Raw genomic sequence first — 72,089 nt, forward strand, 5'->3', positions numbered from 1 at the left:
TGTTATTTAATGTTGCGGCGCGCAACCCGATCCAAATCATATAGCACTATTGCGGCGTGCAACCCGATCCAATCATATATCACTGTTGTGGCGTGCAACCCTGTGGACATGTAATTTTTGACCCTCTCCGAGATTTTGCACATTTTAGCGTAAATATTTAATTTAGGTTTAGTATCGCTATTCCAAATAGTTTTGACTCTTTTACTTTATTTTAATAACAAAATTAAAAATTACAAAAAATATTTTTTTCTTCTTTAGGTTAAAGTCAATTAGTATATCTATATTTATAGTATTATAACGTTTGAAAATACAAAAATTAGTTACACTTTTAGTATTTAGTTATATTAGTTTATTTTAATTTAGAGTGATTTTTATATTTTATAGATACATTGTACTATTTGGTCTTCCTGGCTGAGATTCAAACCTAAAAAACATGGTCTAACCCAATTCCCTAATTCCAAGGCCCAATTTCAGATAGCCCAAAATATTAAGCCCATACCCATTTCCCATTTGACCTAACCTAATTCCTACACCTATAAAATAATGCCTAATTCCTAATAAAAAAGGAGAGTCGAGACTAAAACAAAAATTGGCAGCAGCATTTGGAAAAAGTGAAGAACGAAGGCAATCTTTCATTCGATTCCTAAATTCCAAAGTGAAGAACGGACAAGAGAAACCACGACAGGGAAAAACAAACAAAAAATGATAAAATAGAAATAGAATAAAGAGAGTGGAACGGAAGGGATAATCTATTAAATTGGAAGTTTAATCTTTCTCCATATCTAGATTTTAACTTCTTCCACCACTTTAGAACACCCATTTTTAAATTCTTGCTTTTCTCATCACATATAGACACAAACACCCACCTCCTCAATCCAAAATTGAAAACCAATTAGACTTTCATTCGGTTCGAGTTTTTTTGGTTGCTCAGATTTGAGTGACAATTTCGGAGTTCAAAGTCTCGAGATAGGAATTGAGCCGACGAAGTTCTATTTGAGGTCTCTGGCTTTCCGTGATTCGAGCCCAATATTCGATTTTGGAATTCCAGAATTTTTTCAACAAATTAAGGTCCATCTCTCAAACTTGCTCTTAACTTCCTACATTATTGTTAATTTTAATAAATGTTAAATCAAGTTTATTCTTACTTTGTGACTAGCTAGATATTTATGTCATGTTCAAGATAGCTCTAGCCTGAATGTCATGATATTTGAGTTTGTTAAAAATTAATTTTCAAAATTTTCCATGTATTGTTGTAATGTGAATATAACTAGCTTTGGATCTGCTAACTATTGTCGTTTTTATATTTGTTTTTAAGCTTTATATTAAAATTAAATATTGATATAGTTGTAATGGAAGTCATTTTCTCCATGAAAAAAAGGTAACTCCAGATCTAGTAGTAGATGAACTTCTCTAATTTCAGGAAACACATTTCTTTTAGGCTACTGCTTAACAACTGATTTTGAAGTCTTTGCTATCTTCTTGCTTAGATATGGATTCTATTATCAAACAATAGCATTGCTTTCTCTCTGTGTGTTATTTATGTGTGTGTGGAGGGTGCAGAACTAAAACAATTTGTTAATCTGATGTTGTTAGTGCTTTGGGCATTAATCTGGTGTCGTGAATTATATTTGTGCATATCTTTGGGGCTTGTCTCTTAGTTACACGCTAGCTCTATATCGGTGGTATGAGAAAATTAAATAATTAATTGCGCTAGTTGCTTTATGCACGATTAACAATAATCATCGTGGCTATGGGTACGGTTCCCGTGGCATGGTCGCGATATGTAAATCTAAATTCGGGTGTGCATTTCATGTGACCCTACCATAATTTTATATAATACTAATAAAATTAAACACCTTGTAGATCGTGGATACGATACCCGTGACGCGATTCACGATGTGTACCAAATCGACAAGTGTACGACAATCGTGCCTTGTTGGAGAAAATAATTTCATAAATAATTAAAAGTGGTAGAAGGAATAAAATGCACAATAGGTTTTAAATATGTGATTAATCAGATAATTAGGCCAATAATAATAGTTGAGCAATCGTGCTAAAATCACTGAACCCGGAAATGACTAACACCTTCTCTCAGATTAACAGAATTCCTTACCCGGATTTCTGTGTTCATAGATTGTAAAACAGAGTGAAACTTCCTCGATTCGGGATTTTAAGCCGGTGACTTGGGACACCATAAATTATCCCAAGTCACGACTCTAAAATTGAATAAAATAATCATGTTTCGATAATGTCACTTTAATTGGAAAAACTCCCTTATACCCCTTTCGGGGTAGAAAAAGGAGGTGTGACAGCTCTAGCGACTCTGCTGGGGATTGAACCCAGAATCTCTAGTTCAGGATTCAAGAATTCGATCTTAGAATGATTGTTATATTTGGCTTTTATTTATTATCTGATTTTTATTACATGTTTGGGCCTAATGTGCTAAATGCCGCTTTTTACCGCTTTGATATTATTTGAATTGTATATAAACTGTTGTGAAACCCTTCTCTTCTAATCTTCTGGAAGGTGCACGCTGGCATGACTTTTTTTTGTTAGTGTCATACCCTAATTTAGAAGGAGCATCGGATCAGTTACAAAGCCGGATGGCCTTTTGGTTCCCGGTACGTTGCCCCCCTCGGCTCGAGTTGCCCGCTCGGGTGAGCCAGTTCTAGAATAATACACCCAAATTTTTAAATCTAGAATAACATAGCCTCATGTCGGATCCCTAGTAGGAGTGATTGTTTGCATCACATGCATTTGACCTTGGGGACGCAACACAGGGGTTGAGTCCGTCTAGGACAGGTGTACCCAAAAATAAAAGGGGTTGTTTGGCGGACCAATGAGGGTTGAGGGTAAATGAGAAAGAAAAGAGGGTCAAGTATAAAAATGAAGCAAGTAGCGCCCAGTTATATTTTTCTTTCACATTTTTTTCCATGAAAAAAGACAAAAAAAATGAAAATGAAAAAATCCAAAAAGATGTAGCACTTTCCCATCTTTTTCCGGGAAAAAAAATCAAATAAAAAAAAGGGAAAAAAGAAAATTCAAAAGATTTTACATTTTTCATCATTTTTCAAAAAAAAATTAAAAAATATGTTTTCTCTAAATCAGTTATTTTTTTATATTATTTCTTGCCCGTATCCAATCTTCCCGAACTATGCATACATGATTCTCGTCTTTCGGGGCATGATACGTAGGCAGCCCATATAGGGTCCAGTCTTCCTAATGAGTCTTAGGTTGTTGGCTACGAGGGTCATAGCCAAATCTTGCATGTCTAGCCACTTTTGGCCACATCGGCCATTTTACAAAACTAGGGCTAACTTTGCAAAATGGTTTGTTTAATTGTGTTTGGAGAGCCTTCAATCCATAATTAGGTGTCGTTTTACTTTAAAGGTCTGTCCTTGTTGAATTTGCATATCTAGCCGCTTTTGGCCACATCGGCCATTCTTGCAAAATGGGGTCATTTTTGCAAAAGTAGTTCAGTGACCCATGTCTTAGAGTCCTAGGTCCACAATAAAGTGTCATCTCTGTTTAAGATCCATTCTACTGAATTTGCAATGCTTAGCCTTTTCTGGCCACATAGACCATTTCTATAAAATGGCCATGTCTTAGAGGTCACTTTTGTCGAGTTTGCACTTCTAGCCATCTTTTGGACACATAAGCCATTTTACATAAATAGCCTCAATCATGTCTTGCATGTGTCCAGTAGGGAGTGTTATTGTCTCACATAGTGTTGGTTTCAGTTTTCTCATGCAGGTGTGGATCTACTTACTGGAGTTTGAGCATGACAGACACCCCGGGATTGAGTCTTTTAGGTGGTTTCAGAATCTATCATAGTCTAGCTGAGTTTGTTGAGTCTTTTGTTATCATATTGCTGATTCTGTATTCAAAAAAAGTTGTAATGAATAATCCAAAAAGATTTTAATTTTTTTAGTTTAATTTATCCATTACTTTTCTAGAACTATGCTTGATCAGATTCATGTAGAACATGATACGTAGGCAACCTACATAGGTTCGATCGAATCATTTTTTAAACTTAAAAAAGAAAAGAAAAAAGAGAGATGAAATTATGGGATGTGAGAAATGAGAGGAAAGAAAAAAGTGATAATTAGAAAAAAAGAGGAAGGAAAATGAGCAAGCCAAGAAGTGGTAGAAAAGAAAGAAAAGAGAGCATTGAAATAAACAAAATTGGGATGATGCTAAGTGACCTTGTGACCCTTGAGTTATTCTAGAACCGTTAATTGTCGTTAGGTGCATTGCACGCAATGTGATATATTTAGCCGTTAAATGCCCTAATGCTAACAGGATGACCCCATTTTGTTCCTTTTGTTATCTTCATTGAGTAGAAGGGTGGTTAGTTTGTGGTTCTTAAATAGCTCATCCATACAACACAAGGTCAAAGATCAAGGTAGCCATGGTTAGCAAAGACTTGGACACGAGTGTTATTGATCCGTCTAAGGAGATTGTTGAGTTAGAATTTGAGTTGAAAGAAGAGGTCTTAAGGTTGAAAGGACGGATGACCGAAATATACCAAGACTGGATTAGTGGGCGTCATCTACCATTATTACCCACTAACTACCCTGAATGCTTTGTCACCATTCCGCCACTGTCACAAATCAAGATTCCCACTGCTACTGATATCTTCCCACAACCTTTTCACACTCCACCCGCCAAAACCACCTCAAATCCCACTCTTTTGACCACTTATGTTTTGTAGCTCATCCACCAGCTACATTTCCTCCATCCTCTAGAGAGACTGTGTTCAAAATCTTTGATGCCCAATACTATGCTCCAAAACCAACTATCAAGGTCTCGGATCCATACTCTCACGCTCCTCATTTTGAGCCTCCTGGTGAAACTAAAAAACCTGCTACGATAGTAGAGCAAAATAAGATATCCAGGAAGGTGAAAATCTTAGAGCAGTCTTTAAGAACACATGCAAGGGTTGGCAGGTCAGAAGAGTATTGCCTTCAAGGATCTATGTACGCTCCCTGAAGTTCACTTGCCCGCAGGATTTAAAATACCAAAGTTTAACTTGTATGACGGGCATGGAAATCCAGTACCCCATCTAAGGGGTTATTGCAGCGAAATGAGAGGTGTTGGCGGGAAAGATGAGCTATTGATGGCGCATTTCAGTGAGAGCCTGACTGGGGCAGCCTTGGAATGACATACTCGTCAAGATGTCAATAAGTAGCCTACATGGGATAATATGGCTCAAGATTTTGTTCGGCACTATTAGCACAATGAAGTCATTATCCCAGACCGCTCCTCCCTATCTCAGATGGAAAAGAAACCTAAAGAAAGTTTTAGGGAGTTTTGGTTCAGATGGAACAAACAAGTTGCTCGGGTCAGTCCTCCGATTGATAGAAAAAATGCTGCTGAGCCCCACCAATGACAGGATCCAGTGTGCATTCCAGCTAAATTCTTTTAGCCTCAATACCGACCCCATGAACATCCCCAAGCTCCATATAATCCACCCCAGTATTATCCTTCGAACAATATCCGGCCATCTGTCCAACCACTAGGTCACTCCCTAGGGTGAGCACCAGCATCCCAAAATTCTCGTGTGCCTTCACAGCATTTTCAGCCACTCTATAACCCTAAAAAACATAGGCATGGAGGGAAACAAAGGCAAAGAAATATTTTCACGCCAATCGTAGAATCCTACACAAGCCTGTTCGAGAAGTTAAAACATTCTAGCCTGATTGAGCCGCTCCTCGGCTATACTCCGGACCCATATGCAAAAGGTTTTGATTCTACTGTATGGTGCATGTACCACTCTAATGTCCAAGGGCATAGCATCGAAGATTTTTGTGCTTTGAAAAAGGAAATAGAAAGAATGATTCAAGAAGGGATAATTGTGATCAAGGACAGTGACAAGGGGTATGCAAATCCCCTTAGGAACTTGCTGACTGAAGTTAATGATATTGAAGTTGGTAATGGTCTTGGTAATATTGATGTGGAACTCAGTGTCTAAAATACCGACTTTGGTAATTGGAAAGACGCTCCTTTCTTGGCTAGCTGGGGTTGAGTCTTGGTGGTTCATTTTGTTGTCCGGGTTATTTCAGGGTTGTAATACGGATATTGTCTTGTGACTCAGACCCTTCTATCCTATTATTTTGCCTAGTTCCTTTAGTTGTAGTAACTCATTTAGTGTTATCTGGGTTTGTTCCAGGGTTGTAACTTAGTTTATTTTGCTTGATCTATTGTCCAAACCCTTTCACCGTCTGTCTGATGCAATTTTCTATTTTCTGTTATTTCTAGTCATTTTTTTGTTTAGTTCTCTTTTCCTTTTATAGTTCTTTTCCTGCTGACTCTAGTGACATGACATGCACGCCTAATTATCAGTTTGGTTTTAAAAATTAGTTTAGTCATGAAGCAATTAAATAATTTTGAAGATGATAGGGACATTTGAGGGAAATAAATACAGATTTGGAGATTTTCAGATCATTTGAAGCCCGAACTGTGTGAAACTTGGGCAGATAATTTGGGAAGTTAATAGGATGATAAGAATTTGTTAATGGAGAGTGCATCCCAGACAATTTGAAGCGAGCAGTTTTGAGTTCAAGTGCACCTCAAGTAACAAGATAAAGCCAAGGGAGTTTGCTCTGAACTGACGGAGGGTATCCATTATGAAAAATAAATTACCCAACGAGAGTTTTGTACTTGACAAGGTGCTAAAGAAGTGTGGAAGGCATATCAGGGATATCAATGCCGAAGCTGCAAAAGAAATATTGTGCATGATCTTCTTTTTCATTCTCAATTTGAACGTGTTGTACTTGGCACTTTCAAGGATTTGGAGACCCTTTTTCAGCTACCCAAACACTTTATACCTTTCGGTTCCCCGTTTGAGCCTATGCTAACTTTTTTGACCTCCCCTCTTTTGGAATCAAGTGATAAAAAAATTCATGTTCCCATAGGTTTGTTTTAGAAAGTTCATTCCAAAAGGAAAATTCAAAAAAAAAAAAAAGAATAGAGATAAAGAAAAAAAGAAAAAAGAAAAAAAAAGAGAAAAAAAGAAGGAAAAAAAGAAAAAGAAAAAGGAAAATAGTAATAAAGAGTAGTTCCGTGAACTACATTCGACCTGGTTCTTGTCACCACAAAATACGTAGGCAGCCTTACGGTTCGATCACACCAAATAAAATATTTCATAATCCCACGAAGTTGAGAGTGGGGCAATCTTTCTTAGAAATTCCATTTCAAAAAGAATAACAGAAAAAAAGAGAATCAAATTCTATTATTTTAGAAATTAGGGCAAAGTTTTTAGAATGGATTCCAAAAGTTGTAAAGAAATTAACCCCGTTGTCTTAGTTAATTTGAGCCTTTATGATAACCTTGCTTTCTAACCTTGTCCAAAAGCCATATTACAGTCCAAAAAAGACCTACCAGATAATCTTTGAGAGTGTCAAGTCAGACATCTATTAGAGAGTCTTATCGGTGAAAACCTTCACAGGCACCATAAGGCGACGATAAGTTGAGAGAAAGAACAAAATGAGAGAGGCTTGATGGTGAAAACCCTTCAGGAACTGCAAGTCAAATAAGGATTGTGAATCAGATAGGATAATCAGAGCAAGAAAGCCTAGTTTCACGACTCAGAGGTACAACAATAGTTGAACATTAGACTCGCTTGACAGATTAGACCACTTAATAGAAAGGTGCATGTCATGGTCATTAGAGTTGGTATCCACATCTGATAAGTTTCTACTTTGTAGTTTTTCTTGTTACGTATCATCTCTTTCCATTGTCCATTACTCTGTTCCTTTTATTTTGTTTACTTCCTCTTCTTGAGCCTGTTTGGTCAAAACAAGCAAAAAATGACATCAAAATTTTTCTACCACCTTTCCAATTGCATAAAACAGAATCTGGCTAGCACATCAAAGTGGCATAAGTCGAGAAAAAATAGTATGTGCACTGAGTGGGTGGCAATTGACGTATTTTGGGATTCATATGAAATACAAAGGTTCGGTATATATCAATTCATGATCACAATGCAACAAATAAAGGGTATCGAGTTTGAACGGATCAGAGGTATTTTCTGTGATATGGGTGACAGAGAAAGTGGTTAGTCAATAAACAAGCAAGGTCTTTCGAGTTGAAATCAAAGTTATCATGGGAAGTAAAGGAGCAATCGCCCTCAAAGTCAAGGCCACAAACCAACCACCATGTTTAAACTCACAAGTTTTCTTTGTTTGAAACAGGGACGAAGACTATGTCCAAATCAAAGCTCGGAAGCTTGAATTTTTCAAGTGTCGTGCCCAAATTTTGTAAGCATAAAGGTGGTTTGATAAGGGGAAAGAAAATTTGTTCGATTTGCAGGAACCCTCCATGAGGAAAGCATGGTTTAGGGGCAAGAAATTTTGTTCGTTCTGCAGAGATCCTCCAAGAAGAGATCATGGATCAGGTAAGTTCATTCTCGGCCTTTCAGCACCCTCTTGGATAATGGAATTTAGTTTTAAGTGTTTAAGACCCTCCTGGATAATGAGATTTAACTTCAAGTTTTCATGACCCTCCTGGATAATGGTATGTTGTTTTCAGGTCTCAGGACCCACTGTCACAACCCTAAAACCGACCCGATCATGATGGTGCCTATCGTGAAACTAGGCCACCAGACACAAATCCCGAATTAACCCTTATTTAATAAAAGTCATTTTTAAGCCTTTAATTAATCAAATATCTCATAATATAAGTCTAAATGAATGGTGCGGAATAAATACACAAGCCTGACATCGAGGTGTCACAAGTCACGAGCATCTACTAAGGTCTGAATACAATGAAGAGTCTAAAAATATCCTAAATACAATATAAGGAAGACAAGAGGGAGAAAAGCAGTGCTGCGAACGTCGGGCAGCTACCTTGCTAACTCCGATGACTCTGCCACTGAGCAATCAACACCCGCTACCGGGTTCAGAATTTTTTGAATATGCACACAAGGTGTAGGGAGTAATGTGAGTACACCAACTCAGTAAGTAATAAAAGTAAATGAAACCTGAGCAGTAAAAGAACACATAAAACACAACATAACGCTACAGCAAATGTAGTACATTTCCAAAACAGTATAGAAATCATTTTCTTCGTAAATCAAGCTTAGTTTCAGTAAAACCCTTTTAAAACAACTTTCAACTGTTTCAAACGAGTGATAAAAATAGTGAGTAAAAACGATAGAAATGTAAACAGCTCCTCGGGCAAAACATGTACCATAAACTGCCCCTCGGGCATAATATCAACAGAACCAGCCCCTCGGGCTACCTCACAATCACTCGTAATCAGCCCCTCGGGCAAAACATGGATCAAGAACTGCCCCTTCGGGCAACAATATGAAATAGCAACAGCCCCTCGGGCTACATCATATCACTCACACTGGGTACTCGCGCTCATTGGGGGTGTACAGACTCCAAGAGGGGCCCTTTGCGGCCCAAGCGCAACAATAAGCCATCTCGTGGAATAATCAAACAGGAACTCGCGCTCTCTGGGGGTGTACAGACTCCGGGAGGGGCCCTTACGACACAAGTGCAATAATAACAAGCCACCTCATGACATAACTTAATCAAGCCCTCGACCTCCTAATATCATAAATCAATTACAACCTACTGCGGTGTGCAGCCCGATTCCATAATATCCTCACAGCACAGGCCATCGGCCTCGCTCAGTCAAAAACCTCTCAAGCCACTCGGGCAATAGTAACATATGATGCTCAGCCCAAAATATCATTTAGAAATATCAAAAACGAGCAAATATGGTTGAGTTATGAAAATAGTTGAATATAGCATGACTGAGTACAAATATGAAGTCAAAATAGTGAGGAATAGTAGTACAAATTCTATAAGGGTCCAAAACAGTTAGCACAATGCCCAAATATGGCATTCAGCCCAGAATATGGTAATAATTTCCAAAACACAATGATATCAAACAGTTTTCAATCAAATACGCGACTTAACAGTTGTATGGGATGGACTAAGTCACAATCCCCAACGGTGCACGACCCCACGCTCGTAATCTAGTGTGTGTGTCACCTCAAAGTAGCACGACGATGTGAAATTCGGGGTTTCATACCCTCAGGACAAACATTTACAATCATTACTTACCTCTATCTAGTCCAAACTCTAGCCCACGATGCCTTTGCCTCATGACTCGGCCTCTGAATTTTCCAAATCTAGCCAAAAACAGATTCATACCATCAAAATATGCTTAGGGAACAAAGCCCACTCGAAATAAATCAATTTACACCAAGAATCCCAAAATTGGCCAAACCCGACCCCTGGGCCCACGTCTCGGAATCTGAAAAAATCACATCAATAGAATCCTTATCCTCCCACGAGTCCATACATACCAAGAACATCAAAATCGGGCCTCAAATGGCCCCTCAAATCCCCAATTTACACTCTCTAATTTCAAGCCCTAATTCCCCAAATTTTAGGCTTTAAATCCCACTAATTTCATGATTAAACAAGTAATAATCAACATAGGATCGAGTATTGAGTTCAAAAATCTTACCTCCAAGTGTTCCCCTATGATTCCCTCTTCAATTCTCCTCAAAAGTTCCAAAATCACTCAACAATGGTGAAATTTAGACCCAAAATCGTGGACAATGGCATTTTAAACATTCTACCTAGCTTTTAAAATTACTTAACCGCGATCGCGGGAAATACATCGTGATCACGAAGCACAAACTTCGTTGGCCCACAATTTACCTTACGTGAACGCGTCGCTCCCCACACGAACGTGATGCACAGCAGCCTACACTTACGTGATCGCGGACCAGAGACCGCGTCCGCGAAGAACAAACGCGTGGTCAACCTCTGGTCTACTTACCTTACGCGAACACGACCTATCCCACACGTTCACGATTCATTACCTGAACAACTCACGTGATCGCAACTCTAACAACGTGAACGCGAAGAACAACCTGGATTGCCCCCTACAAATGCTCTACGTGATCGCGAGCCTCCTCACACGATCGCGAAGAAGAAATACCTGCAACAGCACTAAAGCAAAAATCTACAACTTTTCCAAACATGAACTTGATCCGTTTAACCACCCGAAACTCGCCCGAGGCCCTCGGGACCTCAACCAAACATGCCAACACATCCCATAACATCATTCAAGCTTAGTCGAGCCTTCGAATCACTCAATATAGCACTAAAACACCAAATCACCTCGAATTCAAGTCTAAGAATTCCAAAAACTCCCAAATTCCACTTTCAATCAAAAGGTCTATCAAACCTCGTCCGAATGACCTAAAATTTTGCACACACAGCACAAATGACACAATAGACCTTTTTCAACTTTCGGAATTCTATTCCGACCCCTATATCAAAATCTCACCTATCAACTAAAAGACGCCAAAATTCCAATTTCGCCAATTCAAGCCTAAATCTACTCCAGACCTCCAAAACACATTTTGATCGCGCTCCTAAGTCCCAAATCACCTCACGAAGCTATCTGAATCATAAAAACCAAATTCCGAGATCGTTTTCTTACAAGTCAACTTCTGATTGACTTTTCCAACTGAAGGCCAACTTAGGAGACTAAGTGTCTCATTTCTCTCTACAATCATTCCGAACCCGAGCCAATCAACTCAACACAACATAAAAGAGCTGAACCACAAAAAATGAAGCAGAAATGAGAAAACGGGGCTAAAACTCTCGGAATGACCAATCGGGTCATTACATTCTCCCCCAATTAAACATACGTTCGTCCTCGAACTTGCCCAGAGTTGTTCCAAAGGCTATCAAATCGCTGTATAACCTTACCATGCTCATACTCGGGGGTGATCCCACGTCACCCTATCCCATATAAGTCCGATCACACAACATATCTGAAATTTCACAATCCAACCTTGCCCATTAACTTTAGAACCAAATTTCCACTTCCGAAATTATCTATAAGATCAGAATCTCACATCTATACTCTGGATAAGTCCGAACAAGCTGTAACGAACCATATCTGCAACCCTAGATGCAATCATAAGATATACATCATAACTCAGACACTCGTAGCGATAACTTCCAATCATGACAGCTGCATACAACAACCAAATACCGATAATAAACCTCTTATCAATTAAAGTCACATTCTAACACTTTCATATACTGCCAATGATGAAAGAAACACGCAGAATCTTAATCATTCCTCAGATCAACCATTCATGAAGCTCCCTCTCCTTTGGCAAGAACCATAGTAAATTTCTAAGCCGAACATCGATATTATCCTTCCAACATGCTGAAATCGAATCCGTTTGTATTCATTCTAGATCCAAACGATCTCATCTAGTCCAACACAACTACTCTGGTGACATGACACATCAATGCCATCTAAAGCCACAATTCGTGCAAATCCGTAGACTAATAAGCAATAATCTGAACGTACTCAAATCATGAAAAATGACTCAAATGAGAGAGCTATACCGCAAGCTCACCAGTACCACCACAACACAATGCTGAGAACCCATTTCATGTAGAACCAGAACACACAAATCTAACCCGAAGGATCATACCTCCACATAGATTCGCTCCAATGCGCGACCTCATCCAAACACTGGTCCACATGAAACACCTCAAGTTACTATGCTCAAAATCGACAACCACGCACAATTTGATGTCTAGAACCAAAGAAAATCATCATAACCGCGTCGAAGCAATTGACATAACATTACACAAACCCGAAAGGACACAACCGATTCCTCCGAGCAATACCCAATACTCTTCCCACTCGAATTCCACTGAGAGACCCCAATAAAACCGCACCACATGTGCCTATAACCAACAAATCCTAACGCCTCGCAACATGGAAAGGTAACTCATAGATCTCCCCATATCACTAATAAGCTCAATAACAATCGAATGAACATATCCCTCAACAATACAACTTGGAGTCAACCAAGCCGACTCGATGTAGAACACACATACATATTGGCCTACCAATTAACCCCTTATCAAAGAGTTCCTAAAGCTGCTCCTTCAAATCCTTTAACTCCGCCGGTACCATACAGTATGGTGCCCGACACTAAATTAATACCCAAATCAACAACCCTACCTGGCGACATGCCCGGTAGTAGGAAACACATCCGGAAAATCCATCACCACCGAAACTGGATCAATTGTAGGAGTCTTTGCACTGGCATCCATCACGAAGGCCAAATAAGAAAGACAACCTTTCCCAGCCATTCGCTCCACTTAATCCGTGGCATTCCCAGCATAGCCAACGTCGTTGTCCTAGCGCAACAACTCAAAATAACACTACACAGAGACAACCAGTCTATGCCCAATATCACATCCAAAATCTAACATACCAAGAAACAAAGATCCACTCGGGTCTCCAAACCTCCAATAGTCACCACACCGGCCCGATACGCACGACCCACAACCACAACATAGCCTGTCTATGAGAACTCCAGGTCACCAAGTCCATAAAGCACAGGAATCGCCATATCCGATCCCAATTTTGCCGTCCGAATATACAACACACCTCTAATACCCAATCATTCCACGAGAGGTACTCCTATAATTCTTCTGTGCCACCAAGAAACTCGAATATCAGCAGTCGATCCAATAAGAGAGTGCCGCAATACTAATGAAGTATCCTCAACTCAAACACATCGCCCTTTCTAAAATGTATACCCTCATCAAGCCACACCAATCAGTGATCTCATTTATCTAGTCGTCTGAAACTGTCCATGCTACCTAAGAATTTGTGACCTTCCTTTCAAAACTGCACCGTGACCTTACACATGTGAATCTCAATCCTACACAACATACTGCATATACCATACCATTATAGGATAACATGAGAACTCCATATCCATTCCGAGCCACAAGCAACTACGTACTCAACTAGCCAAGAACTTTCCATTGATCCCATCTAGAAGAAAATCACTATATATCTCATGCTCCTCACGCTCGTAGAAAATATACATCTCTAATCGTGGTAGAAATCATAAAGAACTCTTCGAATTTCATTTGCACAAAACTAAACTGTCAGGACTGAATCCTTCTAACTCAACCAAGCTACGCATGCCACCAAAACCCAAGAGCATTGCCACAAAACACTTGTAGAAACTCATTACCTCTTAAACACCCAAAGAACTAGTCATATCCTTACCATGCTAATCCGGCCTGCTACCAAGCTATCCTATTTATCCAAGTTCCTTCTAAATTACCTTCAAATTTATACTTCTCCTTGCCATTATACCGCAATTCCTCGACCCAGACTCACCACACAAGACCCAAGCATAAAACCACACCGTCTAAGGCTCATAAGCCGCCAAATGATCTCTTATGTATTCCCAAAAGCACCACATTCAAAATACCTGCCCTGAAGAGACTTCTTGCGAATCCAAAGCCATTACCTTCACCTTCCTGATACTGATATATAGAATCCCATAATTGATATAGAAATACCACAAGTCTTGACACCCTCCAATGCAAACCTCAGTTTCTAGCCAAATATATAACCTGAAAATCTCCAATTATTACATGTAAAATCTAGAACCCATTAGAACTATTTTCGAGAGTTATCCACTCTACTCAAACCGCAATTAGACCTATCAAACAGGCTGAATGACCTGTGCTCCATTAAGACTCTAACACCATAGAATGTAACTTCACCTTAATGCAACCAAGCAACTTCATGCTCTATACACCGTACATCCTTTAACAATAACAACTCTAGTCATTCCATGATTCTCAAACACTCATAAAGAATAACATAACTTTTATTGAAATTTCCTCTACTCGAGCCATCCTCGGTCTCCATGAGCCATAGCTGATTCACCAGCACGCTGAACTGGAACCAACATATCATATAACCGTGCAACCAACTAATCAATAGCAAACTCCCCCACTTGGCTCAAAGTCGTAGATCAAAACACACAATAACTCATAATGCATATACTCTATTACTGCCACAATACCACAGTGAGATTAAACTCAATCCTTCATAAGCTCGTCCAACACAGACCATCTCGTACTTCAAATCTTCTGCAAATCTCACATTCACCCTCGCAACAGTCAAGGCCACTCTCTTAAGCGACCCAAATTCAAATTGCATACATATATTTCACTAGTAAAAGAGATCTTCCAACAAACAACGTAAGGATTACACAAACTTTAGAACACTCCGTAGGAGATAACCCACCTACTTCGCGTCAAACTAACATCTCTTTATACCCTTCCACATCCATAAACATTACGCAATCACTTAATCTTCCTGAGTCTAAACTCATATCACAACGTGAAATCTACTTCACTTCCCAACTAGGCAATCATGAAAATATCCTTCAACACACGCACAATTCGAGCTATACATCAAATCAAGATGAAAATCAAGCACCAAATAGTTCATTCTACCCTAAAGCAGACCCTTCTCGTCATATTCAAATCATATTAACATATCTCGTAGTCATATCATACTCATCACATAGCCATCCGGTCATTACTTCCACTAATAGAGACACTACCGAACATATAAATCCAGAAGCGCGTGCCCACACAATCAACGCCTCAGCGCTCAAGCTATAAGCAAAACCCGGCCTCAAGTCCTCTAGACTGTCCCACCATCAACACACAAAGATCATATCTCGCCCCTCGATCAGAGATTCACAAGCAGTCAATGCACAGCCGATACCGAGCGCTCATGCGCGCATACAAACGCGTGGAAGAAATTCAAAGAGTTACATTTCAAGCTGAATCAAGGATGCACGATAAGAATTCTAGAATGTGAAGTTTTTCCTAAAGGTTCTACAGCCTCCCGAGGATAAGTAAAAATGTCTCTGTACCGATCTGTGAGACTCTACTAAACCTGCTCATGACTCGTGAGACCTATGTAATCTAGGCTCTGATGCCAACTTGTCACGGCCCTAAAACCGACCCGGTCATGATGGCGCCTATCATGAAACTAGGCCAGTTAACACAATTCCCGAATTAACCATTATTTAATAAAAGTCATTTTTGCCTTTAATTAATCAAATATCTCATAATGTAAGTCTAAATGAATAGTGCAGAATAAATACACAAGTCCAACATCGGGGTGTCACAAGCCACGAGCATCTACTAAGGTCTGAATATAACGAAGAGTCTAAAAATATCCTAAATACAATATAAAAAAGACAAGAGGGAGAAAAGCAGTGCTGCGAACGTCGGACAGCTACCTTGATAACTCCGATGACTCTGCCACTAAGTAATCAACACCCACTGTCGGGTTCAGAATTTCCTGAGTCAGTACACAAGGTGTCGGGAGTAATGTGAGTATGCCAACTTAGTAAGTAATAAAATTAAATGAAAGCTGAGTAGTAAGAAATCACGTAAAACACAGCATAACGCTACAACAAATGTAGTACATTTCCAAAATAGTGTAGAAATCATTTTCTTTATAAATCAAGCTCAGTTTCAGTAAAACCCTTTTAAAACAACTTTCAATAGTTTCAAATGAGTGATAAAAATAGTGAGTAAAAATGATAGAAATGTAAACAGCCCCTCAGGCAAAATATGTACCATAAACTGCCCCTCGGGTATAATATCAACAGAACCAGCCCTTCGAGCTACCTCACAATCACTCGTAATAAGCCCCTCGGTCAAAACATGGATCAAGAACCGCCCCTTGGGCAATAATATGAAAAAAAAAATAGCCCTTCGGGCTACATCATATCGCTCACACTAGGTACCCGCACTCATTGGGGGTGTACAGACTCCGGAAAGGGCCCTTTACGGCCCAAGCGCACTAATAAGCCATCTCGTGGCATAATCAAATAGGCACTCGCGCTCACTGGGGGTGTACAAACTCTGAAAAGGGCCCCTTACGGCCCAAGCGCAATAATAACAAGCCACCTCGCGGCATAACTCAATCAGACCCTCGGCCTCACAATATTATAAATCAATAACAACCTGCTGCGGCGTGCAACCCGATCCCATAATATCCTTACAATACAAGCCCTCGGCCTCACTCAGTCAGAAACCTCTCAAGCCACTCGGGCAACAATAAAACATGATGCTCAGCCCAAAATATCATTTAAAAATATCAAAAACGAGTAAATATGGTTGAGTTATGAAAATAGTAGAATAGAGCATGACTGAGTACAAATATGAAGTTAAAACAGTGAGGAATAGTAGTACAAATTCCCTAAGGGTCCAAAACAGTTAGCACGAAGCCCAAATAAGGCATTCAGCCCAGAATATGGTAATAATTTCCAAAACACAATGATATCAAACAGTTTTCAATCATATACGCGACTTAACAATCATACAGAATGGACTACGTCACAATCCTCAATGGTACACGACCTCACGCTCGTCATCTAGCGTGTGTGTCACCTCAAAGAAGCACGACGATGTGAAATTCAGGGTTTCATACCCTCAGGACAAACAATTACAATCATTACTTACCTCTATCCGGTCCAAACTCTAGCCCGCGATGGCTTTGCCTTATGACTCGGCCTCCGAATGCTCCAAATCTAGCCAAAAACAGATTCATACCATCAAAATATGCTAAGGGAACACAACCCACTCGAAAATAATCAATTTACACCAAGAATCCCGAAATTGGCCAAACCCGACCCCCAGGCCTACATGTCGGAATCCGATAAAAATCATATCAATAGAATCCTTATCCTCCCACGAGTCCATACATACCAAGAACATCAAAATCGGGCCTTAAATGGCCCCTTAAATCCCTAATTTACACTCTCCATTTCAATCCCTAATTCCCCAAATTTTAGGCTTTAAATCCCACTATAATCATGATTAAACAAGTAAGAATCAACATAGGATCGAGTATTGAGTTCAAAAATCATACCTCTAAGTGTTGCCCTTTGATTCCCTCTTCAATCCTCCTCAAAAGCTCCAAAATCACTCAGCAATGGTGAAATTTAGACCCAAAATCGCGTACAATGCCCTTTTAAACATTCTGTCCAGCTTTTAAAATTACTTAACCGCGATCGCGAGAAATACATCGTGATCGTGAATCACAAACTTCGCTGGCCCACTATTTACCCTATGTGAATGTGTCGCTCCCCACGCGAACGTGATACACAACAGCCTACACTTACGTGATCGTGGACCAGGGACCGCGTCCGCGAAGAACAAATCTGTGGTCAACCTCTAGTCTACTTACCTTACGCGAATGCGACCTATCCTACGCGTTCCGATTCATTACCTGATCAACTCACGCGATCGCAGCTCCAACTACACAAACGCGAAGAACAACCTAGATTGTCCCCTACAAATTCTCTACGTGATCGCAAGCCTCCTCACGCGATCGCGAAGAATTAATACCTGCAATAGAATTGAAGCAAAAATCTACAACTTTTCCAAACATGAACTTTATCCGTTTAACCACCCGAAACTCGCTCGAGGCCCTCGGGACCTCAACCAAACATGCCAACACATCCCATAATATCATTCAAGTTTAGTCGATCCTTCGATCCACTCAAAACAGCACTAAAACACCAAATCACCTCGAATTCAAGCCAAAGAATTCCAAAAACTCCCAAATTCCGCTTTTGATAAAAAAGTTTGTCAAACCTCGTCCGAATGACGTGAAATTTTGCACACACGTCAAAAATGACACAACGGACCTTCTACAACTTCTGAAATTTTATTCCGACCCCTATATCAAAATCTCACCTATCAATCGAAGGACGCCAAAATTCCAATTTCGCCAATTCAATCCTAAATCTACTCCAGACCTCCAAAACACATCCCGATCGCGCTCCTAAGTCCCAAATCACCTCCCGAAGCTGTCTGAATCCTAAAAACTAAATTCTAAGATCGTTTCTCACAAGTCAACTTTCGGTTGACTTTTCCAACTAAAGGCCAACTTAAGAGACTAAGTGTCTCATTTCTCTCTACAATCATTCCGATCCCAAGCCAATCAACTCAACACAACAAAAAGAGCTGAACCCCACAAAATGAAGCAAAAATGGGGGAAACGGGGCTAAAACTCTCGGAACAATCGATCGGGTTGTTACACCCACTTGGACAATGGCATTTAATTTTACGTTTTCAGGACCCTCATGGATAATGAGATTTAATTAAAGGTCTCAGGACCCTCCTGGATAATGAGATTTAGTTTTAAGTTTTTAAGACCTTCATATATAATAAGATTTAACGTAAGTTTTACCTTTAGGAAATAGAATTTAGCTTTGAAGTTTTCACTCTTAAGATGAGAGTTAATTTCAAGTTTTCAGGACCCTCCTGGATAATGGAATTTAATTAAAAATTCTCAGGACCCTCCTGGATAATAGGATTTAGTTAAGTTAATAAGACCTCTATAGATAATAAGATTTAGCGTAAGTTTTACCTTTAGGAAATAGAATTTAGCTTGGAAGTTTTCACTCTTAAGATGAGATTTAATTTTAAATTTTTAGGCCCTCCTGGATAATGGGATTTAGCTTTTAAATTCTTAGAGTTCTTTTGAATAACATGATTTGATTAACACTCGCAGATGTTCCCAGTACCAAACTGAGGCAGAAAAATTTCTTTTGTTTTGTCTATTTTGTTGTAATGGAAGGCAACCACCTGGAAAACAAGGGAATACATTTCAAATTTTGGCATCAAGCACCCACCCGGAAAACAAGGGATTACATTACAAGTTTTGGCATCAGGCTCCCACCTGGAAATAAGGGAATACATTTCAAGTTTTGGCATCAGGCGCCCACCTGGAAAACAAGGGAATACATTTCAAGTTTTGGCATCAGGCGCCTACCTAGAGAACAGGGGAATACATTTCAATTTTTGGCATCAGGAACCCACCTAGAAAACAAGGGAATTCATTTCAAGTTTTGGTATCAGGCGCCCACCTGGAAAACAAGGGAATTCATTTCAAGTTTTGGTATCAGGCGCCCACCTGGAAAACAAGGGAATTCATTTCAAGTTTTGGCATTAGGCGCCTACCTGGAAAACAAAGGAATACATTTCAAGTTTTGGCATCAGGCACCCACCTGGAAAACAAGGGAGTACATTTCAAGTTTTGGCATCAGGCGCCCACCTGGAAAACAAGGGAATACATTTCAAGTTTTGGCATCAGGCGCCCACCTGGAAAACAAGGGAATACATTTCAAGTTTTGGCATCAGGCGCCCACCTGAAAAATAAGGGAATTCATTTCAAGTTTAAGTTGCAGGCGCCTACCTGGAAAACAAGGGAATTCATCTCAAAGTTTAAGTTGCAAGCGCCCACCTAGAAAACAAGTGAATTCATTTCTAGTTTAAGTTGCAGGCGTCCTCCTAAAAAACAAGGGAATTCATCTCAAAGTTTGAGCATCAGGCGCCCGCCTAGAAAACAAAGGAATTTATTTCAAGTTTTCAGTCAGTAGCAGGCACCACCTGGAGAATGGGGGAAGTCATTTCAGAATTCATTTCAAGTTTCAAATCGGAGGTAGCACGAGTTGCTTGAAGAATAAGGTTTTTATCTCGAGGCACAGGGGTTTTATATGACCAAAGAAGAAGTCTCAATCCAAGAAAAAAGAAATAAAAGGAAAAAAGAGGGAAGTGAATCCAAATGCAAAAGCAGATGAAAGATATGAGCTGCTAAGACATGGCTGAAGTCACGATCCCTGCGTGTCCGGACTTGATCCGAAGAAGCCGTGGAAGAATGAACCAACACCTGAAGCTAGCAAGCACCAAGGTTAAATTCAAAAGTCTTCATGAAGAACCATTCAAGACTCAAGATCCAGCTTAAGAAGACATATAGATATGAATCTTGTAACTCATAGCTGACAGGCTTAGTTAGTCTTTTTCATTTTTGATGTAATAATAGGATGTCATGACCCCGGTTCGCCCTCTGTGAACCATCGTGATGGCACCTAGTCTCTATAAGTAAGCCTAAAACGCGGAAGATAAACTGATTTGCGGAAGAATATAATTTAAAACAGGAATAATGTAATAAAACAGCGTTTTAAAAGTGCCACTCGGCATACAAAATATAACTCTCAAATCCATTATATATATCTCTCCCAAAACCCGGAAATCCATAAATCACAAGCTAAGGATATTACATAGTGTTCTAACTCCAGGATAGTCTAAAACAAGTAAATACAGAAGATCTATAGCTACAAGAGAGAATAGATAAAGACTCCTCGGTCTACGGACGCGGCAGATATACCTCGAAGTCTCTGATGGGTCACCTCGCCTCAAGGATGGTAAGTCCAAGTCAAGGTACCTGGATCTGAAAATGAAAAACATGTGCAGAAAGAGCATGAGTACACTACAACAATACTCAGTAAGTGCCAAGCCTCACCTCGGTCGGGTAGTGACGAGGAAGGTCAGCGCCCTACTGAGGTTAAATAAAATATAAAATTCAAGAGTGTAGAACAGAACAGTATAAATAAGTACATCAATAAAAGTAACACAAGATATAAAGGGCAACAACAACTATTACATAGACAAGGTAAACACATAAAGAAGTAAGGTTCAGCACCAAAATAATAATCGAGGATATCCCAGGATACCGTCCTGTAGTCCCAAATATACATATCTAATGGATCTCCTAGGATCCCGTCCCGTAGTCTAACTCATAGTGCGCGAGGATCTACCGGAATCCCGTTCCGTAGTCCCAAATATAAATACCCAGTACTGGGAGAATCTACCGGGTGCATTCCCGTAGTTCCATATAACTGTGCAGGGGGATCTACCGGAATCCCACATCCGTAGTGCCAAAATAAACAGGCAAGGGGGTAGCTACCAGAATCCCACATCCGTAGTCCCAATGTAAATACACAGCAGCAATAGGAAAATATTCAGAAATGGCAAATTTCATATTAAGGCAAACAAGTAATTCTATCCTAACATGCTGCACCGAATTCAGCCAAGGCAATTTGACCAAGTAAAGAAATTAAGTCACTTAGACATGCTTTCCTAAGCTAACAACAGGCTTAATAGTGCAAGTAATAAAAACAGGAAAGGAAACATACTAGTAATTACTTAATGAAAATCGGATTTCCAACAAGTAGCACAAGTACGCACTCGTCACCTCACGTACAAGGCATTTCAATTACCAAATATATCAAATCCTAAGGGGAAGGTCCCCCACACAAGGTTAGGCAAGCCACTTACGTCGAACCAGCTCAAAATCAACTCGAAATCACGTTCTTGCCACGCGTATTCCACTCCAAATGGCACAAATCTATTCAATTCAATTGCATAATATAAATAACACTTCAAGTAACTAATTCTACAATTAAATTCTAAGCTAATACGCGAAATTAGGTAAAATGGCCAAAACGCCCCTCGGGCCCGCGTCTTGGAATCGGGTAAAATTTATATTTTCAGAATCCTCATACTCTCACGAGTTCGTGCATAAAAAATTATCCAAATATAAGGTCAAATTCTCAATCAAAAGTCGAATTCTAGGTCTAAGAATTTTCTTCCAACTTTTCCCAATTTCCATCTCCAATCCGAAATTAAATAATAAAGCTACTATAGATTGATGGAATATAACTAGAAAGGGTTAAAGATTGTTACCCACTGATCTCCTCTTCAATTTCCTCTCAAAATCGCCCTCTCCCTGAGCTCCAAATCGAATTTCTAACTTTTGAAATTAAACTCTCGAAATTTCATATTTCTGCCTAGCTATTACCACATTTACGGTTAAGGGAGTGCACCTACGGAAGAATGCATCGCAGGTGCAAAAAGTCAGTTAACGGGCTGGGTCCGCATCTGCGGTCGCTGGGCCGCATCTGCGGCACCGCATTTGCGAAAACCCAGCCGCACCTGCGAAATCCTGGAGCTTGGACTAAACTCGCTTCTGCGGCCACTTAGCCACTTCTGCGGTGCCGCACTCGTAGGTACGGTTATGACAGAAAACCAGCAGTTGAAGCTACAACTCTAAACTCCAAAATCCTTCTGTCAACCATCCGAAATCATCCCAAGGCCCCCGGGATCTCAACCAAAAGCACCAACAAGTCTAATACCAATGTCCAAAGTTATACCAATCCTTAAAACACCTAAAACAATATCAAAACGACAAATCAACCATGGATTCAAGCTTAAGAACTCTAAAACTCTAGAAATATGCTTTCAATCAAAAAGTTTATCAAACCTCGTCCAAATGACCTAAAATTTTGCACAAACGTCACATTCAACACTACAGAGCTACTCCAACTTCCGGAATTCCATTCTGACTCTCAGATCAAAATCTCACTATCGAACCGGAAACTTCAAAATTTGACCTTTCGGCATTTCAAGCCTAAATTAGCTACAGACCTCCAAAACACAATCTGAACACGCCCCTAAGCCCGAAATCACCCAACGGAGCTCACAGAACCATTGGACTTCCATTCTGAGGCCGTCTTCATACTGTTCTAATTACGGTCAACTTTCCAACACTTAAGCTCTCATTTAGGGACTAAGTGTCCCAAAACACTCCGAAATTCAAAACCGAACATCCCGGTAAATTCAAAATAGCAGAAATAAACATGGAGAAAGCAGATAACAGGGGATTGGGGCGTAAATTTTTAAGATGACAGGCCGGGTCGTAACACAGGACCGCGGACTGGAACCTCGACGGAACGACACCTCAATCGGCTCTCCACCTTGGTATACTCCATCACAGTTCCTACTTCTGAGCTAGCCAAGGATATGTAGGTAGCTCAGATACCAGGGCTCGGTCACATTCTCCTTTCTCTTAGTTTTGGTCTCTCTAAATAAGGGTCGGGTCAAAAAAACGTGTCTCGTCGTTCTTTGTCTGAAAACTCTTCGTGTTTCTAGAAAAAGAGGGGCAGCTGCAGACATGTAATTTTTGACCCTCCCTAAAATTTTGCACATTTTAACGTAAATATTTAATTTAGGTTTAGTATCGCTATTCCAAATAGTTTTGACTCTTTTACTTTATTTTATAACAAAAATAAAAATTACAAAAAATATTTGTTTCATCTTTAGGTTAAAGTCAATTAGTATATTTATATTTAAAGTATTATAACATTTAAAATACAAAAATTAGTTTCACTTTTATTATTTAGTTTTATTAGTTTATTTTAATTTAGAGTGATTTTTCATTTTATAGATACATTGTACTATTTGGTCTTCGTGGACTATATTCAAACCCAAAAGACATGGTCCAACCCAATTCCCTAAATCCAAGGCCCAATTTCTGATAGCCCAAAATATTGAGCCCATACACATTCCCCAATTGACCTAACCTAATTCCTAACCCCCTATAAAATAATGCCTAATTCCGAAAAAAAAAGGAGAGGCGAGACTAATACAAAAAACAGCAACAACATTTGGAAAAAGAGAAGAACGAAGGCAGTCTTTCATTCGATTCCTAAATTCCAAAGTGAAGAACGGACAAGAGAAACTATGGCAGGGAAAAACAAAAAAATGATGAAATAGAAAGAGAATAAAGAGAGTGGAACGGAAGGGATAATCTATTAAATTGGAAGTTTAATCTTTCTCCATAGCTAAATTTTAACTTCTTCCACCACTTTAGAACTCCCATTTTCAGATTCTTGCTTTTCCTCATCACATATAGACACAAACACCCACCTCCTCAACCCAAAATTGAAAACCAATTAGCTTTTCATTCGGTTCAAGTTTTTTTGGTTGCTTAGATTTGAGTGACAATTTCGGAGTTCAAAGTCTCGAGATAGGAATTGAGCTGACGAAGTGCTATTTGAGGTCTCTGGCTTTCCGTGGTTTGAGCCCGACATTTGATTTTGGAATTTCGGAATTTTGTTCAACAAATTAAGGTCCATCTCTCAAACTTGTGCTTAACTTCATACATTATTGTTAATTTTAATAAGTGTAAAATCAAGTTTATGCATATTTTGTGACTAGCTAAATATTTTGTCATGTTCAAGATAGCTCTAGCCTGAATGCCATGATATTTGAGTTTGTTAAAAATTAATTTTCAAATTGTTTCGTGTATTGTTGTAATGTGAATATAACTAGCTTTGGATCTGCTATCTATTGACATTTTTATATTTATTTATTTTTAAGTTTTATATTAAAATTAAACGTTGATATAGCTGTAATGGAAGTCATTTTCCCCATGAAAGAAAGGTAACTCCAGGTCTTGTAGTAGACGAACTTCTCTAATTTCAGGAAACACGTCTTTTTAGGCTACTGCTTAACAAACTGAGTTTGAAGTCTTTGTTATCTTCTTGCTTGGATATGGATTCTATTATCAAACAATAGCATTGCTTTCTCTTTGTGTGTTATTTGTGTGTGTGTGGAGGGTGCAGAACTAAAACAATTTGTTAATCTGATGTTGTTAGTGCTTTGGGCATTAATCTGGTGTCATGAATTATATTTGGGCATATCTTCGGGGCTTGTCTCTTAGTTACACGCTAGCTCTATATCAGTGGTATGAGAAAATTAAATAATTAATTGCGCTAGTTGCTTTAGGAGCAATTAACAAAAATCATCGTGGCTATGGGTACGGTTCCCGTGGCATGGTCGTGATACATAAATCTCAATTCTGGTGTGCATTTCATGTGACCCTACCATAATTTTAAATAATAATAATAATAATAAAATTAAACATGTTGAAGATCGTGAGTATGGTTCCCGTGACGCGATTCGCAATGTGTACCAAATCGACAAGTGTATGACAATCGTGCCTTGTTCCAGAAAATAATTAAAAGTGGTAGCAGAAATAAAATGCACAATAGGTTTTAAACATGTGATAAATTAGATAATTAGACCAATAATAATAGTTGAGAGACCATGCTAAAACCACAGAACCCGGGAATGCTTAACACCTTCTCTCTGTGACGACCCGGCCGGTCATCTTAGGAATTAACGCCTCGATCCCTTATTAACTACTTTTCCCAAGTTTATTTCTGCTATTTGATTTGTCAGGATGTTCGATTTTGATTTTTGGAGATTTTTGGGACACTTAGTTCTTAAATGAGAGCTTAAGTGTTGGAGAGTTGACCGTAGTCGGAATAGTATGAAGACGGCCTCAGAATGGAAATCTGATGGTCCTGTTACCTCCATTGAGTGATTTCGGGCTTAGGGGCATGTTTGGATTGTGTTTTGGAGGTCCGTAGCTAATTTAGGCTTGAAATTCCAAAAGTTGAAATTTTGAAGTTTCCGGTTCTATAGTGAGATTTTGATCCGAGGGTCGGAATAGAATTCCGGAAGTTGGAGTAGCTCTGTAGTATTTAATGTGACATGTGTGCAAAACTTCAGGTCATTCGGACGAGGTTTGTTAGACTTTTTGATCCAAAGCGTATTTTTAGAGTTTTTGGAATTCTTAGGCTTTAATCTGGTGAAAAATAGGTGTTTTGATGTTTTTTTGAGCGTTCCGAAGGTTGGAACAAGTATGAATGATGTTTTAGGATTGGTTGGCAGGTTTGGTTGAGGTCCCAGGGGTCTCGGGTGTGTTTTGGATGCTCAACGGGTCATTTTTGAATTTAGAGAAATTGCAGAAAATTGCAGCATCCCAGTTCTAGTTTCCTTCTTCGCGTTCGCGAGTGGGGTCTCACGTTCGTAAAAAGGAGCTGGGGATGGGGGAGATTTAATGATTCATGTTCGTGAAGTTTCTCCCGCGTTCGCGAAGCTGACAGGTCTTATACCTACGCATTCGTGATGGTGTTCCCGCATTCGCGTAAGAGGAGGAGATTGTGATGCGAGATGAACAAGGAAATGTAATCTACGCACTAGGAAAGGAAATAACACATGGTACAAATAATGAGGCAGAGGCAGTAGCGATTTTGGAAGCAATGAGGTACTGTGTAGACAATAGACTCGCAAATGTTATGCTACAAACATACTCCATGCTCATGAAGAATGTTTTAGAAAGAAAATGGGGAGATCCGTGGAATATTAATGAGTACGTTGAGGAGATTAAAACACTAATGGAGGAATGCAATGTTCGAGTTTCTCATATTCTAAGGGAGGGCAATAATCTAGAAGATTATATAGCGAATTGTGCACTGGATAGTGGTGACTTTGAAGCTCAAGGATTTGCACAACTTGATTCAAATAGTAGGAGGATTGTGAACTCGGATAAATCGCAATGTTCTTATTTGAGGGTGAAGGCTGCCAAGAACTAAGAGGGAAACAGATGGGTAACAAAGGAGAGAAAGGGGACCAAGAGGAATGCTGTGATCATTTACAGGAGATCACAATGTTATGTACTTTAGCTAACGTCGTGTTCTTTGTTGCAGGGATCATTGGTGTAACCATGGCTCACCAGCTGATTAAACTTACTTGGGTGGTATTAGCACGGTCTACTCACTCCCAGGTAGTGAAGTCAGTGGTGAGCTCAAGCATGAAAGCATCGATAGGATACAATGGTTTAGGGAAGTGGATCTGGAACTTCACCTGTAAGATCTGGAACTTCACCTGTAAGCATCTGATAGTTTGCTGCAGGAAGTGTCAACGACATAAGGATAACATTTGGCTGGTGAGAAATATGATCTCATTACAGAAATGCACTACAAGAAGTCACATATCAAGAGTCACCAACGGAAGATACAGAAACAGCAGGACACAACATCAATCAAATCGAAATGGCTGTTATGGCAAGGACATCTCTTCATGCATAAAGGAAACATCACAGCAAAGTTTAAACAGAGCTTTGCAGAAGAACTCAATTGCACTTAAAAATAACTGTACCTACTGGTACAAAGCTGAAGAACAGACGAGGAGCTCAACAACGAGCAAAGATATGGTATATGTAAATGGAGTCACCATGAGGTACCGGAAAACTGAAGAAGGTAAATATTTTAATACTTGGGATATGCAAGGCATTCAGCTTTGCAATCATGCTGTAAATGCACTACATGCTAATGTACTAAAAGGAGGAAAAGGTTGTCAAGCGTGGGTTCATATACCAAGTAATGTTATGGACAGTGTAGTCAAGCGCATTGGGATATTAAAACAAGGAACTTGGGGTCTCATTTTCTGTACATTTTTAGTACTTGGATAATCCTTCAATTGTGGACAACAAAATACACGAGCAGCACACACAACAGGCGATGGGCAGCAATATTACCACATGCAAAGGAATTGGGATACACAAATGCTGAGGATATTCAGTTGATGAGCCATGGCATTTCTACTTTACTATGGAGGATCATGAGGGCATATACAAGCAAACACCATCAACAAAACTGGGCAAAAGCAAGAATTCAAATACAAGGGGGCTACAAAGTCAAAAGCTGGGCAGTGGCTACAAGGCTAAGAGGCTTTATGTGCAGTATGCAAGTTTTGAAATTGGACACGCGTGCTAATCTGATGCATGGGCTAGGTTTTTTCATCAATGTGTACATCAGTTCATATGTGATACCAATTTTGAGTCCGTTGCTCAAAATTGGTAATAGGTATTATGTAATAATCATAGGTTATTATTTCCATTTTGCAAGACCACCTGACATTGTATATTTCGTTTTGTTTTGATTTATATATACAAAAACTAGCCCTAGGCATTGCCTAGCGAACTGCCAAAAAAACACATGAATTCATCATTTAATTTCGGATAGGAGATGAAAATTGGGGAAAAGTTGGAAGAAAGTTCTTAGACCTAGAATTCGACTTTTGTTTGGGAATTTGACCTTAGATTTGGATAGTTTTGGTATGAATGAACTCGTGAGTGCGTGAGGATTCTAAAAATATAAATTATACCCGATTTCGAGACGTGGGCCCGAGGGGCATTTCGGTCATTTTACCTTATTTCGTGTATTAGCTTAGAATTTCTTTGTAGAATCAGTTACTTGAAGGGTTATTTACATTATGCAAATTGAATTGAATACATTTGGGCCATTTGGAGTCTAGTACTCGTGGCAAGAGCGTGGTATCGGGTTGATTTTGAGCCGATTCGAGGTAAGTGGCTTGTCTAACCTTGTGGGGGGGACCTTCCCCTTAGGATTTGGTATATTTGGTAATTGAAATGCCTTGTACATGTGGTGATGAGTGCGTACTTGTGCTAATTATTGGAAATCCGGTTTTCTTTAAGTAATTACTAGTATATTTCCTTTCCTATTTCTATTACTTGCACTATTAAGTCTGTTGTTAGCTTAGGAAAGCATGTCTAAGTGACTTAATTGCTTTACTTGCTCAAACTGCCTTACCTGAATTCTATGCAGCATGCTAGGCTAGGATTACTTATTTGCCTTAATATGAAATTTGCCATTTCTGAATATTTTTCCTGTTGCTGCTGTGTATTTACATTGGGACTACTGATGTGGGATTCCGGTAGCTCTCCCTTGTCTGTTTATTTTGGGACTACGGATGTGGGATTCCGGTAGACCCCCCTGCACAGTTATACGGAACTACGGGAATGCGCCCGGTAGTTTCCCCTAGTACTGGGTATTTACATTTGGGACTACGAAACGGGAATCCGGTAGATCCCCGCGCACTATGAGTTAGACTACGGGATAGGATCCCGGGAGATCCATTAGATATGTACATAAGGGACTACTGGACGGTATCCTAGGAGATCCCCGGTTGTTATTTTAGTGCTAAGTCGCATTTATTTCCGTGTTTTTCCTTGTCTCTGTAATATTTGTTATTGCCCTTTTTATATCTTGTGTTACTTTTACTGCTATATTTATTTATACTATTCCATTCTACACTATCAAACTTTATACTTTGTTTAACCTCAGTAGGGCCCTGACCTTCCTCGGCACTACCCGACCGAAGTTAGGCTTGGCACTTACTGATTACCGTTGTAGTGTACACATGCCCCTTCAGTGCATGTTTTTCATGTGCAGATCCAGGTACTGTGACTCAGTCCTACCATCTCTGAGGCGAGGCAACTACTCCAGCGACTTCGAGGTATATCTGTTGCGTCCGCAGACCGAGGAGTCCCTTCCTATTCTAGTTTTTAAACATTTGCCCTTCTGTATTTCTTTTCCCTTTTAGATATTCTGGAGTTAGAGTACTATGTAGTGATCCTTAGCTTGTGATTCATGGGTTTCCGGGTCTTGGAAGAATGTATTTCTTTGAGAGTTAGATATTGTGTATGCCGAGTGGCACTTTTAAACACTATTTTATCACTCTTCATTCTATTTTAATTTGTTTTTATTTCGCACTTTGGTTATCTTTCGCAATTTAGGCTTACCTAGTTGTAGAGGACTAGGTGTCGTCATGATGGTTCACGGAGGGCGAACCGGGTTCGTGACACTCTTAGGTTAACAGAATTCCTTACTCAGATTTCTGTGTTCGCAGGCTGTAAAACAGAGTCAAACTTCCTCGATTCGGGATTTTAAACCGGTGACTTGGGACACTATAAATTATCTCAAGTGGCGACTCTGAAATTGAATAAAATAATCGCGTTTCGATAATGTCACTTTAATTAGAAAAACTCCCTTATACCTCTTTCGGGGTAGAAAAAGGAGGTGTGACAAACCCGATCCAATCATGTCACTGTTGCGGCGTGCAATCCGACCCCTCATGTCCTCCCTTATTACTTTGTGTTGTGTCGTGCAACCCGATCCCATATAATATTGTTGCGGAATGCAACCCGATCCAAATATACAATTCAACACCCATCACAAAAGAATCCCGACAAGGGAACCAACAGTAAGAATTAAATACGTCCCGGCAAGGGAATCAGCTATAACCAAACTTGTACCAACGTTTAAATTCACAAATGAAACCTCAACTGGAACCAATACTCAACAATAAACAAATACCACGAGAATAATCATAATTCTTGCCCAGCACGGAGAATCAACAACTTAGACATTTGTAGTACTTATTAAAACACAACGATTACAATTTAAGACTCACGGGCATGCTTAAAAATGATGTATAGGTACTCGTCACCACACCTATACGTCGTACATTACACTAACACATAGAAAATATAGCACAATACCTATTCCCTCAAACTAAGGTTAAACCAAACGCTTACCTCGAACTTCCACGACCAACTCAAGCCTCAATCACCGCTTTTCCTTTAGAATTCGCCTCCAATTTACTCGTATCTAGCCCAAATTGGTTTAACAACATCAATAAATTCTAAAGAATTCAACCCCAATGCTAAATTATAGGTTTTATATCATTCTTCCCAACAACAACAACAACAACAACCCAGTGAAATCCCACTAGTGGGATTTGGGGAGGGTAGTGTGTATGCAGACCTTACCCCTACCTCGAAGGAGTAGAGAGGCTGTTTTCAAAAGACCCTCGGCTCAAGAAGACAAAAAGACAAAAGAAGACAATATTAGTAACACCACAGAAATAATATGAAAAATAAAATATATATATATATATATATATATATATATATATATATATATATATATATATATATATATATATATATATATATATATATATATATATATATATATATTAAGAACAACATGAAATCAAGAGGAATGATACAAAGCAAAAGCAAAATAGTATCCCTACCAAACTAGTCTCCCAAAGTTATGGCATAAGGCAAGACTCAACTACCTCCTAGCCTACAACCCTAATACTCGACCTCCACATGTTCCTATCAAGTGTCATGTCCTCGGAAATCTGAAGTATCGCCATATCCTGCCTAATCACCTCCCCCCAATACTTTTTAGGCCGCCCTCTACCTCTTCTCGAGCCCTCCACAACCAGCCATTCGCACCTCCTTACCAGAGCATTTGGGCTTCTCCTCTGAACGTGCTCGAACCACCTGAGCCTTGCTTCCCGCATCTTGTCATCAATGGGATCCACACACACCTTCTCCCAATATCATCATTCCTAATCTTATCAATCCTACTATGCCCGCACATCCACCTCAACATCCTCATTTCTGCTACCTTCATCTTCTATCATTCTTCCCAAAAAGTCAAAAATCGACCCTGGTCCCTCTTGGTCAAAACTTGAGGTTCAGACCAAAACTCGATCCCCCATTCACCACGAGCCCAAATATGTAATTAGTTTCGAAATCCGACCCCAAAACGAGGTCTAAATTTCAATTTTCAAAAAGCCCTAACTCTACCTAAATTCCTAATTTCTACCATGAAAACTCTTGATTTTTTATTAAAAAGTGATAAACAACATTAGGTAATTGAAAGGGTAAAGTTTAGAATTGATTACCAACACTTTGGGGATGAATTTGTGTGAAGAAAATCGCCTCTAGGCCTTGGGAGTTCGAAAATATGGAGTAAATGGGTTCTGTCCGATTTTTGGTTCTGTTTTAAAATGACTGGGCAAGCCTTTATCGCGTTCGCGAAGGGTAACTCCCCCCAAAGCTTCGTGTTTGCGTCCTGTGCTCTGCGTTCGCGATGAACAAACAGACACCTGAGGAACTTGCCTTACGCGTTCGCGAGTGAAGCCACGTGAACATGAAGACCAAAATCACTGAGAATCTGAGACAGCAAAACTTGCAACTTTTCTAAGTGTAAAAACATCCTGTGGCCTATCCGAAACTCACCCAAGCCCTCGGGGCTCCAAACCAAACATCCACACTAACTTAAAAACATCATATGGACTTACTCATGCGATCAAATCTCCAAATTAACACCTTTAACAATGATTTAGCATCAAAATCAAAGAAGAAACTTAAGAACTCTTAAGTTCAAATTTTAACAACCGAGGGTCCGATTCACGTCATATCAAGTTCGTTTCTTACCAAATTTTACATGTTCAACCTAAATACCATAAGACCTCTACCGGGCTCTGGAACCAAAATACGGGCCCGATACCATCAATTTCAAATACATTTAGATTTCCAAAAACTCTTAAAATTTCAGTTAAATAATTTTCTTCAAAAATTCATTTCTCGGGCTTCGGACCTCGGAATTCAATCCCGGGAATACACCCAAGTCCCATATTTTTCTATGAACCCTCCGAAATCGTCAAATCATGGGTCCGGGTCCGTTTACCTAAAATGTTGACCGAAGTCAACTTAAATTTAATTTTTAAGGCTAAATTAGCATTTTTATCAAATTTTCACATAAAAGCGTTCTAGATATACGCCTAGACCATGCACGCAAATCGGGGTAATATAAAAGGAGGTTTTATAAGGCCTCGGAATACAAAATTTACTTTTAAAACAAGTGATGACCTTTGGGTCATCACATTGATGCAGGTCGGTAGGGTGATTGCCTACATGTCCAAACAGTTGAAGATACATGAGAAGAATTATCATGTTCATGATCTCGGGTTAGCTGCCATTGTTCACACCTTGAAGATCTGGCATCATTATTTGTATGGTGTCCCTTGTGAGATTTATACTGATCACCGAAGTTTGCAGCATCTATTCAAGCATAAGGACCTTTTTGTGTCAGAGGAGGTGGTTAGAGCTACTGAAGGACTATGATATCACTATCTTGTATCACCTGGGCAAGGCCAATATGGTGGCCGATGCTTTGAGTCGCCGGGCAGAGAGTTTGGGAGTTTGGCTTAGCTACCCGCAGCGGAGAGGCCTATGGCGATGGATGTTCAAGCCTTAGCCAGCCAGTTTATGCGATTGGATATTTCGAGCCCAGTCGGGTCCTAGCTTATGTGGTCTCTCAGTCTTCCTTGTTTGATCGTATCTAAGAGCGTCAGCATGATGACCCTCATTTGCTTGTCCTCAAGGACAAGGTTCTGCATGGTTATGCCAGAGATGTGACCATTGGTGATGACTGGGTATTGAGGATGTAGGGTCGGGTTTGTGTACCCAATGTTGATGGGCTTCGAGAGTTGATTTTAGAAGAGGCCCACAGTTCACGGTATTCTATCCATTCGGGTGTCGCAAATATGTACCAAGATTTGAGGCAACACTATTGGTGGAGGTGGATGAAGAAAGATATAGTTGGGTTTGTAGCTCGGTGCCTCAATTGTCAATAGGTAAAGTATGAGCACCAGAACCGGGTGGTTTGCTTTAGCAGATAGAGATTTTGGAGTAGAAGTGGGAGCAAATCACCATAGACTTCATAGTTGGACTCCCATGGACTTCGAGGAAGTTCGATGCCATTTGGGTGATTATGGATCAGGCTGACCAAGTCCACGCACTTCATTCCTATGTGTACTACCTATTCTTCGGAGCGGTTAGAGGAGATTTATATCCGGGAGATTGTTCGTCTGCATGGTATTCCATTTTCCATCATTGCAGATAGGAGGTACTCAGTTCACATCATGGTTCTAGAGGGCTGTACAGCATGAGCTGGGTACTTAGGTGGAGTTGAGCACAGCATTTCACCCCCAGACGGACGGACAGTCTAAGTGCACCATTCATATTCTTGAGGATATGCTTTGTGCGTGTGTGATGGAGTTTGGAGGTTCTTGGGATCAGTTCTTGCCACTAGCGGAGTTTGCTTACAACAACAATTATCAGTCCAGCATTCAGATGGCACCGCATGAGGCTTTGTATGTTAGGTGGTTTAGATCCCTGGTGGGTTGGTTCGAGTCGGGCGAGGCGATATTATTGGCCACAAACTTGATTCAGGATGCCTTGGAGAAGGTTAAGGTGATTCAGGATAGACTTCGTATAGCCTAGTCCAGACAGAAGAGCTATGTGGAATGGAAGGTTCGCGATGTTTCCTATATGGTTGGAGAGCGGGTCTTGCTTCAGGTTTCTCCTATGAAGGGCGTTATGAGATTTCGGAAGAAAGGGAAATTGAGTTTGAGGTTTATTGTCCCTTTCAAGGTATTGTGACGTGTTGGGGAGGTTTCTTATGAGCTTTCCTTACCTCCCAGTTTGGCAGGAGTTCATCCGGTATTTCATGTTTTGATGCTCCAGAGGTATCACGGTGATCCATCGCACATGTTGGATTTCAGTTCTATCCAGTTGGACAAAGATCTATCCTATGTCGAGGAGCCAGTGGCGATATTGGACAGGTAGGTTCGAAAGTTGAGGTCAAAGAATATTGCATAAGTGAAGGTTCAGTGGCGGGGTCAGCCGATCGAGGAGGCGACGTGGGAGACCGAGCAGGATATGCGCAGTCGTTACCCTCATCTTTTCACCACTTCAGGTATCTCTCTATGCTCGTTCGAGGACAAACGAATGTTTTAAGAGGATGAGGACTGTCACACCCCAAACCTGGGGAGGCGTGACTGGCACTCGGTGCCGTAGTGGCCCGAGCGAACCACTCTGTAACTCATTCATTCCTTTTGTAACTATCATGGGCCAACATGGCCTCAACTCGTAATGTACAATTGTAAGTGGGAAAATCCTATATTAATAAATTATCGTTCTTAAAATATGAATATATATGGGACGTCAAGGCCTCTGACATACTGTACAAAATGAACCTCTGTGTCTACAAAGCCTCTAAGATTATTTGACATCAATGGGACAGTGTACCGGCCTACCTATAAGTCGGTAGCAAAATTCTGACTCGATGACTCATAGACTTGGCTGTACTCTGAATGAGGTGGAGACTTTCCGATCCTTCGTTGAATGCTAACCTTGTCTACTATGAGGGCTCGTCAAACTGATTATCTATACCTGCAGGCATGAATGCAGCGTCCCAACAAAAGGACATCAGTACGAATAATGTACCGAGTATTAAGGCATGTAAATAAGTATATAAAGGACATGGAAGAAAATAGGGTAGATGACTCAACCTGTAAGTCTAGATAGATCCGTAAATCATGAAATATTTATAATGTGCTACATATGCATTTGAATGTCATGTAATGCATAGGTTTGTACGTACATAATATCATCAAGCCTCTAAGGGTATCCCATCATATCATCTCAGCCACTATGGGCAAAATCATCATGACCAGCTGATCAGGTGGTGGTGCGTATATAACGCCGTAACCTTTTCCCGTATCCCATATATATATATTATATATACGCATATATAAAGCCATCTATTCATGGGTCAATGTATATGTATAAATGAATGAAATGCATGAAAATATGTTAATAATCTCAATATTCCTTTCAGATAAACTTTACCAACTGCGTATTATTCTGATACCCACGAATAGAAGATATAATAATATATCACATCGGAAATCAAGAACATAGAGACCCCTAGTATTTCTATGAATAGAGTCATTTACGAAAACTGTGCATTTGCTCGTTTCTTTTGTATAATTTGGATCATGCCAAAATGAAAGAAGGGATAGCCTTAACATACCTGGAAGAACGTAGGCCGAGTAGAAACCAACTCACATGTATAATCCACCAACTATTAGGAAGCTTTATAAGCTAAGATGTTTAATCTGGTTACAGTTGATAGAACATAGTCACGGGAACTATACCCCTGAACCAAAATAATTTAATCTGTGTCCTCTCTTCCTTGGTTGTTTCCAGACTTGAAGGCACCCTTCTTCCATACTTTGCTAGATACATGATGCTTCAAATAGGACTTGGTAGTTTTCACCACATACACTAAAGCTTATGAATCTAATGCAACGGTAGCAGGAAAAAATGACAGGAGAAATAACTCTTCATGTGAACAAACATCCATTTCAAGCATTTCCAAGATATCACTTGTAAATTCCACTTCATAGAATTTCCAGCAGACCTACCAGGAGAACTTGACAAATTCTAGAAAATTTCTCCACATAATTGAAATTGTACGCGCCCTTTAGTAAACCCCAACCTGACCTTACAAATTAGGATGTTGATCATGTTTAAAGTATCAATTCCATCTAGTAGTGCACAATGATTCTACCGGTTCTATATGACCAATTCAGTTCGTCAAAAGACAGTCCTCCTAAATCACCCAAACATCAGTAATTCCAGTTCCATGTTCCACTACCGAGAATTACAATAATGGCTAGGCATCTTTTCACATGACCATCTCTTTTCCAACAAATCCAATAATCTTATTTATAGTTGCAGCTTCAACTTTCCAGAATGAGAGGAAAAGAGAAAGTAAAACAAAAAAGAAATGGAAAGAGAAATTTGCTTTTAGATTGCATAGAAGAAGCCCATGTTGAACAGCGTACATTGATCTGGAAAGAGTTGGAGCATTTTTTTACCAAGGTGCCTTATCAAAATGGCCACCTATTCTAACAAAAACATGAGTCACAATCTTTCTAAAGAAAAAATCTTCCACGTTATGGCTTATCTAAAGTCTTAATTGATCACCACTGATTATCTTGCTAATATCTCATTAAATCAATAATTAACTAGTTACTCACATAATTAAGAATTGTCTCAAATTACTTAAAATTTTACTTATTTTTAATACACTTTATACACCTCACTAGCATGGTCATGTGGTACCATATAAAATAAATACATACACTATTATTTTGTTAAAACATCCGTGTACAAAAATATGCATATATATATTCTTCTAATTTTACTAATCTTATATAAATAGTACAAATTTTCGTACGCTTAATTCTTAAAATGGTAAAAATATAACCTTCTTTTGTTGTGAGAAAATAGTTTCTATCTTTACAATAAAGAAAATTACATAAACTTTTCTCATATTATGTGTATAATTTAAAACATATTCGAAAGTAGTAATATTAATAGCTATATAAAATTATATATTTTTTAACTTTTTACAAAAAATGTTCCACTCAATATAAATGCCATATTAAAATGTATCTAACGCAAGTTGTTAAACTTATGGGACACTACGGTCAGTCTTTTGTTGCCCATCTTAGAATACATACTTAAGTAACTGACTAGGATTGATTTGTGTCTTTAGTTTTCATGTGGAGGCTATTCAGATTTGTTATATTTTAATAGGAGTAATATCATTATTACACCCGTTGTGTAATTATGAATACTCTCCCGTTCAAGTCAAATTTAACTGGTGTGGAGTTTAAGATTAAAATATTGAATAAATTATCAAATAAAATAACGGAGAAGAATAATAATAACTAATGTTAAACTTAATCGCTAGAGAAGTTAAATTTTCGGCAAAGTCATCTAGATAACTTTTAGGAAATGTGTTTGATTGTCCGTGAGCTTCCCAAAGATGAAGAGTCTTTGAGCACTTCCCTTTCAATATTTTTTTTTCCTAAAGTTAATGTTCTAAAGATAATACTAAACGAACGTGCAACTTTACCTTTTCAAGACTAGCCAATAGGAAAGAATGTCTAGTTTTACTTCTTAAAAGTTTAGTACTCCTATAATAACATAGTCACACATCCTCTATAATCTCATAAATGGTCTTAATCCCTTCAAGCTCATATAAATTACTATGACCCATCCTAATATTTAAGTATAGGATGTAACAAGATCGTAACGACCCGGCCGGTCATTTTGAGAATTAACGCCTCGATCCCCTATTTATTGCTTTTCTCGTATTTGGTTCTTCTATTGTGAGTTGCCGAAAGGATTCGTTTTGAGTTTCGGAGTGTTTTGGGACACTTAGTCCCTAAATGAGAGCTTAAGCTTTAGAATTTGGATTGTAGTCGGAATAGTGTGAAGACACCTCGCAATGGAATTATGTCGATTCTGTTAGCTCCGTTGAGTGATTTCGAGCTTAGGGGCATGTTCGGATTGTGTTTTGGAGGTCCGTAGCTTATTTAGGCTTGAAATGCCGAAAGTTGAATTTTTGAAGTTTCCGGATAGATAGTGAAATTTTGATATCGGGGTCGGAATACGATTTCGAAAGTTGCAATAGCTCTGTAGTGTTGAATGTGACTTGTGTGCAAAATTTGGAGTCAATCGGACTTGGTTTGGTTGGTTTCGGCATCGGTTGTAGGATTCTTGAAATTTAAAGTTCTTTAGGCTTGGATTGGAGGGTGATTCGTGGTTTTAGCGCTATTTGATGTGATTTGAGGGTTGGACTAAGTTCATATGATTTTTTAGGATTGGTTGGAATGTTTGGTTGAGGTTCCGGGAGCCTCGGGTGAGTTTTGGATGCTTAACGGAAATTGAATTGGACTTATAGCCTGTTTGGCCAAGCTTCTAAAATCAGCTTATTTTGAAAAGTGCTTTTCTCAAAAGTACTTTTTAAAAAGTGTTTTTGGTGAGAAGCAGTTTGTGTTTTGCTAATTAATTTGAAAAGCACTTTGAGTTGTAATTAGTGTTTGGCCAAACTTTTGAAAACTGTTTCTAAGTGTATTTTTCTCAAAAGTGCTTCTCAGAAAAGTGCTTTTGGAGAGGAGCCACTTTTTTCTGTTTCTCAAAAACTGCTTCTGCTTCTCCTTAAAAGCACTTTTTTTCCTTCCAAAAGCTTGGCCAAACAGGCTATTAGACTATTTTCTGAAGTTGTTGCTTCTGGTATTTCGCACCTACGGTGAGGAGCCCGCAGGAGGGGCCCATAGATGCGAGGAAGTAGGTCACAGGTGCGATTTGGGCACTGATGTCCAGTGACCCCAAATGCGGTTAGAGGGCCGAAGAAGCGGACCGCATCTGCGGAGAAAGGAGCGCAGGTGCGGTATCCGCCCGTTTAATGAAATCTCACAGGTGCGAGTCCCCAGCCGCAGAAGCGGGACCGCACATGACCACAAATGCAGAATCACTGGGCAGAAATATAAAATTTCGAGGGTTGAAGCTCATAACACCAAATTTGATTTTTAGCTCGGGAGAAGGCGATTTTGAGAGCATTTTGAAGAAGAAATCATTGGGTAACGATGCCTAATCCCTTTCTAGTTGTATACTCTATTAGTCTAATCTTAGTTTTGTCGTTTAATTTCGGATTTGGAGGGAAAATTGGGAGAAAGGAGGAAAAGTTCCCCAACTTAAAATCTATGTTTTGAGGGAGATTTTGGCGTCGGATTTTGATGATTTTTGTTAGAGTGTGCTCGTAAGTGAATGTATGTTCATAATTTGTGACTTTTACCTGATTCCGAGACATGGGCCCGAGGAGAATTTTTGGGCGTTTTTCTATTTTCTTGCCTTAGCTTCGATTTCATTAGCTAAATTAGTTATTTGTAGTTGTATTTACGTTATGATATTAATTTGATTAGATTTGGGCTACCCGGAGTTGAATACTCGTGGCAAGAGCGTGACTTCGGATTGATTTTGAGCTGGTTCGAAGTAAGTGGCTTGCCTAACCTTGTGTGGGGGAACTCCCCTTAGGATTTTGGTATTATTATATGAGTGTCGTGTACGTGAGGTGACGAGTGCGTACACGTGCTAATTGTTGAAAACCCCCCGTTTTTATTAAGTAAATATATGTGTTTTTCTTGTAATTGAACAATACTTGTACTTGAAGCCTCTTGTTTAGCTTAGGAAAATCATGCTTATGTGATCCAGTTGTCTTACCTGCTTTAACTGTTTACTTGTATTCTATGTAGCATGTTTAGAGTAGAATTTCTGTTTATTCACGAATTGAACTGTTGATTCTTTCTTGATACTGTTGTGTGTTTACTTTGGGACTACGGGACGATATCCCAGGAGATCCCCCTGCATGTTTACTTTGGGACTACGGATCGGTATTCTGGGAGATCTCCCTGTACGTTTATATTTGGGACTACGGGACGACACCCGAAAGATTTTCCTGTACTGGATATTTACTTTGGGACTACGGATTGGTATTCCGGGAGATTCCCCTACATATTTATGATTCGTACTACGGGACGATATCCCGGAAGATCCTCCGCACATTTATGTTTGGGACTACGGGATGATATCCTGGGAGATTCCCTGTTGTTATTTTGGTGTACTGAGATATATTCCTTCGGTGATTTTATTATTTATCGATTGTTAGTATTTTAATTTTACTTTCTCCTTTCATATTGTATTACCTTTTTTATGTATATAACTAGTAGGGCCCTGACCTTTCTCGTCACTACTCGACCAAGGTTAGGCTTGGCACTTACTGGATAACGTTGTGGCGTACTCATACCCTTTCCTGCACATGTTTTTCGTATGCAGATCTATGTTTTGCTGCTCAGCCGTTCTATTAGTGAGGCAGGCGATATCATAGACTTCGAGGTATATCTGTCGCTTCCGCAGACCTAGAAGTCCCTCTCTATTCTTCGCGTTTGCTTTAGACTTTCCTATATTTACTATTGGTTAGACATTCTGGAGTTTGAACACTATGTAGTTTTTCTATAGCTTGTGATTTCATGAGATTTCGGGTTTTGGGAGTTTGATTCAGTATTGAGAGTATGTATTGTATATGCCGAGCGGCATTTTTTTAACTCATTTATTATGTTTTATCCGCAACTTGCTAGTTTCGTATTTCATTTCCTTTTTCCACAATTTATTAGGCTTACCTAGTCGTAGATACTAGGTGTCGTCACAACAGTTCATGGAGGGAGAACTTGGATCGTGACAGTCAAATCTCGAAGAAGTAGTGACGAAAGGTCGACTCCGACATTTACTAGTGGTCCAACAATATGATAATACGAAATTCTAATTATGCATGATTTATAGAGATAACAACAAAACTCAGAATAGGAAAAATACTTGAACAATTCTTTCATTAATATTATAGGACCCACAAACACTTCCTTCATTTAAAACAAATGATCTCTCAAAAATGAATTTATACAAATATAAAAAGAGATTTCGGCTGTATTATCACGCATAATTTCCACCGAGGACGTTTGACCCGATTCAATATAAATGCAAATTGTGCGCTGCCGAGGGTCGAACGACACGAATCATAGATGCATCTATTTCACCGGTCGCAAATCATACCTGCGACGCGGTCCCCCCTCGCGAATCATATATACGACGTGGTCAAATATAAATTTAAGAAATTACCCCGCTTGCGAATCATACCTGTGATGCGGTCAAATATAAATTTAACATTTAAATCATATCTCTTTCTTGGTTCTTTTAAAAAAAAGGGAAATTCAACTTGAAACCTTTTAAGGAAATTACCCCGCTAGCGAAACATACATGCGACGCGGCTACACATAGATTTCTTAAGCTGTTATAATATTCCTCAATTATTTTCGAAATTTACGAAGTTCAAATGGAACCTTTTAAATCTTAAATTCTTCAAATTTCATTTCTTTCAAGACAAGTGTTGCTCAACCTAAATCGTGCGTACGTAGCCCTCACAATTAGAAGCACATATTAGTTTATTTCACATATTGGGTTAATTCCCTCTTACAAGGTTAGAAATGAGACTTACCTCGCTCCGAAATTCCATAACGGCTTCCAATCCCTTCCGATGACTCAAACTGATGCTCAATGCTCTAAACTAGCCAATAAATTAGAAAATCCATAAATGCATGCTCCAATACTAACAACAATTCAATTTAGATAAATTCCCAACTCCGCTCGAAAAGTTGACAAAATCGCCCTCGGGCCCACGTGCCCGAATTTTGAAATTTTTTGAAGATAAAGATTACCCATAACATTACGAACCCAAATATATATATATGTTATTCTCAATTTCATGTCCAATTTCGTGGTCAAAATCTAAAAATACCACTTTTCTAGGTTTTTCCTCAAACCCCAAATTCCCACTAATTTCCATGTTAAAATCTATACATAATAAATGTATTTAACTCATAATAGGTCGGGATGGCTTACCTTGACATTGAAGATGAAAACCTCCTCTTGAAACCCTCCAAGAATCGCCCAAACCAAGAGAAAATGAAGGAAAATGAGCCAAATCCCGTTTTAGAAAAACTCACTGCCCAACGATTCTTCGCACCTGCGGTCACTTGACCGCTTCTGCGGTTCCGCAAGTGCAGGCAAAACACTGCTTATGCGGTCCTCCATCAGACCCCTTGATCCCACATTTGCGATTGCCATCTGCTCATGCGCCCTCACTTTTGCGGCTCCCCACTCGCAGGTGTGGTCCCACTTCTCAATTCTTACAGGCCCCTTACACTAGAAGACAGCAAACTCAATTCTTCTTCAAATTCAAAATTCAATCTGTTAATCACTCGGAATCCACCTGAGACCCCCCGGGACCTCATCCAATTATACCAACACGTCCCAAAATACATTACAAACTTAGTCAAGCCTTCAAATCCTATCAAATAATGTCAAATTCACAGATTACACCTCGTTCCAAGCTTAATGAACTTTAGGATTTTCAACTTTTACATCCGATGCCGAAACCTATCAAATCACGTCTGATTGACCTCAAATTTTGCACACATGTCATATTCAACATTGCGGACCTACTCCAATTTCTGAAATCGGAATCCGACCCCGATATCAAAAAGTCCACTTTCGGTCATACTTCTCAAAACCTTTGAATTTCTAACTTTAGCCAAATGACTCCAAAATGACCTACGAACCTCTGAATCAACTCTTGGATGCGCTACCAATACCAGAATCACCATATAGAGCCATTCCCAGACTCGGAATCCCAAACGGACATCGATAACACTGAAGTGCACTTCAACCCAAACTTATGAAATTCTTCCAAAAAGGCTAACTTACACAATAGGCGTCAAAATGATCCCCGGTCATCCAAAACTCGATCCAGACATACGTCCAAGTTCAAAATCATCATACGAACCTGCTGGAACCTTTAAATCCCGATTCCGAGGTTGTTTACTCAAAAATCCAATCTTAGTCCATTCTTCTAACTTAAAGCTTCTGAAATGAGGATTCTCTTTCCAAATCAACTTCGAACTCCCCAAACTTCAATTCCGACCACGCGTACAAGTCATAATACCTGAAGTGAAGCTTCTCATGGCCTCAAATCGTCGAAGAATGCTCTAGAGATCCAAACGACCAGTCAGGTCGTTACATTCTCTCCCACTTAAACATACATTCATCCTCGAACGTGCTATGAACTGCTATGGAGTTGTCTGAAATCACTGTTTAATGCCTCGTGCACCTACCCGTACTACCACAACTTAGTTGAGCACATTAACTCGAGTAAATCTGAAGATATTCTCTTTTACTTATGCAAATAAGCCTTAGATCCCAGTTCCAACATCTGAATTTCTCTTACAGGCCTGCTTCCAGCATACGAACACCGTATCGATCACCACATGATGTACCAGAACATGACTGCATATCTTTGCTAAATTCACACTATGAACTACACAACTTACATGACCATAATAATATCCTCTGATGACAATAGCCGAAATTCCACGAATCTGATGTTCCCAATGCACCTCATGACATATATAAATATGGTTCTAACTCCTTGCAATACCGCCACTATGGAAGAGATGTGTAGAAATTCATAACCAACTGTTGAGTCAACAAATCGTTGAGTCTATACTCCTACCAAGAACCATTACCTCATTCTGAACCAAATAATGGTATTTGCTCTTTAGTATACTTCATATAATCCGTTCGCACTGATCCTAGATCCAATAATCTCGTCTCACCTAGTACGAGTTGCTCAGGCAATAAGCCACCCAAGACATGACCAAAAGTCTCATATAATCCAACAATGTGCCAATAGGCTACAAACTTGAACGTGATACATAAGGAAATCAAACTCTGGAAGGGATTACTCAACCCACGTAACTAATTAGACAACCGAAAAGGTGTCATAAACCTTCCTCAGAAAATGAGAAGCAAAACACACAAAATAGAATATAGGGGACTGTGCTCAACATCATATTGTTGCGGCGTGCAACCCGATCCAAACAACATACCCATGGCGGCATGCCATCCGATCTACACATAAAATCTATATAAGGAGATACATATCGAGCTAGAGTGCTCATTACTACAAAATACCGAATATCGGCCACAAGCACGCTAAGTGCATAATACCATCCCTGGGGAGACAGATAGCGCCATACACTACAAAAATCAAGCACAACTAAGGTGCAATATATGATCAAAATTTCAAGAGGTACCCTGCTCACATAACACCATCGCTACACGAAACCCCAACTCATAAGAGAATTATCAAGTCATTTCACAACTCACACGGCATGATAAAGTATTGCATGAAACAGTCGACGACGAAATAACATCCAATGTTTGAATACTCCTCCATAAGGAGCGCTATGCTGAAATGAATGCATTATGCCTGATATGGATCCCACATTCATATTTAAATCCACCCATCGACCCCAAACCGATTTCGATCGCACCGCACTAGGCTAATAACCTCTCAAGGGTTCATAACAACCCCTTATTACCATAACACACAAGAACAACCATCATAAACGGAACAAACTTCTACAGTCCACAACCAAATGAACCGAGCACCCTCTAGGCATAAATTCTCAGATTTGCGATATCATCACAATCTTCATACTTGGTTTAGATCTTCAATTAATCAAGTGATTATATGTCACACTTATATAATTTTCCCATAGGTCACGCTCCCATGACCTTCCGTACCCGGTAACAAGTCTGCACATCCATACCACTGACCGCACAAATGTTGTAAAGCAAATCAAGAATCCATAACCAAGACACAAAGCCTCTTTCACAAATCACTGATCTCAGGTGACACTGAAGACAATACCAGCTTACTCTAAATATTTAAATCCCTTTCCTGCTTATCCAAGCTCGTGACATGTTTGCCAACACTGAACCGCAACCTTGATCGCCACTTTCAAATTTCATACCGCTCACTACACATAACATGCCAATATGCGATAGTACAAGAATTTCATCCTGAATCCTGAACCACAAATAGGGTGAACACTTCATCACATAGAAGTTTTTCACTTAACCCCTTTTAAGAGAATCATCACAACATGCAACTGGATTTCTACGACCGCGAAAAATAAAACTCAAGTCGTGATCTAAACCACCATAACCCCTCCAGGATCCATCTACACAAAATAGGCTATAACACTCGAATGCCTCTACATAAAATCAATTACAGCGACCATCGAGCCTCGCACGTACCGCCACAAATCACATGCATAACTCAACGTGCTGAAGGAACTGATCATTGTCACTGTCATTCCAATTCAACCATTGCTAATTGATTCCTTTTCTTCTAATTTACTCTAGCTTGACTCAGGAATAATAATAGCTCCATTCAAACATCACAAACCATCTCATACCCTTATTGTGCGCATATTTGCGTCTTCAACTGGTACACTTATTTTGATAACCGCTCCATGAACCCGAAGTCATTTTCTCTCATTCCTCCAAATGCTACATTGCAAGCCGGAGATATCATAGAACATTCCATGCCTCTTATCATAATCTACTACAAAAGCTCGATTCTTAACCATACCACGGGTTTGAAATCCTTAGGCACCGCATTTTATCCTTTGAATTCACTAGGACCGTTGTTGAGAGTCACCCACTCTAGCTTGGTCCCAAATATAATCAACTCCAAGGCTCTCCTAGCACATGAACACCCTTTCAACGAAGCACCTAGATGAATCACTTTCCTTGTAACTCACATCTAACGAAGCATGAATCATGCACCTTCCCCAAGCTTGAACATAATTGATAAGGCCAATTATAGCACACATTCCTCAAATTCATTGCTTAAATAACCACTGATGACCCTCTTCCTTAGTCATAATATCCCACTAGTATGCCGATAACTAGAAATCCCACAAATAGACGACCATACAATCCAACCGCAGGCGGTGGGACTCTCCCATTTAGCTTGAAGCCACTATTACACAACTCTGGAACCCACCAAGATTCTTTCTTTATTGTTTATTTGATCTTGTACAACCATCTCGTCAAATTCCTTGGAAATCCTTCTGTTAGCCTTTCATGAACACTTTGAGTCACTGGCCACATTTACATATTCAACCTTCAACCGAATAGCCAGTAGAATTCTTCGCAAAAGCTTTGCCAACCACGTGACCGCTGACATGCTCACAGGAGATAACCCACCTATGGAAATTACATGTCAGCATCTTCCAACATTGCTGCACTGGGAACAATTGCTATAAAATCAGTAACCCATATTGAGCCTATTGTTATGTTGCATTCCTCTTCATATTAAGAAAACTGCTTTCTATCGCATCCAATCTCCCGCCGTATAATAGCCAATAATTCAAATTAAGTCCGTAGACCCAATCACCGTCTACTAAAATTCCTGAATCATTCCAAACTTTCCTTAAGGTGTGTAGTTATCCTGCCACTAAACCCATATGCTACTCTTCCACTCTCCCATTTTGGTCAAACTCACTCCTTTAAGCAACTACTCGACCTTCGCTTCTTACACCTGGCCTTCTAGGAATTTAACCACTTCCTGACACTTCCCACATGTCCTTCCTCATTCTTTGTTGCCCAGTTGTTGCCTTAAATCAATATCTATCTCTGTCGCGCTTGAACCAATAGATCGCTACTACTTTAAACCTTTCCGAAGATCATCTTTCTCGAGCCGTCAATATTAGAAACACTGATTCGATCCTGAACCACCGCACACCACGATCTCTGATAGTCGCTTCCCCAATGCCATTTCATAATACCCTACCCAAAGGCAAATTTAAGAAGATCATAACACCGGTAAACTTAACACATTCAATCGAGGACGATGACACCACATCGTAGATGAAAATTCCACCATACTTGAAAACAACAAGTCTCGTTACTCTATCAACCCAAACTTGAACATTTATAGTCCGATTGCCTTCCCTCCGCCGGAAATAAAATACCGAATCTCTGAATTGTGCTCTGTGTAAACCTTCTTTCAAGTCATTCACTGCCCCGACACACAAGCAAGCATCCTACCATCACATCAATATTGTGCGATAACCGTTCATGAGCATCATAGCAACCTGTGCATAGCCCCAAAGCTCTCAGAAGTACAGCTACTGAGCTGAAATGATAATATATCCTTATGTAAGGCGATGATAATAGCCCAATCAACTACGCAGGGAGAAACATCCCGCACCACATTCGTAGTACCATTACAATTCCTCGATTCCCCATTTAGAACCATCACTTCACGTCGCACAAGATTGAATGGGAAGGAAATGAAGTATAAGCCTCAAAATAATCGAATCACCCGATGAGGAATCAAGAAGGGAAGTGCTACTAGTAGCCCTGTAGCCTCTCGAAGATAAGTACAGACCTTTCTGTGTCGATCCGCAAGACTCTACTAGACTTGCTCATGACTCATGAGACCTAAGGGAACCTAGTACTTTGATACCATGTTGTCACGGCCCAAAATCTATTAAGGGTCGTGATGGGGCCAATACCAAGAAGTTAATTAAATTCTCATTTTAATATTTTTGAAATCATTCTTTTCCTTACACTAAACAATAGATAATGAACTTCACTGAATAAATAATGATGTCATTAAAAAATTTCCAATACTGTATAATCCCATATATATCCCAGAACCCGGTATCATAAGTGCATAAGCAATTTCTAGAAAATAAAATATAATACAATAGCTGTCCGGAATACAAATTGGACAGAAAAGAAAGTACAATACTCTGAAGGAGACTCTGCCGGCAGCGGGTCGTCTCGAGAGATGCAGCTCATCTAAGTCTCTATATCAACCATGCAGTTGCGCCCAACTAGGCAACTAGACATACATGTGCTTGTGCAACAAAAATGTATAGCAAGTGTAGTATGAGTACGAAAATAACGCGCCTCAAGGAAGTAGTGATGAGAGGTCGACTCCGACACTTACTAGTAGTCCAACAATATGATAACAGGAAATTCTAATTAAGCATGATTTCTAGAGATAACAACAAAACTCAGAATAGGAGAAATAGCTGAACAATTCTTTCATTAATATTATAGGACCCCAAAACACTTCCTTCATTTAAAACAAATGATCTCTCAAAGATGAATTTATACAAATTATAAAAAGAGTTTCCGGCTGTATTATCAAATATAATGTCCATCGAGGACGTTCGGCCCAATCCAACATAAATGTAAATTGTGCAATACCGAGGGTCGAACGGTGCGAACCATAGATGCATCTATTTCCCCGCTCGTGAATCTTAACTGTGATGCGGACCCCGATCGTGAATTATACATGCAATGCAGTCAAATATAAATTTAAGAAATTACCGCTCTCGCGAATCATACCTGCGATGCGGTCAAATATAAATTTAACATTTAAATTATATCTCTTTCTTGGTTCTTTTGAAAAAAGGGAAATTCAACTTGAAACCTTTTAAGGAAATTACCCCGCTCATGGAACATACATGTGATGCGGTTACACATAGATTTATTAAGCTATTATAATATTCCTCAATTCTTTTCGAAATTTACGAAGTTCAAATGGAACCTTTTAAATCTTAAATTCTTCAAATTTCATTTCTTTCAAGACAAGTGTTGCTCAACCTAAATCTTGTTTCTTCTCAAGGCAAACAATAAACATGATTCGACAGTAACATCAACAAGGCATGATGTAAACCTAGACTACCTTGACATAGGCATAGCTAGTAACTACGTACGGACTCTCGGCATCTTGTACGTACGTAGCCCCCACAATTAGAAGCACATATTAGTTTATTTCACCTATAGGGTTAATTCCCTCTTACAAGATTATAAAGGAGACTTACCTCACTCCGAAGTTCCATAACCGGCTTCCAAGCCCTTTCGACGACTCAAACTGATGCTCAATGCTCCAAACCATAATGTAACGAACCAGCCAGTCGTTTCATGAGTTACCGCTCTATTTCCCCCATTTCTGCTTCTTATTTCCTTGTTCAACTGTATTATATGTTACCAGGTTAGTTGGCTCAGGTTCGGATAGGTTTTGGTAAGGTTTGAGACACTTAGTCTCTTTTGAGGAAGCTTAAGTTGGAAAAGTCAACCGAATGTTGACTATGTGTTAAAGGGATCAGATGTGAGTTCTGATGGTTTGGATAGCTTAGGGAGATGATCTGGGACTTAGGAGTGTGATCAGAACATGTTTTGGAGGTCCAGAGTAGATTTAGGCTTGAATTGGCGAAATTGGAATTTTGGCGTTTTCCGGTTGATAGGTGAGATTTTGATATAGGGGTCGGAATGGAATTTCGAGAGCTGCAGTAGGTCTATCGTGTCATTTGGGATGTGTGTGCAAAATTTCAGGTCATTCGGACATGGTATGGTAGACTTTTTGATCAAAAGCGTAATTTGGAAGATTTTGACAACCTTAGGCTTGAATCCGATGTGTTTTGGTTGATTCGATATTGTTTGAGGTGTTTTGAAGATTGGTACAAGTTTCGATAGTGGTATAGGACTTGTTGGTGCTTTTGGTTGAGGTCTCGGGGGCCTCGGGGTGATTTCGGATGGTTGGCGGAAAGTTTGGAAGTTGGATGTAGCAGCTGAAGCTAAGTCTGCTGTCATAACCGCACCTGCAGCTAGGGGACCGCAGGTGCGGGCTCGCAGAAGCGTTGAGAGAGCTGCAGATGCGGCCAAGAGGAGGATCAGCTGGAACTACAGAAGCAGTAAGGGGAGCGCACCTGCGATAGCACATGTACGGGCAATGCATCGCTGCTTATATTGGCCCATAAGTGAAAACCACAGATGTAGTGTCTTGGACCGCAAAAGCGTACCGCAGATGTGGTGGATAGACTGTAGGTGCGAATAGCCTGGGCCAGAAGGTATAAAAGAATTCCTTCGCGATTTTTGAGTTGTTCTTCACCATTTCAAGTCGGTTTTGGAGCTTTTTAGGAGATTTTGAAGAGGGATTCAAGGGATAACGTCTGGAGGTAAGAATTTTGAACCTAAAAATCGATCCTAAGGCATTATTTCACTGATTTGGCCTAAGATTAATGGAAATTAAGGGTTAAAAATTAGAGATTAGGGCTTGGTATTGGAGACCTTGACTTGAGGATTTCAGGGGCCATTTGTGGTCGGATTTTGGGACTTTTGATACATATGAACTCGTGGGGAGATAAGTAATCTATTGATGTAAATTTTATCGAATTCTAAGACGTGGGCCCGGGGGTTGAGTTTCGGTTAATTTCAGGATTTATGTTGTAAATTGATTATTTTTGCATGGGCTTCATTCCCTTAGCATATTTTGACGTCGTGATTCTGATTTTGGATAGATTCGACGCGAGTTGAGGCCGATTCTAGGGGCAAAGGCATCGCGGACTAGAGTTTGGACCGGATTGAGGTGAGTAATGATTTTAAATATTGTCCTAAGGGTATGAAACCCCGAATTACACATCGTTGTGCTATATTGAGGTGACGTACATGCTAGATGAAGAGCGTGGGGTCGTGCACCATTGCGGATTGTGACTTAGTCCATCCCGTATGACTGTTATACCATGTATTTGATTGAAAACTGTTTGGGCCTTGTGCCAACTGTTTTAGACCCTTAGGGGATTTGTACTGCTCTTTCCTCACTGTTTTGATTTTATATCTGTACTTAATCATGTTATATTCTACTATTTTCATAACTCAGTCATGTTTACTTTGTTTTAACACTTTAATTGATATTTTGGGCTGAGCATCATATTTTACTGTGTCTGAGTGGCTTTTAGAGATTTCTAACTGAGTAGGACCGATGGCCTGTGTTGTGAGGTTATTATGGGATAGGGCTGCATGCTGCAGTAGTGTTGTACTGATTTATGAATATAAGGCTGAGGGCCTGAGTTGTTATGCCACGAGGTGTCATGATATGAGGCCGAGAGCCTATTTGATTATGTCACGAGATGCCTTGATATTGCGCTTGGGCCGTAAGGGGGCCCTCCTAGAGTCTGTACACCCCTAGTAAGCGTGGGTACCCATTGTGATATGAGATATAGCCCGAGGGGCTGGTGTTGTTCCATGTTATTGCCCGAGGAGCTGATTCTATTGGTATTGTGCCCGAGGGGTGGATTTTATGTGTTTATCTTTTCTAGCTGCCTTTCATTTACTTGCTTAACTGTTAAAAGGGTGTTTTACGAGATTTCACTGCTTTATTGTACTTTACTGGTTTTATTCTACTTCTCTATAGCATGTTGTTGTGTTTTTACATGATTTCTTATCGCTCAGTCTTCATTTATTGTTATTAATCACTGAGTTGGAGTACTCACTTTACTCCCTGCATCATGTGTGTAGATTCAGGAGCTTCAGGTCCTGTTAGCGAAGGTTGATAGCTTCCAGCAGATTTTCGGAGTCCACTAGGTAGCTGCTCGGTGTTCGCAGCCCAGTATTTCTCCCTCTTATCATTATTTCTTCCCCTTGTACTGGATTTTGTAATAGACTGTGTAGACCCTTTTCCATATTCCTAAACTCATGTTAGATGCTCATGACTGGTGACACCCCAATGTCGGGATTTGTTGGTTTTTCCGCAAATTGTACTATCTCACTGTTTCCTTTGGGATTTAATCATGTTAATAACTTAATTGTACTATTTTAATTGTTTAAAATAAATTGGGTGTTGTATCTGCTGGCCTTGTCTTCATGAGAGGTGCTATCATGACCGAGTCCAGGTTTAGGGTCGTGACAAGTTGGTATCAGAGCCTAGGTTATATAGGTCTCACGAGCCATGAGCAGGTTTAGTAGAGTCTCACGGATTAGTACGGAGACGTCTGTATTTATCCTCAAGAGGCTATAGAACATTTAGGAAAAATTTCATATTCTTGAAATTCTTGTCGTGCGAATCTGTTGATCCGAGTACTAAACTTTTGTTATTCTATTCTCTCATAGATGGTGAGGACACGCGGTACCGGTCAGGATGGATGACCACCAGTACCACCAACTATGGCCACTAGAGGCCGAGGACGCGATCGTGGTCGCGGTAGGGGTAGGGATGTGGCACGCACAATAGCTAGGGCAGCACCTGCAAATCTACCAGCCGCCCCAATTCAGGACCAGGCCCTATTTGTGGACGCTCCAGTAGCACCAGCTGTGCCCATTGTGATTCCGGGTCTTTAGGAGGCCTAGGCTCAGATTCTATCAATATGCACTGGCCTAACTCAGGCGGTCTAAGTTACTACAGTCACAGGTACTTCTTAGGCCGGGGGAGGCACTCAGACTCCCGCCGCTCGCACACTTGGGTAGGTAGTGCAGGGGCTTCAAACACCGGGGGCACATCCAGCCCAGCTGGTTGTAACTGCTCAGGACTATGTAGCTCCTGCCATTCCAAAGAATGAGCAGCGCAAGTTGGAGAGGTTTGGTAGACTTCAGCCTCCGACTTTTAGTGGTGTAGAGGGCGAGGATGCCCAGGGTTTTTTGGACAAGTGTTAGAGGATTCTTCGTACAACGGGTATTCTGGAGACCAGCGGGGTCATTTTCACTACTTTTCAGTTTTCTGGAGCTGCCTTCACTTGGTGGGAGGCTTATGAGAGGCATAGTCTTGTTGGTGCAGCACCCCTTACCAGTCAGCAATTCTCCGTTCTCTTTTTGGATAAGTATGTGCCACAGTCTCGTAGAGAGAAGCTACGCATGCAGTTTGAGTGGTTGCGTCAGGGAGATTTAACTGTGATGCAGTACGAGATGAGGCTCTCAGAGTTAGCTTATCATGTTGTTTGGTTGGTTCCAACAGAGAGAGGACTAGGAGGTTCGTTGATGGCCTCACTTATCAGCTTCGTATTCTCATGACCAGAGAGAGGGTGTCTGGTGCTACTTTTGAGGAGGTTGTTGACATTGCTCGTGAGATTAAGTTAGTTCGTCTCCAAGAGCGAGATGAGAGGGAAGCCAAGAGGCCTCGAGAATTTGGTAGTTATGGTGGTGCTCCTTCGAGAGGTCAGTTTCAGCACGGTAGAGGCCGCCCATTCAGGCATGCTCAGCCAGCTCGCCTAGGTTATTGTGGGACGTCATCGGGTCATGGTTCTCACAGTTCTCATCAAGGCCAATCATCACTTAGTGCCCTTCCAGCTCAGAGTTTGTCCCGTGCTCCATCAGTTCAGGGCTCTTCTATGCCAGGTGCATCTGCTAGTCATTCCTATGCTAGGGGTTCCCTTCAGTCCCCATCTCCAGTACCCGGGAGTTTCTATGAGTGTGGAGAGATGGGTCATATGTGGAGGCAGTGTCCTCGTCGTCTTGCAGGTTCATCTCAGTAGAGGAGTCAGCTATCGGCTTCAGTGCTAGTTACTTCACCACCACCTACCCAGCCAATTAGTGGTGGAGGTTAGTCAGCTAGGGGTCACCCTAGAGGGGGAGGTCGATCAGGTGGAGGGCAAGCCCATTTCTATGCACTTCCAACTAGACCTGATGCTATTGCTTTAGATGTTGTGATCACAAGTATTGTCTCAGTCTGCCACAGAGATGCCTCTGTACTATTTGATCCCGGTTCCACTTATTCTTATGTGTCATCATATTTTACTCGTTATTTGGATACGCCCCGTGAGTCTCTTGTTTTACTTGTTCATGTATCTACTCCAATGGGCGATACTATTGTTGTAGACCATGTGTACCGGTCATTTGTGGTGACTATTGGGGTTCTGGAGACCCGAGTGGATTTGTTGTTGTTATGTATGGTAGACTTCGATGTTATATTGGGCATGGATTGGCTATCTTCGTGTCGCGCTATTTTGGACGGTCATGCTAAGACAGTGACATTGGCTATACCGGGTGTGCCACGGATTGAGTGGCGAGGTTCGACTGATTATGTTTCTAGTAGGGTAATTTCATTCTTGAAGGCCCAGCGTATGGTTGGGAAGGGTTGTCTTTCATATCTAGCCTTTGTGAGAGATGTCGGTGCAGAGACTCCCAGTATTGATTATGTTCCAGTTGTGAGGGATTTTCTCGATGTGTTTCCTATAGACCTGTCGGGCATGCCACCCGATAGGGATATTGATTTTGGTATTGATCTGGTGTCGGGCACTCAGCCTATTTCTATTCCGCCATATCGTATGGCACCAACGGAGTTGAAGGATTTAAAGGAGCAGCTTCAGGAACTCCTTGATAAGGGGTTTATTCGGCCTAGTGTGTCACCTGGGGGTGCGCCGATTCTATTTGTGAAGAAGAAGGATGGCACTATGAGGATGTGCATTAATTATAGGCAATTAAACAAAGTAACAATTAAGAACAAGTATCATTTGCCTCACATTGATGATTTGTTTGACCAGCTTCAGGGAGCGAGAGTGTTCTCTAAGATTGATCTTCGTTCAGGTTATCGCCATTTGAAGATTAGGGATTTGGATATTCTTAAGATAGCTTTCAGGACCCGATATGGTCACTATGAGTTCTTGGTGATGTCTTTTGGGCTGACTAATGCCCTAGCAGCGTTCATGCATTTGATGAACAGTGTGTTCCGGCCTTATCTCGACTTGTTTGTCATAGTCTTCATTGATGATATTCTTGTATACTCGTGTAGTTAGGAGGAGCACACGGAGCATTTGAGAGTTGCGTTGTAGAGATTGAGGGAGGACAAGCTTTATGCAAAGTTCTCCAAGTGTGAGTTTTGGCTCAGTTCAGTGTCTTTCTTGGGGCACGTGGTGTCTAGCGAGGGTATTCAGATTGATCCAAAGAAAATAGAGGCGGTTTAGAGCTGGCCCAGACCATCCTCAACCACAGAGATTCGCAGTTTTCTTGGTTTGGCGGGTTATTACCACTAGTTTGTTCAGGGATTCTCATCTATCGTATCACCCTTGACCAAGTTGACTCAAAAGGGTGCTCTATTCAGGTGGTCGGATAAGTGTGAGGAGAGCTTTCAGAACCTCAACACTGCCTTGACCACAACTCCAGTGTTAGTATTGCCATCAGCTTCAGGTTCTTATACCGTGTATTGTGATGCTTCGAGAGTTGGTATTGGGTGTGTATTGATGCAAGAGGATAGTGTTATTGCTTATGTTTCTCGTCAGTTGAAGCCACATGAGAAGAACTACCTAGTTCATGATTTGGAGTTGGCTGCCATAGTTCACGCGTTGAAGATTTGAAGGCATTATCTATATGGTGTCTTGTGAGGTGTTTACTGATCATTGTAGACTCCAGCACTTGTTTAAACAGAAGGATCTCAATTTGAGGCAGCGGAAATGGTTGGAGTTTCTAAAGGATTATGATATTACTATCTTGTACCATCCGGGGAAGGCCAATGTGGTGGCCAATGCATTGAGCAGGATGGCGGTGAGTATAGGGAGTTTGGCATACATTCAAGTTGGGGAGAGATCCCTTGCAGTTGATGTTCAGGCCTTGGCCAATCGGTTCATGAGGTTGGATATTTTGGAGCCCAATCGGGCATTGGCTTGTGTGACTTCTCGGTCTTCCTTATATGGTCGCATCAGAGAGCGCCAGTATTATGATCCCCATTTTCTTGTCCTTAAGGACAGAGTTCAGCACGATGATGCCAGAGATGTGACCATTGGTGATGATAGGGTGTTGAGGATGCAGGGCCGGATATGTGTGCCCAATGTAGATGGGCTTCGGGAGTCGATTCTGGAGGAGGCCCATAGCTCGCATTATTCCATTCATCCGGGTGCCGTGAAGATGTATCAGGATCTGAGACATCATTATTGGTGGAGGAGAATGAAGAAAGACATTGTGAGATTTGTAGTTCGGTGTCTCAATTGTCAGCAGGTGAAATATGAGCATCAAAGACCGGGTGGCTTGCTTCAGCAGATGGATTTTCCAGAGTGGAAGTGGGAGTGGATCATCAAGGACTTTGTAGTTGGTCTCCCACGGACTTTGAAGAAGTTCGATGCTATTTGGGTGATTGTGGATCGGCTAACCAAGTTCGCGCACTTCATTCCTGTGTGTACTACCTATTCTTCAGAGCGGTTGGTAGAGATCTATATCCGGGAAATCTTTTGTTTGTATGGTGTCCCAGTTTCCATCATTTCAGATAGGGGCACTCAATTTACTTCACAGTTTAGGAGGTCTGTACAGTGAGAGTTGGGTACTCAGGTTGAGTTGAGAACAACTTTTCAACCTCAGACGGACGAGCAGTCCAAGCGTACTATTCAGTTATTGGAGGACATGTTGCGTGCTCGTGTCATGTATTTTGGAGGATAATGGAATCAGTTTCTACCGCTCGTAGAGTTTGCTTATAACAACAACTACTAGTCGAGTATTTAGATGGCTCCATATGAGGCTTTATATGGGAGGCGGTGTAGATCTCCAGTTGGTTGGTTTGAATCGGGCGAGGCTAGACTATTGGGGACAGACTTGGTGTAGGATGCTTTAGAAAAGGTGAAGGTAATTCAGGAGAGGCTTCGTACAGCGCAGTCAAGGAAAAAAAGTTATGCTGACAGGAAGGTTCGGGATGTGTCCTACATGGTTGGTGAGAAGGTTCTATTGAATGTTTCACCCATGAAGGGTGTTATGAGACTTGGGAAGAAAGGTAAATTGAGTCCTTGGTTCATTGGGCCTTTTGAGGTGCTTCGGAGGATTGGGGAGGTGGCTTATGAGCTTGCTTTGCCACCCAGCTTGTCGAGTGTGCATCCGGTATTTCATGTTTCTATGCTCCAGAATTGGGGATCCGTTTCATGTCTTAGATTTCAGCACGGTTCAGTTAGATGATTATTTGACTTATGATGTGGAGCCAGTAGATATTTTGGAGTGTCAGGTTCGAAAGTTGAGGTCAAAGGATATAGCTTCAGTGAAAGTGCAGTGGAGAGGTCGGCCCGTGGAGGAGGCTACCTGGGAGACCGAGGGGGAGATGCGGAGCAGATATCCTCACCTGTTTGAGGCTTTAGGTATGTTTCTTGACTCGTTCGAGGACGAATGTTTGTTTAAGAGGGGGAGGATGTAATGACCCGGCCGGTCGTTTCATGAGTTACCGCTCCGTTTCCCCCTTGTTTAGCTGTATTTTGTGTTATCAGGTTAGTTGGCTCGAGTTCAGAGAGGTGTTGGTAAGGTTTGAGAAACTTAGTCTCTTTTGAGGAAGCTTAAGTTGGAAAAGTCAACCAAATGTTGACTTATGTGTTAAAGGCCTTGGATGTGAGTTTCGATGGTTCGGAGAGCTTCGAGAGGTGATTTGGGACTTAGGTGTGTGATCAGAATGTTTTTTGGAGGTCCGAAGTAGATTTAGGCTTGAATTGGCGAAATTAGAATTTTGGCATTTTCCGGTTGATAGGTGAGATTTTGATATAGGGGTCGGAATGGAATTCCGGGAGTTGCAGTAGGTTCGTCGTATCATTTGGGATGTGTCTGCAAAATTCCAGGTCATTCGGACGTGGTTTGGTAGACTTTTTGATCAAAAACGTAATTTGGAAGATTTTGAGAACCTTAGGCTAGAATCCGATGTGTTTTGATTGATTCGATGTTGTTTGAGGTATTTTGAAGGTTGGTACAAGTTTGGATAGTGGTATAGGACTTGTTGGTGCTTTTCGTTGAGGTCCCAAGGCCTCGGGGGTGATTTCGGATGGTTGGCAGAAAGTTTGGAAGTTAGATGTAGCAGCTGAAGCTAAGTTTGTTGTCATAACTGTACCTGCGGCTAGGGGACCGCAGGTGCGGGCTCGCAGAAGCCTGGAGGGAGCCGCAGATGCGGCCAAGAGGAGGATCAGCTGGAACCGCAGAAGCGGTAAGGGGAGCGCACCTGCGATAGCGCAGGTGTGGGCAGTGCATCGTAGATGCGAATATTGGCCCATAAGTGAAAACCGCAGATGTTGTGTCTTGGATCGCAGAAGTAGTACCGCAGATGCGGTGGATGGACCGCAGGTGCGAAAAGACTGGGCCAGAAGGTATAAAAGAATTCCTTCGCGATTTTTGAGTTGTTCTTCACTATTTCATGTCGGTTTTGGAGCTTTTGGGGAGATTTTGAAGAGGGATTCAAGGGATAACGTCTGGAGGTAAGAAATTTGAACCAAATAATTGATCCTAAGGCATTATTTCACTGATTTGGCCTAAGATTAATGGAAATTAAGGGTTCAAAATTGGGGATTAGGGCTTGGTATTGGAGACCTTGACTTGAGGATTTAAGGGGCCATTTGTGGTCGGATTTTGGTACTTTTGATATGTATGAACTCGTGGGGAGATAAGGAATCTATTGATGTAAATTTTATCGAATTTCGAGACGTGGGCTCGGGGGTCAGGTTTTGGTTAATTTCGGAATTTATGTTGTAAATTGATTATTTTCGTATGGGCTTCGTTCCCTTAGCATATTTTGACATTGTGATTCTGATTTTGGATAGATTCGATGTGAGTTGAGGCCGATTTGAGGGGCAAAGGCATCGCGGACTAGAGTTTGGACTGGATTGAGGTGAGTAATGATTGTAAATGTTGTTCTGAGGGTATAAAACCCCATATTACACATCGTTGTGCTATATTGAGGTGAACACACGCTAAATGACGAGCGTGGGGTCGTGCACCGTTGGGGATTGTGAGTTAGTCCATCTCGTATGACTGTTTTACCATGTATTTGATTGAAAATTGTTTGCTATCATCATGTCTTGGGCTGAATGGAATATTTGGGCCTCGCGCCAACTGTTTTAGACCCTTAGGGGATTTTTACTGCTCTTTCCTCACTGTTTTGATTTTATATTTGTACTCAGTCATGCTATATTCTACTGTTTTTATAACTCAGTCATGTTTGCTTTGTTTTATCACGTTAAATGATATTTTGGGCTGAGCATCATATTTTATTGTGCCCGAATGGCTTTTAGAGATTTCTAACTGAGTAGGGTTGAGGGCCTATGTTGTGAGATTATTATGGGATTGGGCTGCACGCCGCAGCAGTGTTGTACTGATTTATGATTATAAGGCCAAGGGCCTGAGTTGTTATACCACGAGGTGGCTTGATATGAGGCCGATAGCCTAAATGATTATGCCCCGAGATGGCTTGATATTGCTTTTGGGCCGTAAGGGGCCCCTCCCGGAGTCTGTACACCCCAAGTGAGTGCGGGTACCCATTGTGATATGAGATATAGCCCGAGGGGCTGGTGTTGTTCCATGTTATTGCCCGAGGGGCTGATTCTGTTGCTATTGTGCCCGAGGGGCGGATTTTATGTGTTTATCTTTTCTAGCTGCCTTTCATTTACTTGCTTAAATGTTAAAAATGTGTTTTACGAGATTTCACTAGTTTATTGTACTTTACTGGTTTTATTGTTTTTACATGATTTCTTATCGCTCAGTCTTCATTTATTGTTATTAATCACTGAGTTGGAGTACTCACTTTACTCCCTGCACCCTGTGTGCAGATTCAGGAGCTTCAGGTCCTGTTTAAGGGTTGATAGCTTCCAGCAGATTTACGAAGTCCACTAGGTGGCTGCTCGGCGTTCGCAACCCAATGTTTCTCCCTCTTATCATTATTTCTTTCCCTTGTACTGGATTTCTGTAATAGACTGTGTAGACCCTTTTCCATATTCCTAAAATTATGTTAGATGCTCCTGGTTGGTGATACCCCAATATCGGGCTGTGTTAGTTTTTCCGTAAATTGTACTATCTCACCGTTTCTATTAGGATTTAATCATGTTAATGACTTAATTGTACTATTTTAATTGTTTAAAACAAATTGGGTATTGTGTCGGTTGGCCTTGTCTTCATGAGAGGCGCCCTCATGACCGGGTCCGGGTTTAGGGTTGTGACACCTAGCCAATAAATGATAAAATGCATAAATGCATGCTCCAATACTCGCAACAATTCAATTTAGATAAATTCCCAACTTCGCTCGAAAAGTTAACAAAATTTCCCTCAGGCCCACGCGCCAGGATTTTGGAATTTTTCGAAGATAAAGATTACCCATAACATTACGAACCCAAATATATATTTATTCTCAATTTCATGTCCAATTTCGTTGTCAAAATCCAAAAATATCAATTTTCTAGGTTTTTCCTGAAACCCCAAATTCCCACTAAATTTCCATATTAAAATATATACATAATAAATGTATTTAACTCATAATAGGTGGAGATGGCTTACCTTGTCATTGAAGATGAAAACCCCCTCTTGAAACCCTCCAAGAATCGCCAAAACCAAGAGAAAATGAAGGAAAATGGGCCATATCCCGTTTTCAAAACAACTCACTGCCTAGCGATTCTTTGCACCTGCGGTCACTTGACCGCTTCTGCGGTTCCGCAGGTGCGGACCAAACACCGCTTCTGCGGTCCTCCATCAGACCCCTTGATCCCGCATCTGTGATCGCCATTCGCTCTTGCGCCCTCGCTTCTGCGGCTCCCCGCTCGCATATGCGGCCCCACTTCTACGGAACTCGGCTGCATATGCGGTCCCAGTCTTCTCTAGCCTAAGCCGCTTCTGCGACCCTCATGGCCGCTTTCGCGGCTTCGCACATGCGGCCCAAACCTCGTAGGTGCGGTTACACTAGAAGACAGCAAACTCAATTTTTCTTCAAATTCCAAATTCAATCCGCCAATCACTCGTAATCCACCCGAGACCCCCTTGGACCTCATCCAATTATACCAACACGTCCCAAAATACATTATGAACTTAGTCGAGCCTTCAAATCCTATAAAACAACATCGAATTCACGGATTGCACCTTGTTCCAAGCTTAATGAACTTTAGGATTTCCAACTTCTACTTTTGATGACGAAACCTATCAAATCACGTCTGATTGACCTCAAATTTTGACAGACAAGTCATATTCAACATTGCGGACCTACTCTAACTTTCGAAATCGAAATCCGACCCCGATATCAAAAAGTCCACTTCCGGTCAAACTTCTCAAAACCTTTGAATTTCTAACTTTATCCAAATGACCTAAGAACCTCCGAATCAACTCATGGACGCGCTCCCAATACCAGAATCACCATACGGAGCTATTCCCAGACTCGGAATCCCAAAGAGACATCAATAACACTAAAATACACTTCAACCCAAACTTACGAATTCTTCCAAAAACGCTAACTTTCACAATAGGCACTGAAACGCTCACGGGTCATCCAAAACCCGATCCGGACATACATCCAAGTCCAAAATCATCATACGAACCTACTGGAACCTTCAAATCCCGATTCCGAAGTCGTTTAATCAAAAAATGCTATCTTAGTCTATTCTTCCAACTTAAAGCTTCTGAAATGAAGATTTTCTTTCCAAATCAACTCTGAACTCCCCAGACTTCAATTCCGACCACGCGTAAAAGTCATAATACCTAAAGTGAAGCCGCTCGTGGCCTCAAACCAATAAACAATGCGCTAGAGCTCAAAATGACCGGTTGGGGCGTTACATACGTAGCCCCCGCAAATAGAAGCACATTTTAATTAAATTCACCTATGGGGTTAATTCCCTCTTATAATGTTAGAAAAGAGACTTACCTCTCTCAAAGCCTATTTTTCGGTCTAATATTGTGCTTAAAACCCTTAACTCGGTGCCAAATGATTCGAAACTAGTCAAATGTTATATAAATTAGTCAACACATGCTCAAAAGTAAATATCCCTACTATTAAAGTGATTACCCAAGTCCAATTGAAGAATTCCTAAAATTCACCCCCGGGCCCACTTGCTCGGATTTCGGGCATTTTCGAAGAAATTTGTTACCCATAACCTCATAAAGTTAAATATATAATTATCACTAAATTCTATAACCATTTTCGTGGTTAAATCCCATTTTTATCAAAACCTAGGTTTTTCAACTAAACCCATGATTTCACAAATTTTACATGTTAAATCTACCCGTAATCTATGTATTTAGCTCACATTGTGTATGAATTATTTACCTCAAAGTGTTAGGTAAAAATCACTCTCTAAGAGCTCCAAAAATCGCCCAAGAAATGCAATAAATGAGCTCAAAATGCCTAAGTCCAAACTTAAATGAAGTGTTCTACCTCCAACGTTTTAAGCACCTGCGGTGCTTCTGCCGCATTTGCAGGTACCGCACCTATGGTGCTAGGTCCGCTTCTGTGGAGTTCCTCAAGCCCAGCGAGGACCACTCCTGCGGACGGTATTTTCGCATCTGCGGTCCCGCTTTTGCGGCTTATGGGCCGCTCCTGAGGCATGAGCCGCATCTGCGTCCTCCCCAACCGCACATGCGCGTTCGCAGGTGCGGACAAAAACCCGCATCTGCGGTCCAAAGCCAGGGTTACTGAAGCCGCATCTGCAGCCCAACCCCCGCACCTGCGAGCTCGCAGCTGAGGCCAAAATCTCGCAGGTGCGGGCACAGCAGAACTGGTGCACCAGCAACCCTCTTTAGTTTCAACTCAATTCGTGCACCGTCCGAATGGCCTTTAGGGCCCTCGAGGCCCCGCCCAAATGTGACAACAAGTTTGAAATCATAAAACGAACTCGCTCGCACCCTCGGAATGCATAAAACAACCACGAAACTAAGAATCATACCCCAAACCAAATTGAATCAACTTATGAACTTCAAGTCCTTCTAACTTACTCCGAACGCACCGAAAGTTACTTAGACTACTTGGAATGGCACCAAATTTTGCGAGCAAGTCTTAAATAACCATACGAAACTATTCCCAATCTCGAAATCCCAATTGGACCTCTATAACACCAAAATTTACTCCAAACCAAATTTAAAGAACTTTAAAACCTTCAAAGAGATAACTTTCACTATTAGGCACCAAAACGCTTACAGGTTATCCAAAACCTAATCTGAACATATACCCAAGTCTGAAATCATCATACAAACCTATTGGAATAGTCAAATCCCGATTCAGAGATAGTTTACTAAAAATATTGACCGAAGTCAAACTTAATCTTTTAAAGCCAAACCATGGAACTAAGTGTTCTGATTTCAACCAAACTCTTCCAAATCCCGAACTAACCATCCCCGTAAGTCATAAAATAGTAAAAATGAAATCCAACAGAATAATGGAGGTGACAAGTTTAAGGTAAATGGTCAAAGACTCAAATTGTACTTTGGAGGACATTTTGAGCAACATTCATCGGTCACTTTGATAGACTGATGAATTTCACAAGTAATAAGTCGAGCTGATGATGTTAAACTCAGAATTATAGTGACATACCTGTAGCCATTAAGGGTGAAGCAATGAAGCCTTATAAATCCAACATAAATTTGGTAATTAAATGCTTAACCAATTAATCTGGTCAATATCCAGGTTATTGCACAACCAGAGCATCTCATGAAGGCCTCTACAAAAACAGAGTCACCTACACATAAGTAACTTCATGGTGATCGGTATGCCTAAGTAACTGGTTGTTTAACTATTTAATGATTCAAGTCGAATATTGGCTCAGGTAATTTTTGGTTTATATTTAAACCAGGACCAAATGACTAATAAGGTCTTAAATTAGGTAGTCTATTACACGTAGAATATGTGTGGTCACAATTTCTTTCAAGCTTTCTTCTGTAATTGTAAATTTGAAAGCCAAAAAGATTTTTTTATATAATTTTTTATTTAAATTAATACATATATAAGTATCTCTAATCACACGTTTTATCCAAGAAGATGAAACGGTTCATGTGTGGAGGGGGTAAATTCTGATGCATTTCTAATATATGTTATATATGTATCTAATTAATGGATACATATGTTGATATAAAGTTATATTTTCTTTATATTTTTATATATAATTCTTGTTCTCTTCTCTATCCTATTTGTAGGTTTTTAATTAACAAAATAAATTCTTCACTATATGTCCCATGATTAATTCTTTTCATCTTCACCATATAAATACAATATCTATGATTTTGCTTTTGTGAAGGCAAGAGCAAGCGTCTTTATCTCAGGAAATCATTAGAATTGAGAATAATTATGATCGCAAAACAGGTAAAATCAATAAACTTGGCTAGAACTTGCTCTAAATGTTTCTCAAGACGAAATAATAGGTGACACTGATTTTTGGAAAATGAAATTAGGCTCTCTTTGATTTACCATTTTCTAGCCTTCTTATTTTCTAATCAAATACATATAAATATTCCATTAGAACCCTTCTTTGAGCCTTTATCCCATTTGTTTTTCAACACCTTGAACTCTTATAGAGAAGAAGAAAAAGAAAATAAAAAAATGAGTAATTATATATATACATATATAGTCATGAGATATTCCAGCTAAAAATGAATCCTTTTTTAACACCTTGATTGTTAAAAAAAAGAATAATTATGTATACATATATACAGTCATGAAATCTTCCAGCTAAAAATGAGCATAGATTGGTGTATATATTTTATTAAAAAAAGGATGGAAGAAGAAGGAAAAAAAAGTTTTAAAAAATTATGTCAATATAAGGTGTTTGAAATTACAAAACAAAATAAAAATAAAAATAAAAATAAAAGTGTTGCCAAAAGAGGAAAATATCGAGCACTAAGAAATGTTTGCTCCAAGCTGAGAAAAAGATATATATATATATATATATATATATATATATATATATATATATATATATATATATATATATATATATATATATATATATATATATATATATATATATATATATATATATATATATATATATATATATATATATATATATATATATATATATATATATATAATCCTTTTTTAACACCTTGATTGTTAAAAAAAAGAATAATTATGTATACATATATACAGTCATGAAATCTTCCAGCTAAAAATGAGCATAGATTGGTGTATATATTTTATTAAAAAAAGGATGGAAGAAGAAGGAAAAAAAAGTTTTAAAAAATTATGTCAATATAAGGTGTTTGAAATTACAAAACAAAATAAAAATAAAAATAAAAATAAAAGTGTTGCCAAAAGAGGAAAATATCGAGCACTAAGAAATGTTTGCTCCAAGCTGAGAAAAAGATTGTCACTCTAAAAATATCCTTATCCTACCAACCTGAAGCCTGACATTACAAACCAAGAAAAGTCCTAAAAAGATTCTAGAAATCAGTGTTGAATCTATATTAGTGGAGAAAAACATGAGGAGAAAGCCTATGGACAAGAGTATGATACTAACTGAATAAGTGATCATAAATCTATCAATTCTGAAAGATTCAAGGGAAGAAGATTGCAAGTTCTTGTTGATCAAAGCAGAATTCAGAAATAAGGTAAAAGATTTGGTGAATTTAAAAAGGTTAATTGCATTGACTATATTGGAGGATGTTTATTTTGTATAAATTTTCTATACTACAATAGTCATGGAATTTGGAAGATATACTTTTAAAGTATTCTTTTTCCTCGAGGACGAGCAAAAGTTCAAGTATGGGAGTATTTGATGGATATAAATTATTCATATAATTTCATATGTAAAAAATATGTTTTTAAAATAAAATATGAATAATGAGATCCTATCCTCGCATATTTTCTAATAAATCTTGTAGGAAGAAGAAATATAAAAAAGAAGGAAAAAAGCTAAAAGACAAGAGAATGAAGCAAAGCCACAGATGCACACACCATCTTCATATTCGCAAATGTTGAATATACATATGGGCCTACAGAAAAAGATAATTAGAGATGAAAAGGAGCATAGTTGCATATGTGAAATCTATATACGCAAGGTCACATTCGCATACACGGAACCTACATTTGCAAGTCTAACGCATGAAGTCAAGAATGGAAGCAAAAGAGCTATAGATGCATATGTGGAATCTATATACACAAAGGTCACCTTTGCATACATGGAACCTACATTTACAAGTCTAACTCATGAAGTCAAGAATGGAAGCAAAAGAATCGTAGATGCATGTGTGGAATCTATATTTGCAAAGGTCACATTCACATACATGGAACCTACATTTGCAAGACTAACTCATGAAAGTCAAGAGTGAAGCACAAGTGCCATAGTTGCATATATGGAATCTACGTACACAAAGGTCATTTCGCATACATAGATTTCGCATTCGCAAAAGTAGAACATGACAAAATCTACTCGTCTTTTCCTATAAATATCAAGCTCTCTTTGTATAAGGATATCCAATCTTTTGTAAGATAAGAACTAGTCGTGGTCTTCTTTCTTTGTAGCAAAATGAACCAATATTTTGTAAACAGCGAAATTTAAACAAGCGGAAGAACAAAATAAAATCATTTAAATATTTCCAATACAATTTCTTAAACAAAATCTACCCAGAACTGGTGTCACAATTTCACAAACTGTCTAGGAATGCTACAAATAAAGGTTCGAAAGATTTATTACAACACTATATCTGAAATACATAAAAGAAATAGAATGAAAGGATGGAAGGAGACGCCAAGGCCTGCGGACACCTGCAGGACTACCTCGGGTCGCCTGTTGGACTGAAGGCAACAATCTCACTGCGGTCCAAAAGCTACAGCACTGGAATCTGCACACAGTGCAGAGTGTAGTATCAGCACAACCAACCCCATGTACTAGCCTAACCTCGGCGAAGTAGTGACGAGGCTAGGACCAGACTACCAAATAAACCTGTGCAGTTAAGTCATATACAGCGAAAATTAAAAGAAAAAATGTACAGTTAAGTATGGGAGGGGGAAATCATGCTGGGGGGACATTGAATAATAATATAAGAACAACAGATAAATATAAGGATCACCACAGTTCAATTAAAGATAGGAAGGGCGAATCATGTTGCGGGGTACAACAAGTATCAACCGAAAACCAACAATTAAATGTAGAGAAACCATAGCTCAGTTATCAATAAAAATCAGGAAAATCGAAGACAAGTGCACGGCATCACCCTTCGTGCTTTAACACTCTCTCACCAAAATAATGCACGGCATCACCCTTCGTGCTTTAACACTCTTCCTCACCCAAACAACAATCACAAAGCAGTAAGGGCAAGGAAATCAACAAATTTATAATTAAATCTCGGCACGGGAACACGAGTACAACAGTCATATCCCGGCAAGGGAAACAATATCAACAATAACATCCCGGGAAGGGTGACAACATTAAACAACAACATCTCGGCAAGGGAGACAATATCATAATCCTCTTTTCTTTTTCACCTTTACTTCACAACACAATTCACGATTTGAGCCAATGATCTATAAGGTTCAATTGTCAATTATACTTCCACAAATCACTTTACAACTTGAGTCAACGCTCTTCAATGTTCAAATAAAAATATTACTTCCACAAGCCTTGTTCAACAATAGAAATTATCACATAAAGCATGAACAATACAAACGGAATCACATTAATCATGATATAAAACTCACGGGCATTTTTGACACCAACGTATAGATACTCGTCACTATGCCTATACGTCTTACTCAACAACTAGCACATAGCAAATAGGACACAACTCCTAATCCCTCAAGCTAAGGTTAGACCAAACATTCACCTCGATGCCACGAACACAATTCAAGCCTCAACTATCACCTTACCTCTAGATTTCACCACCAATTCGCTCGTATCTAGCCACAAGTTACTTAACTATGTCAATAAATGCTAAATAAATCAATTCCAATGGATGAAAATAGGTTTTCTTGAGTTTTTCCCAAAAAGTCAGAAATCGACATCGGGACCACATGGTCAAAACCTGAGGTTCGAACCAAAAGTCGATTACCCATTCACCCACGAACCCAAATATACACTTTGTTGAAATCGGGCCTCAAATCGAGGTCTAAATCCCCAACATTTGAAAAACCTAAGTTCTACCCAAAACACCCAATTTTCCCTATGAAAACCTTTGATTTTTAGTTGAAATCATATGAAAAGACGTTAAAGATTAATGAAAACGAGTTAGAAATGACTTACAATCGATTTGGAAGAGTACTTGTCCTTGAAAAATCGCCCAAAGGTGTTTAGGTATTGAAAAGAGTTGAAATGGCTGAAATGCATCTAAGTTATGATTTAGCAGGTTGCAGATGTCGCAGGGTTCGCAATTGCGAACCCTTAAGGAACTCGCTGACATCGCAAATGCGATACATGGGTCGCATTTGCGACATCGCATTTGCGATACATGGGTCGCATTTGCGACCTCTGGCTTTAACGGAAGACTTCACATTTGCGAAGGGTACCTCACAAATGCGAGATAAAGCTGGCATGGGGTTCTTCGCATTTGCGACCAAAACCTCGCATTTGCAAACCCTGCTTTCATCACATTTGTGATGCCTAATCTCGCAAATGCGAAATCAGAGGCCTGCTACAAACCTGCAACATACCAGCAATTCTCCTAAGTCCAATTTCACTTTGTGGCCTACCAAAACTCACCCGAGCCCTCGGGGCTCCAAACCAAACATACACACTCACCTAAAAACATCATACGGACTTGCTCATGCAATCAAATCGTCAAAATAACATCAACAACTATGAATTAGCATCAAAATCAAAGAAAACCTCAAGAACTTTCAAATTTTACAACTAAGGTTCCGAAACACGTCATATGACCTCCGTTTCTTACCAAATTTCACTGGCTCAACTTAATCACATATAAGACCTATACCGGGCTCCGAAACCAAAATACGGGCCCGATACCATCAAATCCAAACATGTTTCATTTCTAAATACTCATATATATTCAAGAAAATAATTTTCTTTAAAAATTTATTTCTCGGGCTTGGGACCTCGGAATTCGATTTGGGGCATACGCCCAAGTCCCATATTTTCCTACGGACCCTCCGGGACCGTCAAATCATGGGTTCGGGTCTGTTTACCCAAAATGTTAACCGAAGTCAACCTAAATTCATTTTAAAAGCAAAATTCACCATTTCTCACAGATTTTCACATAACAGCTTTCCGAATACATGCCCGGACTGCGTACGCAAATCGAGGTGAGACAAAAGGGAGGTTTTAAGGCCTTGAAACACAAATTTTATTTCTAAAATAAGTGATGACCTTTTGTGTCATCACATTGTCCACCTCTAAAACAATTGTTCGCCCTCGAACGGACATACGAAGGAAGTACCTGAGTCGGAGAAAAGATGGGGATAACGGCTACGCATATTTGACTCGGACTCCCATGTCGATGCCTCAACAGGCTGACCTCTCCACTAAACATGATCCGAAGGGAAACTCTTCGATCTCAACTGAAAAACCTGCCGGTCTAGGATAGCTACCGACTCCTCCTCCTAGGACAAGTCCTTGTCCAACTGAACAGTGTTGAAATCTAACATGTGGGATGGATCGCCATGATACTTCCGAAGCATGGACACATGAAACACTGGATGCACGGCTGATAAGCTCGGCAGCAACGCAATTCTGTAAGCCACCTCTCCTACTCAATCAAGAATCTCAAACGGACAAATGAACCTAGGACTAAGCTTGCCCTACTTTCCAAATCTCATCACGCCCTTCATAGGCGACACCCGAAGCAACACCCACTCACCGACCATGAATTCCAAATCACAAACCTTACGGTCGGCATAACTTTTTTGCCTGGACTGAGATGTACGAAGCCTATCTTGAATAATCCTGACCCTGTCCAACACATCTTGTACTAGATCTGTACACAATAACCGAGCCTCTCCCAGCTCAAACCATCCAACTGGTGACCGACACCGCCTACCATATAAAGCCTAATAAGGAGCCATCTAGATACTCGACCGGTAGCTGTTGTTATAGGCAAACTCCGCTAAAGGCAAGAACTGATCCCACGAGCCTCCAAAGTCAATGACACAAGCTCGGAGCGTATCCTCTAAAATTTGAATAGTACTCTCGGACTACCCGTCCGTCTGAGGATGAAATGATGAGCTCAACTCGACCCGTATGCCCAACTCATGCTGAACTGCTCTCCAGAAATGTGAGGCAAATTGCGTACCTCGATCCGAAATGATAGACACGGGCACACCATGAAGACGAACAATCTCCCGGATATAGATCTCAGCTAACCTCTTAGAAGAATAGGAGACTGCCACAGGAATGAAGTAATCTGACTTGGTCAGCCTATCAACAATAACCCACACTGCATCGAACTTCCTCTAAGTCCGTGGGAGTCCAACAACAAAGTCTATAGTGATACGATCCCACTTCCACTCGGGAAGCTCAATCCAGTGAAACAAACCACCAGGTCTCTGATGCTTGTACTTTACCTGCTGACAATTCAAAACACCGAGCCACGTACGCAACAATATCCTTCTTCATCCTCCTCCACCAATAATGTTGCCATAAATTCTGATACATCTTGGTGGTGTCCGGGTGAATAGAGTACCGAGAACTATGGGCCTCCTTTAAAATCAACTCTCGAAGCTCATCCACATTAGTCACACAAACTCGACCTTGCCGCCTCAGAACTCCATCATCTCCTAATGTAACCTGCTTGGCACCACCGTGCTGCACCGTGTCCCTAAGGACACACAAATGAGGATCATCATATTGCCGATCTCGGATACGCTCCAATAAAAAAGAACGAGTGACTATGCAAGCTAACACACGGTTGGGCTCAGAAATACCCAACCTCACGAACTGATTAGCCAAAGCCTGAACATCCAAAGCAAGCAGTCTCTCACCGACCGGAATATACGCAAGACTGCCCATACTGGCTGACTTCCTACTCAAAGCATCGGCCACTACATTGGCCTTCCCCGGATGATATAAGATGGTGATATCATAGTCCTTTAATAGCTCCAACCACCTTCTCTGCCTCAAATTTAGCTCCTTTTGCTTGAACAAGTATTGCAAACTCTTGCGATCCGTGAACACCTCGCATGACACTCCATATAGATAATGCCTCCAAATCTTCAACGCGTGAACAATGGTTGTTAACTCCAAATCACGAACTGGATAATTCTTCTCATGAATCCTCAACTGCCACAAAGCATAAGCAATGACCTTGCCATCCTGTATCAACACCACACCAAGTCTAATACAAGATGCATCACAATAAATTGTATATGGCCATGAACCTGTGGGCAAAACCAACACCGGTGCCGTAGTCAAAGCTGTCTTGAGCTTCTAAAAGCTCGCCTCACACTCGTCCGACCACCTGAACTAGGCACCCTTTCTGGGTCAACCTGGTCATCGGGGTTGCAATAGATGAAAACCCCTCCACAAACCGACGATAATAGCCTGCCAAACCCAAGAAACTCTAGATCTCTGCAGCTGATGCACGTCTAGGCCAGGCCTTGACTGCCGCTATCTTCTTCGGATCTTCCTGAATACCCTCCGCTGATACGACATGACTCAAGAATGCAACCGAACTCAACTAGAACTCACACTTCGAAAACTTAGCATACAACCGACTATCTCTCAAAGTATGAAGAACCACTCTTGGATGTTGCTCATGCTCCTCCCGGCTGCGGGAATAAATCAAAATATCATCAATGAAGACTATCACGAATGAATCCAAGGCCTGAACACTTGATTCATCAAATCCATAAGGCTACTGGGGCATTTGTCAACCCAAAGGACATCACCAAGAACTCATAATGCCCGTACCGAATGTGGAAAGCTATCTTAGGGATATCGAATGCCCTAATACTCAACTGATGGTAGCAATATCTCAAGTCAATCTTCGAAAATATCTTGGAACCCTGAAGCTGATCAAACAAATCATCAATCCTCGGCAATGGATACTTATTCTTGAATGTAACCTAGTTCAACTGTCGGTAATCTATACATATCCTCATCGATATGTCCTTCTTCTTGACAAACAACACCGGCGCACCCCAAGGCGAGACACTAGGCCTAATGAAGCCCTTATCAAGCAAGTCTTGCAACTGCTCCTTCAACTCTGGGTGCCCGGAGCCAAATCAATGTAGAAGTCAATATCTCTGTCGGGTGGCATACCCGGTAGGTTCTAAGGGAAACCCTTAGGAAAACTCACGAACAACAGGCATAGAATCCATAGAAGGAACCTCAGCACTAGAATCACAAACATATGCCAAATAGGCCAAATACCCCTTGCGGAACCAAAATATTGTTAATTTTTACTAAAAAAACTCAAATAAGTGTAAAAAAAAAAGTTACCAAAGTATATATAACGCCACTAATAGTGGCGCTATATAGTAATGTTAACTATACCGTTACTGTATA

General features: G+C 40.2%; 1 long non-coding RNA gene across 1 annotated transcript; it reads right to left on the reverse strand.

Annotated features, from left to right (window-relative positions):
• Positions 1-34,995: 34,995 nt before the first annotated feature.
• Positions 34,996-36,796, reverse strand: LOC142162597 (uncharacterized). Its single transcript, XR_012693825.1, has 2 exons — positions 35,936-36,796; positions 34,996-35,292 (listed from the first exon to the last, which is right to left on the reverse strand). It is a non-coding gene; the product is annotated as an uncharacterized LOC142162597 (long non-coding RNA).
• Positions 36,797-72,089: the final 35,293 nt, after the last annotated feature.

Source organism: Nicotiana tabacum, chromosome 8 (genome assembly GCF_000715075.1).
Source record: "Nicotiana tabacum cultivar K326 chromosome 8, ASM71507v2, whole genome shotgun sequence".
NCBI classification, from domain to species: Eukaryota; Viridiplantae; Streptophyta; class Magnoliopsida; order Solanales; family Solanaceae; genus Nicotiana; species Nicotiana tabacum.